The sequence below is a fragment of the Hibiscus syriacus genome, unplaced genomic scaffold, assembly GCF_006381635.1.
Source record: "Hibiscus syriacus cultivar Baekdansim isolate YM2019G1 unplaced genomic scaffold, ASM638163v2 tig00110637_pilon, whole genome shotgun sequence".
Classification (NCBI taxonomy): Eukaryota; Viridiplantae; Streptophyta; class Magnoliopsida; order Malvales; family Malvaceae; genus Hibiscus; species Hibiscus syriacus.
Window position 1 is genome coordinate 5,175,268 of NW_024062808.1, and position 72,089 is coordinate 5,247,356.

The 72,089-nt window shown below is 33.8% G+C and overlaps 2 protein-coding genes across 2 annotated transcripts; both read left to right on the forward strand.

Annotated features, from left to right (window-relative positions):
- Nucleotides 1-12,118: 12,118 nt before the first annotated feature.
- Nucleotides 12,119-41,382, forward strand: LOC120136788 (tRNA:m(4)X modification enzyme TRM13-like). The gene is given in 10 exon segments (XM_039152747.1): nt 12,119-12,218; nt 12,322-12,387; nt 12,474-12,709; nt 12,712-12,784; nt 12,856-13,108; nt 13,269-13,326; nt 40,351-40,437; nt 40,578-40,703; nt 40,800-40,938; nt 41,096-41,382. Coding segments are annotated over 10 exon segments (1,293 nt in total). The 5' UTR covers nt 12,119-12,144; the 3' UTR covers nt 41,277-41,382.
- Nucleotides 41,383-66,220: 24,838 nt separating this feature from the next.
- LOC120136699 (S-adenosylmethionine synthase 2-like) lies at nt 66,221-68,585 on the forward strand. Its single transcript, XM_039152662.1, has 2 exons — nt 66,221-66,291; nt 67,141-68,585. Exon 2 carries the CDS (start codon nt 67,150-67,152, stop codon nt 68,329-68,331), a length of 1,182 nt encoding a protein of 393 aa, XP_039008593.1. The 5' UTR covers nt 66,221-66,291; nt 67,141-67,149; the 3' UTR covers nt 68,332-68,585.
- The last annotated feature ends 3,504 nt before the right edge of the window (nt 68,586-72,089 follow it).

The window sequence follows — 72,089 nt, forward strand, 5'->3', positions numbered from 1 at the left end:
GTTTTCAATAATCAAAATAAAAAAATATATATTTTTTTAATTCCAAACCAGATCAAAAAATTACCTTTAAAAAACAAATGAGATTTTGTGTTGCCTCTGATTTAAAAGAAAAATGGTGAAAATCCTTGTATTATTTCTCTGTCGAAAATAAATGAAAGGGTTCTTTTACATGATTTTTGGGTTATTTTATAATCATCCCATGTAAACGACAGCTTACAGGATTTTACAATATGATTTCTTATTTACATCTCTCTTTGTTTTATTTACATGCGTGTGATACTGACGAGGAAGCGCTTGGAAGCTGTTGGAGGCCTCGTGATTTTGGCTCTATTCATCCTATTCCTAAGTTTTATCTCTTCACTAACAATAAATATCGAAATCATATTCATTGTTCATGATTATTAAAAAAGACCAAACCCAGATTAAGAAAAACCCATGAAATTGAACATTAAACTAAGCACAAAAACGCAAAGAAATTTGTCAGAGAAAAAGATGGAAACAAACAAGCAGAAAGAAAATCGGGAAAAATAAATCGGGGAAAAATGATTTGGTTTGGATTTAAGGGTTGACGAATTTCTAGGATCCAATCAAGATGAAACCAACGCCGACAACACCGTAGGATATTTGGGTTTATGGGTCTACAATGGATAGCTTGGGGTTTAGGAGTGATCAGTTGTGTTTGGAATTGGGATTAAAATTTAATAAAATATTAATAAAATAAATTTGAGTTATTAATAAAATAAATTTGAGTTATTAATAGATGACATGTCATAATATTATTGATAAAATAAATTTGAATTATTAAAATAAGAGTAATTCTGTTTAATAATTAAATTAAAAATATTTAAATTGCAGTGACTAAAATAAGAGTAAGAAGGTAGTTGAGTGATGAATGGTATTTACCTAAAAAAACATATTTTCAAAGTGTCACTTGTCGTTGTCGTAGGGTTCCATGTCACTCTCTGTGACGAAAGTGGTTGAATCCGTTAACGGCATAAAATAACATGTATGAAATCGATAATTTTTAAACATTATGTATGAAACTTAGAATTTAATATAGTTCATATATGAATGGGGTATTTAACCCTTATATAATTGACATGGAAAATGATCACAGTAATAACGTACCAAAAATTCTTCTCGAGGACCCTTTTTGAGCACAGTACACACAAAGATTGATGTTCGAAGTGGTATTTTAACTATGGAGTTTAACACTTAGGTCGTCAAATTTGACGTATACAAAGCTATGAAGTACCTGGACAAAGTGGCGATCCTTAATTTTTATTGATATAATTGATCCTTTGGCGAATGAATTTGAGAAAACTAATTTATCTAGTGATTTTTGCAGGGGATCAGAGGAATATGACAAAGAAATTAGGGAGCTTGATAAAAAACTTTTTATTCATTTTGATTCAAGTTTGGTTCCTTCTAAATCTAAAATTATTCATTCCATTTTTCAAGTACAAAAAAGGAGTTAAAAAATTGTCAAAACATTTGATGCATTCATCTTTAGGCAAAAATAATGTATTTTCAGTCATTATTTGGGACAAGCCTTCAAATCTGAAAAAGAATCAAAGAAATACTTATGAGATTGTTCGAAGCTACAAGGAAAAATTGAAGGAGTTTATCGATCCTAGAAGTTCTCGTAGGAAATTTCTTAGTTGGAGAAAGCGCATGAAATGGAGGAAGCGTCTCGAACAAATCCTGTAGTCTAAATCAGGTCATCGAGCTAAACGACGTTAAACGAAACGCTCTATGGGAGGCAACACATTTTTCTTTTCTATTTCTTTAATTTGCTTATATTGTAATTTTTTATTTTTATCCTTTTTTCTCTCTCTCTTTCTTTTTAGCATTTTATTTATGTTAATTTTTATTTTACATTTTTCAAGTATCTCGATGCTTTTTATTCGAACTTAAACGAAGTCGGAAGTAGTTTTTTTTGATCAAAAATGTAGTTTTCAGACCCCTATATACAACAGCACACGAGCAGCCCTTCCCTGGAGTAAAGTGTGTCGTTTCATTAAACAATCAAATTATTACCATGGGCCCCACCTTTGTTTTAGTATTATCTATTCACCCTTAGTTTTAAATTTTAAACACCCAAGCACTTATCCCCAATAAACCAACCGTTCCTCCAATGAAAACACTCTTCCCTTTTTATAACTCCCCTGCATGATCATAACAAGAAATTATCATAAAACCCTTTTTGTAACACCCCAAAAACCGGGTTAATAGTTTCAGGTTTTACCGTTGGCCTTAGAATGTTAAAATAAGTTCAACTTAAATATTTGGTTCAAGACTAGGATGACTGGGCTTGTAAGAAAGCCCAAAAGTTAGTAAAAATTGCATTTTTAAATTGGGTATGAAAGAGGAATGACCAAGGAAGTGATTAACACCTTGTTTGAAAATAAGATTGAAAAATATTTAAGGAATTTGATGTCAAAGGGGGTGAAAATCAGCAGCATATCTCCTCTCTTTTTCTCCACCTTTGTTATCTTCTTCCTCTCTTCCTCATCCTCAAATTTGTTAAAGGTGAGAGCTTTATTTGATAGCAAGGGTTATCAAAAATCTTAAGGGAAGAAAGGTAATCTTCACCCTTATAGCTTTATTTCAAGGCCAAAATCACAAGGTTTGGCTATGGTGGCAAAACTTGGGTTTTTTAGGGGTTTTAGTTCTAGAGATTAGATGTGATTCTGAGTTGTTCCTACATGATTAGAAATGTGTTTCTAAACATTTAGAGACTTAAAACAAGATATTTGAACATTTGTGTGCTTTGGTTAGTGAAAGAACGTGGTGAGTGCTCACAAGCTAAGAACATTGAGAAGTTATTGCTTGGATGAACCTTGGAACCTCTTTTCATTAGCCATTAGTGAGGTAAAACATAAGTAACTCTTGTCTACCTTATGTAAGACATTAGTTTATTTTCTTGTTGTGTTCTTTGGGGGCAAAGTGGGTGTTAATGGTAGCATGCTTAATTAATGTTTTTTTTATGTTAGAATGCCCATAAAACTTAACAAACCTTTGGTAGCCTTAAGGGGGCTTTGGAAAGCCATTTTCGTGCCTAAATAGAGCACCTAGGACTGTCGGTGTCGGTATTGTAAGAACAATATCGATAATTTATGAACAATACCGATACTGTAAGAACAGTACCAATATTGTTCTTCGTATAAAATGAAAAATAAGGTAACTTTTGAAGGTGAGTACCGATACCTCTTAAAGTAGTATCGATACTCGGGGTCTGGTATCGATATCGAAGTGACATTATCGATATTGGTAATGATTTAAGGATTTTAGAATGTCATTTTGGTACCAATACTCAGGGGGTATTGATACCATAGGGAGAGTATCGATACTCTCCATCAGAGTATCAATATTGAAACTAAAATTAAACATTGAAGCTAAAATTGGTATCTATACTAAGGCCATTATCGATACTGACAGACTCAGTATCGATACTAATGGACTGTTTTGGGTAGAAAACTTTGCTAACTTCATAAGCTCAGAAAGAGGTTTATAGGGTCTTCAATGACTCTTAAATAAGACTACAAGTGAGAATATAAATCGAAACCCTTATGAACAACAACATTAAAGTATGTGGCATAAAACTAGCCTTTGTTTGACGCTCAGGGAACAACGAGGACACCTGATTTACTTGAGCGTATGTATATACTATTTGAATATGTGAGAAGAGACATCTAGAATTTCTTCCCCAATGCTATGGTACGTTTGTAGTATTGCGAATGCACTTTTGAATTAGTGTGAATGCACTTTCGTATCAGTACTCCATCACTTTAGTATCAGTGCTAAGGCACTTTCGTTATTTAATAATAACATATTATATTCCTTATGATGCTATGTTACATATCCTCATGCTATGAATTATGCTTATTGCATTCCGTTGCATCACAACTTAACTTGCTAAGCATTTGTAGCTGATAAATGCATATAGTATAGTAAAGTCGTTTATGTGGCACTGAACTTGTAGCTCAGCGTTTAGAATTGTTTCCGTTCGTAGGTTAGTAGGTGCCGGACTCGGGAGCGTATCCCCAGATTGTCAGATTCCATATAGCAGCAGCAGAGTATGTCTTGTGTATAAGAGTCATAACTCTTGGATTATTGTATTTGATAATTATTTTGAGAGCTCCCTGGTTTGTAAAACTACTATTTGATTTGTTTTAAATGAGATGAAATATATTTTGGGAAAATGATTGTTTTAAGAAAAAAATAGGTTAGCCACTTTAGTGGTCCCAGGTAATGCCCAAACCCTTCGGAGTTTTTTATTCAAATTTGGATGTTACACTTTTACCATTCTTTCTTTATTTGATTAATTTTGAACCAAACTAACCCGACCTCACTACCCCATCACCGGCCAAAGATCACCACCCAGCTCCTCGCACGCTCTCGTCGTTCGTTGTTCACTGCTTCAATCATTGCTCGCACAACGCTGATTTTTTCTCTTAACCATGCCATCACATCTCGTTATATTTTCATCTTTTCTCTTTGGTACTTTTCACCGAGACTTGTGTAACAACCATGGTTCATACGAGAAACCAAGAGGTCGACATTTTCCTTTTGATGATTAATCGCAACCACCATTGTCATCGCCAAATAAGAAAAATCGAGGTAAATAAACGAGCCTATTTTTTGTTACCCATTACTAATGATATTTCCCATTGGCTTTGCATGAAACTTTGGTATCAATCCACACTCCAACAGTTTCTCTTTGAGAGGTTGAACTAAATCGAGCAACCCCTTTCGCCTACATCGCCAATGACCATGGGGAGTATCCTTTACCCTTTCTCTTGCACTTTCAAATTTGTTTTCGTATTGGGACAATACGACTTAATTGTGGGGGTAAAGATATCATTGAATTTTATCTTACTTGTCTTGTGAAATTTTTTGATTGTATGATTGGTTGAATTGGTTGAACTCCATGTAATTACTTTGAATATGAACACTCTTGATAGTTAAATTGCATGAGTAGGAATTTAATTTGAATTTATTGTGACATTACTTAATTTTGTTGATTAAAATTTGCCTAACTCAATGCATGAACACACTTTGGTGAGATTTTGAGCCTTGATGAGCATGCTTCTAAATTTTTATGCTCTTTTTCTTGTTTGAGTGTGTCGAACTAAATTTGAAAATCTAGAATTTGTGGTATGATGCATTTTAATACTACACAAAGAATTTTTATGTTTTGATGTGATTTGGTTATTAGGAATAACCCCATTTTTACACAAGAATAAAGCCTAGCCTTTTCTTCTCCATTAGTGAATCATTTTGAGCCTTTATCCACGGTCTTTACCTTAAACCTAGAGCCTTTTTATTTTCCACTCTTTCTCACCCTTGACGAGACAAAGAATTGAAGCTTGCATGTGTAACTTTGTTCCACAAAATAAACATTCAAAAAATAGAAAAAAAATTGGAAAAAATCGAAAAATAGAAGAAGAAAAATGGATGTTTGATGTCTTTGATGTAAATATTTGGTTTTTTCATTTACCTTGCTTTGTTCGTGTACTTGGTTAAATTATTTGAAGCATTTTTTATCTCAATTATGAACGTCATTTTAACCTTTTTCATACCTCCACCTAGCCCCATTGCACCCTTTATAAAGACCCAATGATCTTTGCATTTTGTTTATGTTAAGTAGTGGATATTTGATTGTGTTACAAACCTAAGCAAATTCTTGTTTAGCTCCGACTTTGAGCATAATTGCTCCCAAAACACATTTGAGTATATGGAGTGAATCCATGTGAGGAATTGAGTTAGAGTGAATTTTGATTGATGAATGATTGGAAGTTTCAATATTGTTTGACTTCATCTTACTTGTGTTTATTCAATTGATTGGTGTTTTGATTCGAATAGTTATTGTGGATTTAGCTTCCATAATTTGATTTGGAATGAAACGAAATGAAGGAAAGTAAATTAAGTTCTACTAATTTGATCAAAGCATGCTTGAATGAAAGCATGAGACTAGTGAGGGGAATTTGATGAGCATTTAAAATTTTTATTTTTTACTTGTTAATTATCTCGTTTTATGAATATATCACTGTTAATTTGGGATTTGTTCTGTTTATTTTCGTGCAGTGATATGTTTTCCAAAATTGGCAGCAAAATGATGCATTATGCAACTTTTTTATTTTTTGATCACGGCTAGAGACATGGGCACGATGATGGAAACAACGCGATTCTGATATGGCAGTTTCTAGAAAGTCCAATCAGCACAAGGAAAATTTTGGAAGCCGCCTAGTCAGTATGACCTAAGGAGATATTTTAGAAATTTAATTTCTAAGTTTGAAATTAAAACATTTGAATTATCTTTTGGATTTATTTTATTTTAGGGTTTAAAAGCCTATAAATACCATCCTTGGGTAAGTCTTAGAAGATGTCATATCTTGAATTCTATTTTGTTATTCTCTTTTTATTTTCATAGACAAGTTTCTTTTTCTTTACATTCTGTTTTCTTATTTTAAGTTTTTATCGCTTTTACAAAACATGCTAAGTATGGTTTCTACCATGCTTAGCTAAATTTCTTATTAGCCGAGAGCTAGTGATGAATCAATTCTACATGAGATAATTGAAAAGCATTTATGACCCTTCGGGTTACATTCTCGATTTTCTATTTTATTAGTTTGGAAATCAATCTAACTTTCAAAATTAAAACGTTTTTATATGAAAAGGATAGACATTAGTCTGGATGTTGTTTTAACTTATAGCTGGGAGGAATGATGAACCTGTGGCATATTCGACCTCTTTTGAACACACTTAGTGGTGACCCACTAAGGAAAATTGGGATTGGATTCGATTCTAACAAGACAACATAATCCGAGTCTGGCTTTTCCAAAACATAAATTGTTGTTCTAATGGCAGTAGTTGTAGTTAGTCCATTCAACAATCGACTTTCGAAGAGTGACTTGGGAAGATCGATTATTAAAGATAAAGGCAAGTTATAATAGGTTGGGCCTTATTGATTGTAACTGACAGGAATCTCATAGGAAAATCCATTTCGATGATCGAAATTAATTGAAACAAAGCTATCTCGAGGAAATTTTCTCGTTATTGTTTTCAATCTTAATTTATGTTTCCTTTTATATCTTAATTTTTGTTTCCTTTTATATCTTAATTTATGTTTCCTTTTATTTTACAATTTCAATTATTTATTTTTCTATTTATTACTTTTCTTTGTCTCTCATTCGCCAAACCCCGTTCTTATTTATTTTTCTTACAGTTGCTTGGATTTAAATCGAGACGCAAAATTATATAGGGAATTCCTAAGTCCTCGTGGATTGACTCTTTTCTCCACTTTATTATTATTATTTCTATTTTTATTTATTTGAGAAAAGGAATTTCATTTGATGAGTCAAACACCGCTTATCAGAAACAATTATAAGGTATTTTATGTGAACATTACATTAATCCAAAGATTAGTCTATTGTTCGACACAGCTTATTGTCAATGTTGATTACTACACCAAGAATATCGTTTACTGTTAATATTACTACCCAAAGATTTGATATTGATGTAGTGTTTGGTATCTTGAAATGTGAATTATTAGTCATAATTTTGAATTTATTTGTTTACTTATGATGTTAGCTTCAATTTTATTTATTTATTATTTTGTATTCAGCTAATTATTTATTGTTGTGAAAAATATCTGCTATTATCCATTTTCTACTCATGCTTTAGAAAACGAATCTCAAGGAATGAGAAAATGCACTCACATAAGGTTTTGGTTGCATGAACATAGACTTTTCACTAAGGAAAGAACAATTTCCACCTCTCATGGGGATAATATCCTTAATTGGTATAAAATATTTTGAGAGGTGAAATTTGTTCAAATTGTATGAGTTTAAGTGGTCATGAAGTACAACATTTTATAAGTCTTTAGGAACACATAATCTAAAAAGATTACTTAGGACAATGGTTTCCTTGACAAAATTGTGAAATGTTTTTCCAAAGACAATAAGGCTTAAATGACATCACTTTTGACTCTTTTGATGTCTATAAAGTACAATGGTCAAGGAAATGTGAGGGAGTACATTATAGATATGTTTATATTGCTTAAAGACTTAAGACACTTAAGGTTGATTTTTTCTAAAGAATTACTTGTTCTTGTGATTTTAATATTGTTTCCTAAAGAGTTTAATCAACTTAAAGGGAGAAATGAACTCTAAATGAGATCATTTCTCATTATGTACAAGAGGAAGAAATGTTGAAGCATAATAAGTTTTAAAGTACTCATTTAAAAAGTGCATATAAGATAAGGGCAAAAAAACGAGAATATAGTTATTAAAGGTCTAACTCAAAAGAGACAATAATATGTTATAAAGGGTTGTTCTCTTTTGTAATAAGTTAGGACATATGAGAAGAAATTAAATTCTAAAACAATAAGCAAATACTTTGGTTTTTCCACGTGACTTAGGGGTTATAAGTTTTATGATCTAATAATTAGGAATATTTTTAAGGTGAGATACATAACATTATTTTTTAGGATCTTGAGTTTGGAGGGAGAAATAAAGTTTAAGGAATTGCTCTTGAGTGGGAATTGAATTATAAATCAATTCCTATGATCACTTTTGATGATATCCACGTATCCATACATGTCGTTAATCAAGAAGTGAATCTAGAACCTCAACAAGATAATATTGAACAACTCTCCACTTAAGATGAGAAATTATTACATAAGAACAAACTCAACAACCTCAAAGAACAGGTGTCATTAAGAAGATCCACAAGATGAGAGAAATGCTATTTAGATTATCATGTTGTATTTATCCAAGAAACAATGATGACAATGGAATGATAATGGATGATCTAATCAACTTTCGTCACGGCGTAAAAGTTATGAATCTCAAAAGTGGGTTAATTCTATGTAAGAAGAGTATAAGTTCTATACAAGATAATAATGTTTGAGGACTTATCTCATTACTTGAAGGTGCAAAGGTGATTGGTTATAAATGAATATTTATAATCAAAATGGATGCAAATGGTGATGTTGACAAGTATAAGACATGTCTTGTATATAAAGGATATACTCACAAAGAAGGCATTAATTTTGTAGAGACTTTCTTTTTGATTTCATTGAAAGACTCTTTCAGGATAATCATGATATTTATTGCTAATATTTAGTTGGATTTCAAAATGGTAACATTGATGAGATGTTTTAAGGTGCAATTAGAAAATTGTGTCTAATGATACAAAATTAATGATATGTAAATTAAGGAAATAAATTTATGAGTTTAAATATGACCCTCATTAATTATATAACAAATTTCGCCAAATAATTATCTTATTTGGTTTTGAGATAAATTTGGTTGATAGTTGTATATACTATAAGTTCAGTGGTAGTAAGCCAAATAAAACCCATTTTTGATAAAGGAAATAAGTTTAGACTTGTTTGCCCTAAGGATGATTTTGAAATTAAGGAAATATTAAAAGTTCCTTATGCTTCAAAATAAATAAATGAGGAGTTTAATGTATACTAAGGTTTATACGCATTAAAACATAATGTATGATTTTAGGACATTAAGTATATATTTAAGCAATTTAGGTATGGATCATTGGATAGCAGTCAAATCGATTCATATAAAACAGTTAAGAACAAAGTGTTACATGCTCGCATATAGGAGGTCTAGTAAGTAAGAGATCATTAGGCTTATGGACTCCAATTTATTGGAATATGGTTGCAAAATTTTGTCAGATGAACTGCTAATTATGGATTGATAAGAAAGACCACTGGAGTTATTTTGAGACAACTAAGTGGCAGCCCTTTATTTCATATATAACAAAAACATCTTAAGTCTTAGCACATATACATTGTGTTTTTAGTTGTTAAAGAAAAATCAAAGTGATTATACGTTTATAGAGCATATTGGTATAAACTCATTATTGCGCGCTTACTAAGGAATGGTCACCCTAGGTCTTTCATGAGCACACTACTCAAGTGGGTGTGATATTATTTAAGGATATTTGATTTTAGTGGGAGTTTGTATTTAATGCTCGTTTATTATTAAACAATTTCAGTTACTTCAGCTGAATGACATTTATTTTAAGGTTATTTTCTACAGAAATAAAGTTTGTTTTGGTTTATCCACACTCTGGTTTCGGTAAAATTTGATCTCACTAATGTTTAAAGGAAACCAATTGGAAATAGACATGTGTGGTTCACATTGCATGTAATTTCCATATTACACTCCATGATTGATCTATGTCATTTGACTATGTTTGTATATGTGACCATTGATGGGTCTAGTCATGATTGATATGGTAAAGGTCGCTTTGATCCTATCCGGATATAATTGACGGACAAGATTGTTATAGAACACTTATTATATGATAGCAAATTTTGAGCTCTTAAGGTTGTACATTTGTCATGAAACATATGTTGCCCTACTAGGAAATTATTGGAGAAAAAATTGTATTTGTTGGCACATATGTATAATATACAATGTTATCATAAAGTATGACACAAAATTAAGTGAACAATTATGTTATATATATTCAATCTATATAAAGAGGTAGTGGTCCCCAAGAAATAAGTTAACTTGTATTACTCTTATCCCGTCAGAGAGTTTTTACGGCAATAGCAAACCTATATTCTTGGAAGATCACAACCACAACAACAAAAGAAAGATTCAAATATTTCAACCTATCAATTAACTCACGTATGCTATCACAAATCAAGTATTTTTATTCTTATCGATTTATCATGAATAGATCCTGGTTATTTTTCATATTTAATATGATTTTGTTCTAACAGTTTTACTATTTTAAATAAAAGAAAAGACGCATACATGCTTGTAAACAAGGGTACCTTTGGAATTTGGAGTCAGAATTGGCTAACTTGACGGAATGAACAACTTCGATAGATTCAGTAGAAAACATTCTGTTCGAGAGAATATTAATCTGAAAAATTGAAAAATTAAAAATAATAGTACGTGAATATAATTATTGAATCGAACGAAGTAAAAAAATACAAAATTAAAATAGATGAATGGAATTATTTACTCATATGTAACGATGAAATCGAATAAACATAGTCAGATAAATATAAGAAGTTTTGTTGAGACATGTGTGAATAGTTTTCATAAGATAAATTCATCATCTCCTCGGTGCTTTGAGTAACGGTGGACATAAGTCTTTCAAAATACAACAACAAACGATCACAATAATAAGCACAATAACAATTATCAGTCTAACACAAGCTTTTCTCTATCACCAGAAAGAATGAATTTAGAATAAAATTTTTAAGTGTTTTCCTATTCCAATGTTGTGAGTTGTGAATTGTGTTTAAAATTTGTCTCAATCAGTCTTTATAGTAGAGAGGAAATGGACTGAAAGATTAAGATCATTTGATGAAGAGATTTTTTGTAAAACTAATATAACTAAATAGATGTAATTTTAAACAAAAATATATATATTCACCAACTGATATAACTTATTATAAATAACATAAATATCATTCAACTAATCTATTATTTTCTCAACAATTTCATTATTTATAACGCATATTTACACTTATGAATAATATATATTGTTTATATTGCATGTTTATATTAACTGTAATAGAAGAATAAGAAGACGAATGAAGAAGAATGAAAATTTCTTAAAACACATGATTTTTTTAGTTGTCAATTTGAACTTTCGTTATTAGATTAGGGGATTTAACAGTTGAGAGACTAGAATATATTAAATTAATAAAATAAGAGATTAAAATCAATATTTTTTTAAATTGATGATCATAATCCAATGAACCAAAAACATAACGAACCACCCTTATAATTTACCCTTAAACTTTTAAATTTTAAAAAATTAATAATAACAAATCATTTTTATTATATATTAATGCCTAATTGTAAATTTTGCCTTATACTTAATAAAAGGCTTAGAGTAAAAATAGATAAACAAAAAATAAACATAGTTTAGAAACATATTTTGCCAAAAAAAAATTAGTTGGACACATAAAGTAGTTATATATAATAATTTAGATTTTTTTATTTTAGTTAAAAATTAATTTAGGTACTAAAAATAAATTATAATTTAATTAGTTATTTTTTATATAAACCTTAATAAAACAGAAGTGAGGTCGGCTTTAGTTTTGTAGGGCAATAAGTTGTCGCCGGTGAACCGAAGAGTAAGGTGATGGAGAATCGCTGCAAATTCTGGGTTACTAAAAAGAACAGATTCTGTTCAAACTCTCCTTTCAAAAATTCCTTGTGAGTTCTCTCTCTCTCTCCACCCTTTCTTTTCTTTCGTTGAATCCCAACTTTTATCAATTATTTTCGGTTTCTTTCTTTCTAATAATCTAATTATTTCAAGGTTTTGTGGCAATCACACTCCAAGGATCAATGACCAGTGGATCCCATGTCCGATTGACCCTTCTCAGTAATACCCTTTCTCTCAAACCTTCACTCTTACATAAAAAAAACACACAAAATTTTTAACATTTTTTTGGGGGGTTTATTTTGAAGTTGTGTGCTTCAGGAAAACCTGGGAGGACATCTAAAGAGATGCCCTATAGTCAAACAAGCTCAATCATTGAGCACCCAACCTTTTTACCAAAAGGGTGTCAATGTAGGCAAAGAAGATGAACAACAAGACCAGGAAACCGAAAATGTAACCTCTGAAATAAAGAGAAATGCTGTTTATAGCTTGAACATATCCGAATTCTTCGAGGTTATTAGGAAGATTGAGTCGGTTCATGCTCGAATTGTAATGATATTAAAGAATCTTATAAGATACCTGAAGCTTGTGGCTTATGGATTAAGGGAGAAGTAGACAGGTGTGTCAAGTTCAATTGCGCCGGTTGTTTTCTGTCGGAATTGTTTGGCGTTTAACTCAGAGTTTTGACAGGAATGTGTCATTTCAAGAGAAGCATGTAACACAACAGGCGTCGATTCTTGGGAACTTGGAAGAGTTTGGGGTTTTGGAGAGGTTTGTTGGCAAGGGAGAAAAGTGTGAATTAGTAGAGCTATCTGAAAATAGAAATGGTGTGCCTGCGGTGGTCAAGTTTGGAGCAGGGAGAGGATACTTGACACAAATGCTTGCAGATTGCTATGGTATTAGAAGGGTATTTCTAGTTGAGAGAAAGGCATACAAACTTAAGGTTAGTTGAATCGAGATTAAATTGTAGTATTTGCAATGGTTTTATATGCTTTAGGTTCATGCCATGTAATCTGGATGTGTTTCTATGTTTTTTGAGTGGTCCTTGATTTTTTTTTTTTCATTTGTTTCTGTTGGCTACATTATGCCAATGGAATTTCTAGGCTGATCGGTCTTTGCGACAGAAAGAGAGCTTGATATTAGAACGTTTGAAAATTGACAGTAAGGTTTTTCGAAACTTTATTATATGCTTTCTTTTGCTACAATTTTATCTAGATGAAGAACCATTAGCTTATGAACTTTTACGTTGTAATCATTATTCTGAACAATTTTTTTTTAAATTTTATGATTTGTTACCTTTGTAGAAATTAAAATTGTTCAAATTTTGTACTTTTCTCATTAAAAATGTTCCCTCTTAGACCCATAATTCTGATAATCACTAGTTAAAGTGGGGTAAAAAGAAAGCATGTGTTCATTGAGGGGGATGCAGTATATAGTGAACAGGTTAGCTAACCCGTCACCGGATCTTTCCATCATTGCAATTCACCTTGCCGAGGCTCGAAGACTGCTGTTTGAGCACCTGAGTTTCAGAGATGCTTTTTATCATAACCATTTTTAGGTAAAACAATTAAAAATTATTTTAAAAAAATGATTATGACTTTAATTTGAAAATTTTGGTAATTTGTAATTAAATCGAATGGGAGTCGCCATCGACTTTTGGGTTAGGTAGGTCGAATACCTAAAAATGTCTTTTAAAACAATTTTAAGAAAAATCATTTTTTAAGACAAAATTCGATCTGCGTTACCAATGATTCATTTAAATTGATTCGGGAGTCGATTACGTGCGGGGAAGGATGAGCACCCCCACAGCACCCAAAATTGGTACTGTGTCGCTTACACATTGTCGTAAATGGTAGAAATTACAAATCGAATATAAAGTTAAAATATGATCTATTTATCGAACATTGATTAATTTGCTCCGAACTAAATAATTAGAGAACATTCTTTAACTAGAAAAAAATATCGAGATTAGCAATCCTCCGTCGGGAAAGATAACTCGTCTATTTCTTATCTTTAAAGAATACTCTCTCATCATTTATTAAAACGTGAATCGAATATAAATGTAGAATCGACATTTGTGTAAAATAATATAGTTTGCCATTTGGTAAAATGCATCACATTGTTCAACATAAAATAAAAGAATTAATTAACAAAATTAAATCAATTTTATTTAAGTTCACATTTATTTGAATGTCGTATTTGATTGTACCACTTCAATCAAGTGATACTTTCCACGTCCGTTCTATAAATACGTATTCTTGAAATATTCAAAAAAAAACTTAATAGTGTATTTTTACATTTTTAGCATAAATATGCGTAATATAAAACCGAAACATATCATACTCACATTCATAATGTACAGAGATTGCTTGTAATATAAACATAATTAATCGTGTACTGTATTATATACATACATACATATATATATACTTACAAGTATACAAATGATCATTAAATCCTACCTTAACACATATATAACATGATATATTAATTTTAATGTTAATAAAACAATGGAAATATCTAATAAATATGCAAAGAACTCGTACACACAATATTCAATAATGTAAAATAAAGTATAAATATGCCACAATATTAGTTCATAAAAAACAAAGATGAAGTAAATAAAATAATAATAAATAAATACAAAAATAAAAAAAACTCAACACAAGGATTAAAATACTAAATACATATTTAACAAAAGGATCTAAACAACACTTAAATAAATAACAGGGGCCAAACAAGCAAATAACCCCAAAATAAAACCAAATAGTGATATAAATAAAACTAATAAAAATTAACAGAATAATTCGAAATAAATAAATAATATATAACAAGTGGCCAGAATAAAATGAAACAAAACATGCAGCTTAAATCGGTACAAATAAATAAAAGATAAAAAAATGGGGACTACACAAGAAATATGGAAGGACCCGCTAAATTTATACCAAAATGAATCCCTATGAAATGGTGACCAAAATAAATAAATCAAAAATTCCATGACCAGATTCGCATATCAAACATAATACATAAGGTTAGTGACTAAAACACAAGTATAGAAAAATCAGTTCCCAAAGTAAGGCATGACAAAGTTTCATTAATTACTAAAATAAAATGATACAAACAAGGGAGGACTAAACTGTGATTTACCCTTAAAAATGATAAATGTGGATCAGGTTACAAAATATAAGGACTTGAATAGAGATTTACCCACTAGCAAAAAATGCAAACTCTTTCTCTTGTGAAACGGCATCGCATGGCTAATGGAATATAATTCCTTTAGGGGTTATTTTATTTCATTTGCCCAGTCCAGTCGTGCTCTCACTCTCCCCTTCTGTAACTTCTCATTCTCTCGCTGTCAAAGTATAGCACGCAACCCCGGCCACCGTCGAACGGTGGCCACGGGGTTTCACACACTGCACAGTTTCCCCCCTAAAACCGACCTAAAAAACTAGACCCACACTCACAGCCAAAACTCAAAACCCCAAACCCAAAAGATAAAAATCTTTACCTCCAAAGATATACCTAAAATTACTGGGTTATCACATATTGGGCTTGGGTCGGATCAATTGTTGTTGGGCTTGTATACTATCTGGGTTCCGAGATTGGGCCTTTGTAATTTTGAGTTGGGTATTTGGGCTTGTGCATTTGGGCCTGCAAAATGATATGTAAAAAGGTAATATTAATAATAATAATAATAATAATTAAATTAAATGACAAGAAAGACCCGAATAAAAACGGGTGTCTACCGCTGCCCCTCTTTGCACATTCTTGTGTTAACAAGAATAGGGCAAAGACGACAAGACATCACGTTTTTGTCTGGTTATCCCCTTTTTGCATAAAAATTGGATAATGTTGGTTGTTGGGGACAACACTGTTCATGCGTGATGAAGAGTTCGGGTCGTCTTTAGGAAGGGTGATAACTCGGTTCCTACACGATGAGGATGACTGGTTATCTATGGGTGGCACGACTCCTACGTGATGACGAGGTCTGGTTGAGGGATGACACTGCTCATACGCGATGAAGAGTTCTAGCCATCTTTAGGAAGGGTGATAACTCGGTTCCTACGTGATGAGGACTACTGGTTATCTAAGGTTGACGCGGCTCCTACGTGATGAGGAGATCTTGTCAGGGGATGACACGGTTCCTACGTGATGAGGACGGCTGGCAAACTTTAGGGATAATGGTTTCAAGGAAACCGACTCAAAGATAAGTGTTTTGTTTCAATGGAAACAAACTTAAAGATATGATTTTGATAGAAACTGTCTCAAGGGAGACAAAATTCATTTCAAGGGAAACGATCTCAAAGATATTTGTTTTGTTTCAAGGAAACAAACTCAAAGATCGTAAATTTTGTTTCCAAAGAAACAGACTCAAAGATTTTTCTCAAAAGAAAATGTCTCAAGAGAAAAAAAATTCAAATAAACATACTCAAAGATGGGTTCCGTCCTAAGTGAGATGAATATTTTCAAAGGAAACAATCTCAAAGGTTGGTTTTTCATTAGAAACTGTCTCAAGAGAGATAATATTTGCTTTTAAAGAAATAAACTCAAAGTTGATTTTGTTAATAGAAACAAACTCAAAGATTTTTTCTCAAAAGAAATTGTCTCAAGAGAGACAAAATTTTGTTTCCAAAGAAACATACTTAAAGATTTTTGTTTCAAAAGAAACTACTCGAATATTTTTTTTCACGAAATTTTCTCAAGAGAGACAAAATTTTGTTTCAAAATAAATAGACTCAAAAAACTTTTTCCTCACAATAAACAACTCAAAGATTTTTATTCAAAAGGAACAGACTCAAAGATTGTTTCAAGAGAGACAAAACTTTGTTTCAAAAGAAATAGACTCAAAAAACTTTTTTCTCACAATAAACAACTCAAAGATTTTTATTCAAAAGGAACAGACTCAAAGATTGTTTCAAGAGAGAAAAAAATCGTTTTAAGAGAAAAAGATTCAAAGATTGTCGATTTTGTTTCTAGGGAAACAATCTCAAAGGTGGTTTTTTAAAAGGGTAAACTATCTCACGTGAGACGAATCGATTTTGAAAAGCTCAAGTGAGATTAATTTTGTTTCAAGTACAACAAATTTAAATTTGTATCTCAGAGAAGAAATGTCTCAAGCGAGACGAAATTTGTTTTGAAATAAACAACAATCTCAAGTGAGATTAATTTTGTTTCATGTGAAGCAAATTCGAAATTTGTATCTCAAAGGAAAAATGTCTCAAGTGAGACGAAATTTGTTTTAAGAGAAATTGTCTTAAGTGAGACAAAATTTGTTTTTATAAAACTGTCTCAAGCGAGACAAAATTTGTTTCAAGAAAAACACCCTCAAAGGCGATATAAAGTCTGCTTGTTCCTGCATGTTGAGGAAATGTCTTGATTGTTGACTTCAGGAATTCAAATAATTGTTTCTTCAAGGTAGATATATATGGTCATTTCCGAGCTTTGATTTCCTGAGAGATCAAAATAATACATTTTTTACTAACTATCTTCGATATTATTATGGATGTCAAGATGAAATTTATTTGATTTTTTATTGAATTTGTCCTCAAGTGAGGAGAAAAATGTATTTAATACACATGATGATAAATGTTTGATACAACGATGCAAACTCATGTAACATGTATGTATGTGTATGTATGTATGTATGTATATATTGATGTATGTCTTCTCGATCTAGAAGGAGAATAGTTGCGAGAGTAGTTTTCACTCTATCTTTGATTTAGTTTGTCTTCATTTCCACTAGGGTGTACTCTTGCAAACCTCAACCTGAGACAATTTGTTTTCCTTGCCCCATCAAAATTTGCCCCATAAATTTGTCTTTTCTTGCCCAAGCTTCAATCTTGAACTTCAGAGGGATCTTTGTTGAATTCCAAGATATGCCTCTAGAGAGATTATCTTGTTTGAAAAACATTTTTTCTTCTTCTTGTATTTTCAAAAGTATGAAAATATCAATTAAAAGAGTTTTGAAAAATGTTTAATCAAAATTTTTGAAAATATTGCTCCTTTCAAGGTTTCATAATTGACAAATCATAAAACAATAGTTCATTGGATATGAATGAATTAATTACTCTGTTAATCCTTCAATAAATTATAGCTATTTGACAAGTGTCAATATCAATAATATCTTTGAGGTATGGTTAAATAAGGAAATGATAAAAATATCTCAGGTTATTATTTTTGGTCAAAGGTATGGGGTTCTCATTTATTTACTGTTCACTGATCTGATGGAGTAGCTTCGGTACTTACTTATTGGAAGTGTTCTCCGACTCCCAGTTCTCATGATCTCATTTGGGTTGTGCGACACCTTATCAAGGGATTTGTACGATCACCTTCTATGCATAGCTACACCATCTTCATATTCGAGCCGCCTTTTCAGGTTTTCAACTCGAATCCTCCTTTGGTTTCAAGGCGTTATTCAGAATTTACGTCTTGAACCCCCCTTTGTTATTTTTTCTCTATCATGCATTAAAGGTTTTAGAAAAAACTTTTTTTGTAAATAAAAGATTAATCCTGATGGGCATGATGAAATCTGAAGATAGTCTCTTCTGCTTAAAACTCTATGTATGATTATAAGGGACTTTTTAGGCACGTAATGTAGGTCATGGCTCAGGGTTATGAAAGAAACGGATAAAAGGCCCAAACAAGTGTTTGCAGGTAATTGAACCAAGGATCAATTCATTCTGATGCCTTCGATTTTGTCTTGCTCAATTTGAATCTGCTCACATATGTTTTTCTCTTAATGTTCTATGATCTTCAAGTGAAGTGATTCTGGAGTGATTGTGCTTGATCAATCTCACGGTTTGAAGCTCGATGTGTCATTTGAGTCGAGTGACTACTTGTTTGTGCTCTTTGTTATCTTTTTGTTCTTTGCTCTTTTCTTTGTTTTTGCTTTTGTTTTCTTTGTTTTTTCTTTGTTTTTCTCTTTGTTTCTTTCTCTTTGCTTCTTTGATTGGATCTTCACGCTTGGTATTTGGTTTGCTTTTTGATATCTCATCTGGATCAATGGTCTTCACTCATGCGAGCAGATTTCCTTCATCTTGCCCCCTAGTGTGGAGGGTGATCCTTGGTTAGGGTTGAATCATAATAAAATAAAATTTAGGCTCAAAAGGGAATACAAGGGATATAGATTTTCTCCTATTGAGAAGGGATAAAGAAAGAAAGTCGTTCATCATCTCATACACAAAAGTCCTTGCAGAAAAGGTATCCCCATGGGGATAGATTTTCAGGATTAATTGTTATTCACATGAAAAATGTAATTAATGCATGATAGAATTATTTTGAAATAATTTCTTTTTTCTGCTTCTTGCTTTCAACATGCCTCAATTGTACAAACTCATCTTCAGGAAGCTAAGTCGAGATACTCCTCATTGTCTTCTCGAGATGCCCCACATTGTTTATTCTGGTAGGAAGGTTCATGTTCAAGTGAACATCTTGTACTCAGTGCTTGTAGGTTTTATTGGTAGAAAAATATGTCGAGTTTACGTCTAAGAAGACGATGGTGATTTTATTGGCTCAAAAAAAAGTATGTATGACTTTTGTGTATCGAAAGATATACACAATGTTTCAAAGTCGAAAAGAATATTTCAAGGTCTCAAAGAGAGGGAATGTCAAAATTGGTTCTTTGGTAGTGACAATGAATTATTTAGGGTAAAAATCGAGAGATTTTATTTTAGTTTAGATGGGATAAGATAGGTCTAATCTTTCTATATGTCAAAAATCTATAATTCTTAAAGAATTAAGAGAATACGTAATTCATTTGATATTCAAAGAACTCAAGATTAAAATTCGTTCAATTATTCAACCTTAGAAGGTAGCATAAATTCAAATATTAAGATTAAAAATATTTAAGCAAATATAAAAGATAGAACAAAAACGAGTTCAAACAAAACAATGTCTATGGATGTAAATGGTAGATGCAATGTCCCCATCTATCTTCGATTGTCCATGCCCTTGAATCCATCAGGTTCTGGATCTTGAGCTTCAATGCCTTACATTTTTCAGCTGAATATCTGGAGCTTCATATATTATATCAACATCATAGACCTCATGATATGGGGATTCTTTCTCAGATAATCTTGGAAGGCTCTACCCTACCACCAACTGAACAAGCTTCCACTGTATTGATTTCAACTTGAATCTTGCTTCTATTCTCAATATAGTGTCGCGTGGTTAGGACCACTTCATCTAATCCTCCATTGATTAATTCTATTTATGAATGATAAAATACAGATGCAAAAATGCAAAGATGCAGATGCAAAATTATTGATCCCAACGATGAATATCGTAGAATAATTTCCACTAGAAATAAAAGCTTTCACATTACAAGACAGTCCACTTTACAGACATGCCTTCGCTTAGATATTGAATTTGAAGTGGATCGCTGCTTCATCTCGGATCTTCGTCCTCGAAAACGATGCCCCTCAAGCGTTCTCTAATCTAACTCCGTTACTACCCCGACGGTGATGAAGTTAATGCGTCGCTCCTTTATGGTTACTGATGGAATGTTTGTAGATGATAATCTACTGTTAGATTACTCCTTGGATCAGTAGATCATCATTTCAGTCTCGAATGATGCACGATCTTCCCTGCTTCATCTCAGATCTCTATATTTGGAATTGATTCCCTTCAATACTTTGTAAACAAAATCCGTTAATGTCTAGCCGGTGCTGAAGTCATTGCGTCGCTCTTTGATGACATGATTGTAGATAAGAATCTACTACTGGATTACTCCTTGGATCAGTGGATCTTTATTTCAGTCTCGAATTATGTCACGTATACACTCAGTGCATCTTTTTGTGTTCTGAGCTTCTTTTAACCCTCAGTGCATGTCTGTATACACTGCTTGATTTAAAACTTTCACCTCTTATTGTGAAAATTTTCTCTTGACTATCTTCTTGCGGATCAACATTTTCGCATTATGTCACGTCAATGCAATGCAAAGAATGATGAAAAATAACACAAGCAAATGAGAAAAAATGAGTTAGTAACACAAACACCAGAGAAAAATGAGTTAGTACAAATGATAATCGATAAAGTTAAAAGATGATATATACAAATAAATATAACACCTACCCCGATATGATATCTACCCGAACATGCTTTTATTAAATAGCAGTCCTACCCGGACATGCTTTCTACCCAAAATGATATATTTTCAAGAAATTGACCTAATCGCATGGTATCTAGTTTGCATGCTTTTATTCAACAGAATTTAAAGCAACAAGGAAAGGTTCAGAAACGCTCCTCCTTTGTGTACACCTATTTTGGGTACCTACTGACGAACAGAGGTTCGGTATGACTATACCTAGGGTGATCGTTCTACAGTTCACTATATGCATGGTTTCAACTCTAACAGGAAAATGGTGCTCTAATTGTCCTTGTGTCATTGCCCCCTTGGGCTGCCAGACCCTCGATCCTCACCCATTACAGGTTTCGAGCAGAACGAGTTCAATTCGAGGGGATTCACCGCCTTATACCCATACGAGAAATAAATCCCTACTAAGGTATAAGGTATGTATCCCATTGGTTATTTGCTAAGACTCATACGAAGAATAAATTCTTACGAGAGTAAAGCATTCACCCGATTAATTTGGATCAAAACTCGTGTCTAGAGCTTATGTTATGTAAATGTCCGTGATGTGTGTGAGGAGGAACGGCCTTTGACTTAAAAATGAAAAAGAGATAAAACTCGACAAAAACTTGGATCGATCTGAAAGCAAAAATTCAAATGTTAGTATTACAGTTGAAAAATGAAGCAATTAAAACTTCAATAAACGGATCATAAATTAACTAAAGACTCGAACTCATAATTTCGACCACAACGACAATGTGTAAGCGACCTACAACTTGACTCTCTAAAAAAAAGTCTCCAGCGGAGTCGCCAAGCTGTCATAACCATTTTTAGGTAAAACAATTAAAAATATTTTAAAAAACGATTATGACTTTAATTTGAAAATTTTTGTAATTTGGAATTAATTTGGAATTAAATCGAATGAGAGTCGCCATCAACTTTTGGGTTAGGTAGGTGAATACCTAAAAACGTCTTTTAAAACAATTTTAAGAAAAATCATTTTTTAAGACAAAATTCGGCCTGTGTTACCAATGATTCATTTAAATGGATTCGGGAGTCGGTTACGTGCGGGGAAGGATGAGCACCCCCACAACGCCCAAAATTGGTACTGTGTCGCTTACACATTGTCGTAAATGGTAGAAATTACAAATTGAATATAAAGTTAAAATATGATCTATTTATCGAACATTGATTAATTTGCTTCGAACTAAATAATTGAGAACATTCTTTAACTAGAAAAAAAATATCGAGATTAGCAATCCTCCGTCGGGAAAGCTAACTCGTCTATTTCTTATCTTTAAAGAATACTCTCTCATCTTTTATTAAAACGTGAATCGAATATAAATGTAGAATAGACATTTGTGTAAAATAATATAGATTGCCATTTGGTAAAATGCATCACATTGTTCAACTTAAAATAAAAGAATTAATTAACAAAATTAAATCAATTTTATTTAAGTTCACATTTATTCGAATGTCGTATTGGATTGTACCACTTCAATCAAGTGATATTTTCCACGCCCGTTCTATAAATACGTATTCTCGAAATATTCAAAAAAACTTAAGAGCGTATTTTTACATTTTTAGCATAAATATGCATAATATAAAACTGAAACATATCATACTCACATTCATAATGTATAGAGATTGCTTGTAATATAAACATAATTAATCGTGTACTATATTATATACATACATATATATACTTACACGTATACAAATGATCATTAAATCCTACCTTAACACATATATAACAAGATATATTAATTTTAATGTTAATAAAACAATGGAAATATCTAATTAATATGCAAAAACTCATACACACAATATTCAATAATGTAAAATAAAGTATAAATATGCCATAATATTAGTTCATAAAAAACAAAGATGAAGTAAATAAAATAATAATAAATAAATACATAAATAAATAAAACTCAACACAAGGATTAAAATACTAAATACATATTTAACAAAAGGATCTAAACAACACTTAAATAAATAACATGGGCCAAACAAGCAAATAACCCCAAAATAAAACCAAATAGTGACCTAAATAAAACTAATAAAAATTAACAGAACAATTCGAAATAAATAAATAATATATAACAAGTGGCCAGAATAAAATGAAACAAAACATGCAGCTTAAATCGGTACAAATAAATAAAAGATAAAAAAAATAGGGACTACACAAGAAATATGGAAGGACCCGCTAAATTTATACCAAAATGCATCCCTATGAAATGGTGACCAAAATAAATAAATCATAAATTCCATGACCAGATTCACATATCAAACATAATACATAAGGTTAGTGACTAAAACACAAGTATAGAAATATCAGTTCCCAAAGTAAGGCATGACAAAGTTTCATTAATTACCAAAATAAAATGATACAAACAAGGGAGGACTAAAGTGTGATTTAACCTTAAAAATGATAAATGTGGATCCGGTTACAAAATATAAGGACTTGAATAGAGATTTACCCACTAGCAAAAAATTCAAACTCTCTCCCTTGTGAAACGGCATCGCATGGCTAATGTAATATAATTCCTTTAGGGGTTATTTTGTTTCATTTGCCCAGTCCATAAATTCCTCTCTCTCTCGCTGTCAAAGTAGAGCACGCAACCCCAGTCACCGTCGAACGGTGGCCACGGGGTTTCACACACTACATAGTTTCCCCCTAAAACCGACCTAAAAAACTAGACCCACACTCACAACCAAAACTCGAAACCCCAAACCCAAAAGATAAAAATATTTACCTCCAAAGATAGACCTAAAATTACTGGGTTATCACATATTGGGCTTGGGTTGGGTCAATTGTTGTTGGGCTTATATACTATATGGGCTCCGAGATTAGGCCTTTGTAATTTTGAGTTGGGTATTTGGGCTTGTGCATTTGGGCCTACAAAATGATATGTAAAAATGCAATATTAATAATAATAATAATAATAATAATTAAATTAAATGACAAGAAAGTCCCGGAAAAAATGGGTGTCTACAGCTGCCCCTCTTGCACATTCTTGTGTTAACAAGAATAGGGCAAAGACGACAAGACATCACGTTTTTGTCTGGTTCTCCTTTTTTGCGTAGAAATTGGATAATGTTGGTTGCTGGGGATGACACTAATCATATAGGATGAAGAGTTCGGGTCGTCTTTAGGAAGGGTGATAACTCGGTTCTTACACGATGAGGACGACTGGTTATCTATGGGTGACACGGCTCCTACATGATGAGGAGGTCTGGTCGAGGGATGAAACTGCTCATACGCGATGAATAGTTCTAGCTATCTTTAGGAAGGCTGATAACTCGGTTTCTACATGATGAGGACGACTGGTTATCTAAGGTTGACGCGGCTCCTACGTGATGAGGAGATCTGGTCAGGGGATGATACGGTTCCTACATGATGAGGATGACTGGCCAACTTTAGGGATAATGGTTTCAAGGGAAACCGACTCAAAGATAAGTGTTTTGTTTCAATGGAAATAGACTTAAAGATATGATTTTGATAGAAACTGTCTCAAGGGAGACAAAATTTGTTTCAAGGGAAACGATCTCAAAGATATTTGTTTTGTTTCAAGGGAAACAAACTCAAAGATCGTAAATTTTGTTTCCAAAGAAACAGACTCAAAGATTTTTCCCAAAAGAAAATGTCTCAAGAGACAAAAAAATTTCAAATAAACATACTCAAAGATGGGTTCCGTTTTAAGTGAGACAAATTTTTTCAAAGGAAACAATCTCAAAGGTTGTTTTTCATTAGAAATTGTCTTAAGAGACAATATTTACTTTTAAAGAAATAAACTCAAAGATGATTTTGTTAGTAGAAACAACTCAAAGATTTTTTCTCAAAAGAAATTGTCTCAAGAGAGACAAAATTTTGTTTCCAAATAAACATACTCAAAGATTTTTGTTTCAAAAGAAATTACTCGAATATTTTTTTTCAAGAAATTGTCTCAAGAGAGACAAAACTTTGTTTCAAAAGAAATAGACTCAAAAAAAATTTCTCACAAGAAACAACTCAAAGATTTTTTCAAGAGAAACTGTCTCAAGAGAGACAAAAATCGTTTTAAGAGAAAAAGATTCAAAGATTGTTGATTTTGTTTCTAGGGAAACAATCTAAAAGGTATTTTTTAAGGGGAAACCATCTCACGCGAGACGAATCGATTTTGAAAATATCAAGTGAGGTTAATTTTGTTTCAAGTACAACAAATTTAAATTTGTATCTCATAGAAAAAATGTCTCAATCGAGATGAAATTTGTTTTGAAATAAACAACAATCTCAAGTGATATTAATTTTGTTTCATGTGAAGCAAATTCAAAATTTGTATCTCAAAGGAAAAATGTCTCAAGCGAGACGAAATTTGTTTTAAGAGAAATTGTCTTAAGTGAGACAAAATTTGTTTTTATAAAACTGTCTCAAGCGAGACAAAATTTGTTTCAAGAAAAACACCCTCAAAGGCGATATAAAGTCTGCTTGTTCCTGCATGTTGAGGAAATGTCTTGATTGTTGAGTTTAGGAATTCAAATCATTGTTTCTTAAAGGTAGATATATATGTTCATTTCTGAGCTTTGATTTCCTAAGAGATCAAAATAATGCGTTTTTGACTGACTATCTTCGATATCATTATGGATGTGAAGATGAAATTTATTTATTTTTTTATTGAATTTGTCCTCAAATGAGGAGAAAATGTATTTAATACACATGATGATAAATGTTTGATGCAACGATGCAAACTCATGTAACATGTATGTATGTGTATGTATGTATGTATTGATGTATGTCTTCTCGATCTGGAAGGAGAATAGTTGCGAGAGTAGTTTTCACTCTATCTTTGATTTATTTTGTCTTCATTTCCACTAGGGTGTACTCTTGCAAACCTCAATCTGAGACAATTGTTTTCCTTGCCCCATCAAAATTTGCCCCATAAATGTCTTTTCTTGCCCAAGCTTCAATCTTGAACTTCAGAGGGATCTTTGTTGAATTCCAAGATATGCCTCCAGAGAGATTATCTTGTTTGAAAAACATTTTTTTCTTCTTGTATTTTCAAAAGTATGAAAATATCAATTAAAAGAGTTTTGAAAAATGTTTAATGACAAGTTTTAAAAATATTGCTCCTTTCAAGGTTTCATAATTGACAAATCATAAAACAAGAGTTCATTGGATATCAAAGAATGAATTACTCTGTTAATCCTTCAATAAATTATAGCTATTTGACAAGTGTCAAGATCAATACTATCTTTGAGGTATGGTTAAACAAGAAAATGATAAAAATATCTCAGGTTATTATTTTTGTCAAATGTATGGGGTTCTCATTTATTTACTGTTCACTGATCTGATGGAGTAGCTTCTGTACTTACTTATTGGAAGTGTTCTCCGACTCCCAGTTCTCATGATCTCATTTGGGTTGTGCGACACCTTATCAAGAGATTTGTACGATCACCTTCTATGCATAGCTGCACCATCTCAATATTCGAACCACCTTTTCAGGTTGTCAACTCGAATCCTCCTTTGGTTTCAAGGCATTATTCAGAATTTACGTCTTGAACCCCCTTTGTTATTTTTTCTCTATCATGCATTAAAGTTTTTAGAAAAAACTTTTTTTGTAAATAAAAGATTAATCTGATGGGTATGATGAAATCTGAAGATAGTCTCTTCTACTTAGAAATCTATGTATGATTAGAAGGGACTTTTTAGGCACGTAATGTAGGTCATTGATAACTCCGTAAAAAGACTACTTTTAAGGCCTTTTTGACTTAAGTTATTGTTTGTTTAAGGGTACATATAATTGCATTTGTGGTGGTTGTGTTATTTTATTTTATTAAGGTGCTATATGAGGAGGAAGGTGTGGTTTTTAGTGATGTGCAGAAAAAAACAAGCAAAATAGGCGAGCTGGGAAGTAATGCCGCGGCATCACACGTTGCTAAAGCAGATTGAAATGCCTCGGTATTTCTGGCGTAGAAAACGACAAAAATATATAGTTGTACGTGGATAGCTGCCTCTGCACGTGAAATGATGGCTGTAACAGCCTGTTAGGGGACCACTGACACCTGGAGGATAAGGTTCATGCACAAAATGTGATTCTAGGGGTATGAGGGGTATTTTGCACCCAACAACCTCATCATTACCCATAGATATTTTTATTATATATTACACCTCACAAGAGAGAGTGTGTGTGGAAGAAATGAGACGCATATTATAGCAGAAAAATTAGATTTTTATTTTCCATTTTCCTTCTTCTTCCTTGGGTTTTCCTCCATTGATAAAGCTTCAAGGAGTGGTAAGCTAGGCGCCTGAGGAGCTAGCGAGCTAAGGCAGTTCGTGGTGGCCGAGGAGACCTCCGGTGGCGTGCGTCGAAGGCTCTTTCTCACTTCCCTTTGCTGTTATTTTATTTATTTTATTTGTGGGTTATTAGAACGAATATTTTGTGGATTTTTCTATGGATATTTCAAACCCCACCATGAACTAACTTATTTGGTGGTGGTTGGTTTAATGGATGTTCTAACTTTATTTTAATGGTATATTTAAGTTTATTTTGGTTCTTTATTTGCTTTGCTTATGAATGCTTCACCATCTAGGCTTGTAAGAGGCATGGAAATATCCATTTCTTAGATGAAGGTTAGGTGTTCGGAAGAATCCTAAGCTAAAAATACTTGTAAGTATTCGGAAGAAACGCAAGGCAAGATCCTCATAAGAAATGGGTTATAGTATTTTCAAGGGGCTTTGAATCGGACTAGGAATATTATAACCTAATCCCTTAGATCTCGAAAGAGACTAGGATAGGATTGCAACGACAAAAAATGGTGTCTTTATCAATAGGGTAGGCTGTCCAACATCGTTGAGTGAGAGCAGATGCTTTGGCATCATATTCTGTTAGGTTCCTATGAGAACATTTTAGGAAAGCCCTGTCGAGTAAGTAAAGACCAGATAGCTTAAATCTGTCTGAGAGATCAGTTTAGCATTCTTAGATCAATCCCTACCATTCATTCCATTAAAAGCTTGTCACGTGAGGATTATCTTCTTTTTATTTTATTTATCTTTTATTTATTATTTTTACCATTTTTCATTGCCTTGACATTTCATCATTTCCAACATTGAATATTTGTTCTTGCCACTGCATTTCCATTTGCTAAACCATCACACCATCAATCCACATTCACCAGTATACACATATCCATTGCCGTGACATTTGTATATATCAAGACTAACTATACTTAGATAGAATAGTGCATAAACTTTACTCAATATCCTTCCAATCCCTGTGGAGACGATACTCACTCATCACTTTATTACTTGAGTGATTGTGTCTACTTGCACATTATTTGCGTATATTTTATAGTACTCACAACACGCAAACAAGTTTTTGGCGCCGTTGCCGGGGATTGGAAATTGATGATGTTGAGTTTAGTTATTACACCGTTTTATTTATTTTCTTTGTACATAGTTACTTGTTTTTGTGTTTACCTTTTTCAGGTGTTACGATTGTCGCATGACACGGAAAAGACCCAAAGAACCATTATTTCATCTAGAACTTGAGGCTCATGTTGTTCAAAATCAAGTGAAGGATCCTGCAGTTCTAAATGCCACGACAATTCCAAATGTTATGAATGCTGCTCGACCACAAACTATTAGAGATTACTTAGCTCCCACCTTCGATGACCTAAAACCTGCTATTATAGCTCCCAAGATTCAGGCAACCCAATTCGAGCTTAAACCGGTTATGTTCGACATGTTGGACTTGATTGGAAAGTTTGGTGGTGCTCCTCATGAGGAAGCAAGGCAACATGTTCAAGAATTTTTGGAGGTCTGTGACTCCTTTCGACAAGAAGGTGTGCATGAAGATGTGCTGAAATTGAAGTTATTTCCATATTCTTTGAAAGATGATGCCAGGGCATGGCTCAATGGATTACCTTTCGGTTCGATAAGGTCTTGGGCTGAATTGTGCGAAAAAATTTTACTACGGCATAATCCACCGAATATGAACAACCATCTTAGGAATGCCATTGCATCTTTTCACCAAGCTGATGACGAGTCAATGCATGAGTGTTGGGACCGCTACAAAGAATTGCTTCGCAAATGTACCAACCATGGATTCCACGACTGGACTCAAGTCGTGATGTTCTACAATGGAGCCAATGCACCCACGAGGATGATGCTAGATGCCTGGACAAATGGAACTTTACTTGACAAATCACCTGTAGAGGCTTTTGGCATTCTTGATCAAATCACTAACCATGATTACCAATTTCCCTCTTCAAGGTTTGAAACTCGAAGAAAGGCATCTGAGACATTCAAGTTGGAAGCTGAAGATTCAGTGTCGGCCCAACTCTTTACCATCACCAATATGTTGAAGAATTTGCAAAATTCTAAGGATGTGAAAGAAGTGAAGGTTGATAGCTTGGCATGTATGTTATGCCAAGGCAATCACCATGAATGTGAATGCCCGAATAATCAAAAGTCCATCAACTATGTGGGAAACTTCAATGGATGGAGTCAGCATCCCAATTTCTCATGGGAAATCAAGGAGCTCGTAATGTCAGTCATCTTGCTAAGCAGCAATATATAGACGAGCTCTATCCTCTCAAACAATATGCCATGGCATAATCAAGGGACAACATCTTCACTTAATACAATTTCTTTAGAAGCCACTATGCAAGACTTTATGGCAACTACAAAGGCTCTATTACAAGATCACGATGCATCTATTAAGAGTCAAGAAGAATTATTACAAAGTCAAGGGGAATGGTTGCAAAGTCATAGTTTGTCTTTGAGAGCTTTGGAAATGCAAGTGGATCAAATTGCCACGGCATTACAAAAATACCAACCAGATAGATTGTCTAGTGATACTGAAGTTACTAAGGCTAAAGGCAGTGAGCAATTTAGTACATTCACCTCAGGGAGTGGCATCTATATCTACAAAGATGCTAAGTTTGGGGGGGAAACACTCGAAGAACTCAACTATGAGATTATGCATAAAGAACCTCAATTGCAAGAGGACTCACATTCGCTGGAGAACAACGTTGAAGGTTCAATGAGTAAACCCAATGATGGCAGGCAAAATAATGCCACGGCAAAAGAAAAACCCCCACTAGCAGAAGTTGATGACCAAAGGGAAGCTGCAGAATCATGCCATGACATTTTTTTAGGCACTTGTGAGTACTTGAAGCTCGATGAAGAAGACAAAGGAGGCGGGTCAGTCTAGCTTACTCATAGCTAGACCAGGTACAAAAATTGAACCTTTGGATTTCATTGAATTTACTCATCCTAAACCCCAAGTAGTTGCCCATTTTTCTAGGCTAGAAATTGTGAAAGAAATATAGATTAAAATGGAGAAAAAATCCCTGATGAGAAATTATTATTTGCCACGACATTATCGTGGTATGCTGACATTTTTAATTTTCTCGTTAGTGGTGTTTTGCTTCCATACTTGAATAGCCAGGGCAAGAACAAGTTGATGCAGGATGATGACCCCTACTTCTTCAAAGACTTTACTGCCCAAGCAATTAAAAGATGCCATGACAACGGGGAGCGAAAAGAGAGGACTACTACAAAGGTCCTACAAATCGGGTTCTATCGACTTACACTAAAGGTGGCGCTGTTATATATGTGGAGCATTTTGGTCTATATTGGTGCTCCAATCGAACGCGACAAAAATGCCATAATAATTCATAATATTTTTAGAGTTTGCATCCCTTGAACCCTTTTTAATTTATGTTTTAGAAGTTTTATTTTGTCATGAGTGTTTGGTTGTTTATTTTTATTTGTTATATTTCTTTATTTTTAATTTTAATATTACTTTTTTTTTAGGACAAAGGGTATTTTGAAGGATGAATATGATGAAATCTCACGAGGGAACTTCACAGGCTGCTGCAAACCAATATGCCACTGCAAATCTAGATGTAATTGAGGCTTTAACAAGACGTAGTCGTGGCACCTGTTCAAAAGGAGATGCTTCCACATTGGGCTTATAATCTTCCTTGTCATTCTGGACAAGATCTTGCCATCATTTGAGGATGCCTCGACATTTGCAAATCTCACTCAGCAAGACAGTACACCCAAGTCAGAGGATGCTAACCCAGTCAGCATGGACTAGATGACATCTGAAGTCATCTGTTGGGCGTATGGAGACCTCAACATCTAAGAACACTGAAGGCCCTAGCACACCACCTGCTGAACCCAGTTCTGATCCTGACAAAAGCCCCACATCACTGAGGAGGTACACCAGACACAATACTACTAGCACTGCCAGCGTGACTCCACCACCATCTTAGGAAGACAAGGTACCTTGCATTGCATTGCATCGCATAGCATGTAGTCTAGTTTTAACTTAGTTTTTATTCAACATTGAGAACAATGCTTCTCTCAAGTTTGGGGGAGGTAGTGTTCTTTGTAGAACATGTGCATGATAATATTAGCATAATGTTATGCCATGGCATCAGTAAATGGTAGGACAGTTAGATGAAAGGTTTTGATGATACCTGATGAAGATGAACTTTTTAGGCTAGAAATTGAATGTAAATGACTATTGAGAATGATAGAACTGACTCTAGGGCTTGATGCTTTGTGAATTATTATTACAAGATTTGTATGTTCTCTATACTTAATGAACTTAGGAAATTTTTATGAAAGAACTCTGGTTAGCATTGGCATTAAAATATGGTATTATGCTTAAATGATAAATCAATTAAAAAAAACTCCCTTATCTCTGAATTTTGTTTAATCGTGAATAAATGCTTCAGCATAGCTGTAGAGGGACACTCCTCTTTGCCGTGGCATTGCCTGGAACTCTCTTTAATAAATGGAAGTCACGCGCATACGAGTGAATGAAAGTAGTCACGGGATGACTCTGCCTGACTAGCTTGGGGGTGGAAGGTATGCTCCCTTTCACCTAGAGTGTGGGATGGTAGGTGTGATGAGCTGACTCCCTTCGTAGCAGCATAAAAAAAGTGAAAAAAAAATAAGAAAAAAAATGTGTAGTAAGTGAAAAGGGAGTATAAATGTGCTTAATGAATAAGTTAATGCCATGGCAAAACTAGGGAACTCAATTAGAAATTGCCTAAATTCGTTAAGTATAGATTAGATACAATAAATCACATACACAACACCATAAAGAATCTTGACCTAGGGAAAAGTACTTGAATTCTTGATATGTCTAGCATGTTGAAGCCGATTTTTCTGAGGGTTAAAATTGAATTTTGTCTTGTTGTCCTACTGTTGAAATTTCCATGACATTTTGATTGTGTTAATTGTTATCCATTGCTTGATGACAAGCAATAGCTTAAGTTTGGGGGTGTGATAACTCCGTAAAAAGACTACTTTTAAGGCCTTTTTTACTTAAGTTATTGTTTGTTTAAGGGTATATATAAGTCATTTTAGATGTATGTAGCTGCATATAATTGCATTTGTGGTGGTTGTGTTATTTTATTTTATTAAGGTGCTATATGAGGAGGAAGGTGTGGTTTTTAGTGATGTGCAGAAAATAACAAGAAAAATAGGCGAGCTGGGAAGTAATGTCGCGGCATCACACGTTACTGAAGCAGATTGAAATGCCTCGGTATTTCTGGCGTAGAAAATGACAAAAATATACAGTGTACGTGGACAGCTGCCTCTACACATGAAATGATGTATGTAACACCTGCTAGGGGACCACTGACACCTGGAGGATAAGGTTCATGCACAACATGTGATTCTAGGAGTATGAGGGGTATTTTGCACCCAACAATATCCCAACAACCTCATCATTACCCCTAGATATTTTTATTATATATTACACCTCACAAGAGAGAGTGTGTGTGGAAGAAAGGAGAGCATATTGTAGCAGAAAAATCAGATTTTTATTTTCTCTTTTCCTTTCTTCTTCCTTGGGTTTTCCTCCATTGATAAAGCTTCAAGGAGTGGTGAGCTAGGCGCCGAGAGGAGCTAGCGAGCTAAGGCGGTTCGTGGTGGCCGAGGAGACCTCCGGTGGCGCGCGTCGAAGGCTCTTTCTCACTTCCCTTTGCTGTTATTTTATTTATTTTATTTATGGGTTGTTGGAATGAATATTTTTGGATTTTTCTATGGATATTTCGAACCCTACATGAACTAACTTATTTGGTGGTGGTTGGTTTAATGGATGTTTTATCTTTATTTTAATGGTATATTTAAGTTTATTTTGGTTCTTTATTTGCTTTGCTTATGAATGCTTCACCATCTAGGCTTGTAAGAGGCATGGAAATGTCCATTTCTTAGATGAAGGTTAGGTGTTCGGAAGAATCTAAAGCTAAAAATACTTGTAAGTATTCGGAAGAAACGCAAGGCAAGATCCTCATAAGCAATGGGTTATAGTATTTTCAAGGGGCTTTGAACCGGACTAGGAATATTATAACCTAATCCCTTAGATCTCGGAAGAGACTATGATAGGATTGCAACGACTAAAAATGGTGTCTTTATCAATAGGGTAGGCTGTCCAACATCGTTGAGTGAGAGCAGATGCTTTGGCATCCTATTCTGTTAGGTTCCTATGAGAACATTTTAGGAAAGCCCTGTCTAGTAAGTAAAGACCAGATAGCTTAAATCTGCCTGAGAGATCAGTTTAGCATTCTTAGATCAATCCCTACCATTCATTCAATTGAAAGCTTGTCACGTGAGGATTATCTTCTTTTTATTTTATTTATCTTTTATTTATTATTTTTACCATTTTTCATTGCCTTGACATTTCATCATTTCCAACATTGAATATATGTTCTTGCCACTGCATTTCCATTTGCTACACCATCACACCATCAATCCACATTCACCAGCATACACATATCCATTGCCGTGACATTTGTATATATCAAGACTAACTATACTTAGATAGAATAGTGCATAAACTTTACTCAATATCCTTCCAATCCCTGTGAAGACGATACTCACTCATCACTTTATTACTTGAGCGATTGTGTATACTTGCACATTATTTGCGTATATTTTATGGTACTCACAACACGCAAACAGTCATGGCTCAGGGTTATGAAAGAAACGAATAAAAGGCCCAAACAAGTGTTTGCAGGTAATTGAACCAATGATCAATTCATTCTTGATGCCTTTAATTTTGTCTTGCTCAATTTTAATATGCTCACATATGTTTTTCTCTTAATGTTCTATGATCTTCAAGTGAAGTGATTCTGGAGTGATTATGCTTGATCAATCTCACGGTTTAAAGCTCGATGCGTCATTTGAGTAGAGGGACTCATTGTCTGTGCTCTTTGTTATCTTTTTTTTCTTTGCTATTTTCTTTGTTTTTGCTTTTGTTTTCTTTGTTTTTTCTTTGTTTCTTTCTCTTTGCTTCTTTGATTAGATCTTCACACTTGGCATTTGGTTCGCTTTTCGATATCTCATCTGGATCAATGGTCTTCACTCATACGAGCATATTTCCTTCACCTTGCCCCCTAGTGTGGAGGGTGATCCTTGGTTAGGGTTGAATCAGAAGAAAATAAAATTTAGGCTCAAAAGGGAATACAAGGGATATAGATTTTCTCCTGTTGAGAAGGGATAAAGAAAGAAAGCCGTTCATCATCTCATACACAAAAGTCCTTGCAGAAAAGGTATCCCCAGGGGGATAGATTTTCAGGATTAATTGTTATTCACATGAAAACTGTAATTAATGAATGATAGAATTATTTTGTAATAATTTCTTTTTTATGCTTCTTGCTTTCAAATTGCCTCAATTGTACAAACTCATCCTCAGGAAGCTAAGTCGAGATACTCCTCATTGTCTTCTCGAGATGCCCACATTGTTTTTTCTGGTAGGAAGGTTCATGTTCAAGTGAACATCTTGTACTCGGTGCTTGTAGGTTTTATTGGTAGAAAAATATGTCGGGTTTACGTATAAGAAGACGATGGTGATTTTATTGGCTCAAAAAAAGTATGTATGACTTTTGTGTATCAAAACGATATATGTAATGTTTCAAAGTCAAAAAGAATGTTTCAAGGTCTCAAAGAGAGGGAATGTCAAAAATTGGTTCTTTGGTAGTGACAATGAATTATTTAGGGTAAAAATCGAGAGATTTTATTTTAGTTTAGATGGGATAAGATAGGTCTAATCTTTCCATATGTCAAAAATATATAATTTTTAAAGAATTAAGAGAATACATAATTCATTTGATATTCAAAGAACTCAAGATTAAAATTCGTTCAATTATTCAACCTTAGAAGGTAGCATAAATTCAAATATTAAGATTAAAAATATTTAAGTAAATATAAAAGACAGAACAAAAACGAGTTCAAACAAAACAATGTCTATGGATGTAAATGGTAGATGCAATGTCCTCATCCATCTTCGATTGTCCATGCCCCTGAATCCACCAGGTTCTGGATCTTGCGCTTCAAAGCCTTACATTTTTCAACTGAATATCTGGAGCTTCCTATATTATATCAACATCATAGACCTCAGGATATGGGGATTCTTTCTCAAATAATCTTGGAAGGCTCTACCCTACAACCAACTGAACAAGCTTCCACTGTACTGATTTCAACATGAATCTTGCTTCTATTCTCAATATAGTGTAGCGTGGTTTGGACCACTTCATCTAATCCTCTATTGATTAATTCTATTTATGAATGATAAAATACATATGCAAAAATGGAAAGATGCAGATGCAAAATTATTGATCCCAACGATGAATATCGTAGAATAATTTCCACCAGAAATAAAAGCTTTCACATTACAAGGCAATCCACTTTACAGACATGCCTTCGCTTAGATATTGAATATGAAGTGGATCGCTGCTTCATCTCGGATCTTCATCCTCGAAAACGATACCCCTCAAGCATTCTCTAATCTATCTCCGTTACTGCCCCAACGGTGGTGAAGTCAATGAGTCGCTCCTTTATGGTTACTGGTGGAATGTTCGTAGATGAGAATCTACAGTTAGATTACTCCTTGGATTAGTAGATCATCATTTCAGTCTCGAATGATGGATGATCTTCGAGTTCACTGCTTCGTCTCAGATCTCTGTATTTGGAACTGATGCCCTTCAATGCTTTGTAAACTAAATCCGTTAATGCCTAGTCGGTGCTGAAGCCATTGCGTCGCTCCTTGATGACAAGATAGTAGATAAGAATCTACTACTGGATTACTCCTTGGATCAGTGGATCTTCATTTCAGTCTCGAATTACAGACGATCTTCGAGCAAATCTCATTTTTGTGTTCTGAGCTTCTTTTAACCCTCAGTGCATGTATGTATATGAGACTGCTTGATTGAAAACTTTCACCTCTTATTGTGAAAATTTTCTCTTGACTATCTTCTTGCGGATCAACATTTTCGCATTATGTCACGTCAATGCAATGCAAAGAATGATGAAAAATAATACAAGCAAATAAGAAAAAATGAGTTAGTAACACAAACACCAGAGAAAAACGAGTTAGTACAAATAATAATCGATAAAGTTAAAAGATGATATATACAGGTAAATATAACACCTACCCCGATATGATATCTACCCGAACATGCTTTTATTAAATAGCAGTCCTACCCGGACATGCTTTCTACCCAAAATGATATATTTTCAAGAAATTGACCTAATCGTATGGTATCTAGTTCGCATGCTTTTATTCAACAGAATTTAAAGCAAGAAGGAAAGGTTCAGAAATGCTCCTCCTTTGTGTACACCTATTTTGGGTACCTACTGACGAACAGAGGTTCGGTACGACTATACCTAGGGTGATCGTTCTACAGTTCACTATATGCATGATTTCGGCTCTAACAGCAAATTGGTGCTCGAATTGTCCTTGATGTCAGTGCCTCCTTGGGCTGTCAGACCCTCGATCCTCACCCATTGCAGGTTTCGAGCAGAACGAGTTCAATTCGAGGGGATTCACCGCCTTATACCCATACGAGAAATAAATCCCTACGAAGGTATAAGGTATGTATCCCATGGGTTATTTGCTAAGACTCATACGAAGAATAAATTCTTACGAGAGTAAAGTATTCACCCGATTAATTTGGATCGAAACTCGTGTCTAGAGCTTATGTTATGTAAATGTTCGTGATGTGTGTGAGGAGGAACGTACCTACCTTTGACTTAAAAACAAAAAAGAGATAAAACTCGACAAAAACTTGGATCGATCTGAAAGCAAAAATTCAAATGTTAGTATGACAGTTGAAAAATGAAGCAATTAAAAACTTCAATAAACGGATCATAAATTAACTAAAGACTCGAACTCATAATTTCGACCACAACGACAATGTGTAAGCGACCTACAGCTTGACTCTCTAAAAAAAAGTCTCCAGCAGAGTCGCCAAGCTGTCATAACCATTTTTAGGTAAAACAATTAAAAATTATTTAAAAAACAATTATGATTTTAACTTGAAAATTTTTGTAATTTGGAATTAAATCGAATGGGAGTCGCCATCGACTTTTGGGTTAGGTAGGTGAATACCTAAAAACGTCTTTTAATACAATTTTAAGAAAAATCATTTTTTAAGACAAAATTCGGTTTGTGTTACCAAGGATTCATTTAAATGGATTCGGGAGTCGGTTACGTGCGGGGAAGGATAAGCACCCTCACAGCGCCCAAAATTGGTACTGTGTCGCTTACACATTGTCGTAAATGGTAGAAATTAAAAATTGAATATAAAATTAAAATATGATCTATTTATCGAACATTGATTAATTTGCTTCGAACTAAATAATTAGAGAACATTCTTTAACTCGAAAAAAAAAAAATATCGAGACTAGCAATCCTCCGTCGGGAAAGCTAACTCGTCTATTTCTTATCTTTAAAGAATACTCTCTCATCATTTATTAAAACGTGAATCGAATATAAATGTAGAATCGATATTTGTGTAAAATAATATAGATTGCCATTTGGTAAAATGCATCACATTGTTTAACTTAAAATAAAAGAATTAGTTAACAAACTAAATCAATTTTATTTAAGTTCACATTTATTCGAATGTCGTATTGGATTGTATCACTTCAATCAAGTGATACTTTCCACGCCCGTTTTATAAATATGTATTCTCGAAATATTCAAAAAAAAAACTTAATAGTGTATTTTTACATTTTTAGCATAAATATGCATAATATAAAACCGAAACATATCATACTCACATTCATAATGTACAGAGATTGCTTGTAATATAAACATAACTAATCGTGTACTGTATTATATACATACATATATATACTTACACGTATACAAATGATCATTAAATCCTACCTTAACACATATATAACATGATATATTAATTTTAATGTTAATAAAACAATGAAAATATCTAATTAATATGCAAAGAACTCATACACACAATATTCAATAATGTAAAATAAAGTATAAATATGCCACAATATTAGTTCATAAAAAACAAAGATGAAGTAAATAAAATAATAATAAATAAATACATAAATAAATAAAACTCAACACAAGGATTAAAATACTAAATACATATTTAACAAAAGGATCTAAACAACACTTAAATAAATAACAGGGGCCAAACAAGCAAATAACCCCAAAATAAAACCAAATAGTGACCTAAATAAAACTAATAAAAATTAACAGAACAATTCGAAATAAATAAATAATATATAACAAGTGGCCAGAATAAAATGAAACAAAACATGCAGCTTAAATCGGTACAAATAAATAAAAAATAAAAAAAAATAGGGACTACAAAAGAAATATGGAAGGACCCGCTAAATTTATACCAAAATGCATCCCTATGAAATGGTGACCAAAATAAATAAATCCTAAATTCCATGACCAGATTCGCATATCAAACATAATACATAAGGTTAGTGACTAAAACACAAGTATAGAAAAATCAGTTCCCAAAGTAAGGCACGGTAAAGTTTCATTAGTTACCAAAATAAAATGATACAAACAAGGGAGGACTAAATTGTGATTTACCCTTAAAAATGATAAATGCGGATCAGGTTACAAAATATAAGGACTTGAATAGAGATTTACCCACTAGCAAAAAATGCAAACTCTCTCCTTTGTGAAACGGCATCGTATGGCTAATGGAATATAATTCCTTTAGGGGTTATTTTGTTTCATTTACCCAGTCCAGCCGTGCTCTCACTCTCCCTTTCTGTAACCTCTCATTCTCTCGCTGCCGAAGCAGAGCACGTAACCCCGGCCACCGTCGAACGGTGGCCACGGGGTTTCACACACTACACAGTTTCCCCCTAAAACCGACCTAAAAAACTAGACCTCCACTCACATCCAAAACTCGAAACCCAAAACCCAAAAGATAAAAATCTTTACCTCCAAAGATAGAGCCCAATCACTCCGATGAAGCAATGGTGGTCGGTTATGGGTAAGTTTCGATTCCTCTCTTTTTCTCTTTTGTTTTTCTTTTTCTCTTTTTGTTTTTTTTTTGTTCTTCCCCAGTCCTCTGTCTCCCTCCTCTATTTTTATTTTGATGCATGAGATGACTTGGTGATTGATGGATTTGAGCCTCTGTCCTAGCCCGATTTCATCGGGATATCCTTGTGATTTGGTGAGATTTTTCTTCTCTGTTTTTTTTTTACTGATGGGAGTAGAATAGGTCACTGTTGCATGGATGTTATCACTGTTAGTGCAAGTTTGAGGGATGTTAACGGCGGCGAGGAAAGGCTCGGCTTGAATTGGTATTAACGGCGGCGTCTGCTGAAGAGGTGACGGCTGGGATCTGGAAGGCCAAATGGTTGAGATTTGGTTTAGGGTTTCAAAAACCTTAAAATTACTAGGTTATCACATATTGGGCTTGGGTCGGGTCAATTGTTGTTGGGCTTGTATACTATCTGGGCTCCGAGATTGGGCCTTTGTAATTTTGAGTTGGGTATTTGGGCTTGTGCATTTGGGCCTGCAAAATGATATGTAATAATACAATATTAATAATAATAATAATAATTAAATTAAATAACAAGAAAGATCCGGACAAAAATAGGTGTCTACACTTTTGTTAATAGAGATGCTGATATTGTAGCTCACACTTTATCCAATTGGGTGTCTGGTTGTTCCTCTCCTGTGTGGTTTGTGTTGGATGTTCCAAGATGTATCGAAAACGTTGTTATTTTAGATGCAATAAATTATTAATTTCGTTTTTCTTCACAAAAAAAAAATTCCCTACCCTTCACTTTGTCATCATATCATGAACTTTTACTTCTGCAGTTGAGGATCTGAACTTGAATGCTGTCAAGTCATTGCAAGAACTTCCTTATATAGCTATCGGTAAACATCTCTGTGGCCCTGCAACCGGTAAATTATTACATCTCTGCAATTTCTCATAAACTTGACTGTTGAACGTCTCAATGATTTTTTTATTCGATCCCAATTAAATGATAGACCAGCGCAAAACATTCTTTACCGTCTCACATTCTCAAAACTTTTCAATGCAGATTTGACACTCAGATGCTGCCTGGTGGATGAAAAGAATGTCGAACAATGTGGAAGTAATTGTCACCTGAAAGGTCTTGCCATAGCAACATGCTGCCACCATCTTTGCCAATGGAAACACTACATAAGTAATTTAACTTTTCTGCCTTACATCAAACTAACATCTTTGTATAAATTCATCATATCCTTTGTACACTGACCGTTTAACGGTCTTGTCCCTGCAGATAAGAAATACTTAACGAGTTTGGGTATTGGCAAGGAAGAATTCCATGCAATTACATGGTTTACAAGCTGGGCGGTGGATGCTGATCATGGTTCAGATCTTTCTGACGTTATGGATTTCAAGTTGCATCCAGAATCAATGTAATATAGCATATTTTCTTGGTGCCATTTCTTTGGAGTCTATCTGAGCATGGATATGTGTCTACCCTCGTAACATTTTGGATTCACAAACAAAACTGCATTTTGATCATTTTCCACATTTGTCTTCTAAAACCACATTTGGTTTCCACTGTGGCAGTGAAAAGGAAGAGTGTGCTGAGGATGCAATCGGGAGAGCAAAGTTAGGTTTTATGTGCAAGCAGATAATTGACACGGGAAGGTTAATGTGGCTCAAGGAACATGGACTCGAAACTCAGCTTGTTAAATATGTTCCATCAAGCGTATCACCGGAGAACCATTTACTAATTGCCAGTTTCTAAGTTGCCATAGCATTTTTGCTCCATCATCTGATGTTTGTATAACTGAACCGCAATTTTGTATTGAATTATTATGTTCAGTCATTCAAATGCCTTTCTTCTGGGAATATGTACGAATTTCTATTTCTCTTGAACATTATTATGCTTTCTTCTAGGTGAGATTGTTGACTACTTCTCTAAAGATCCGTGAAAACTGAAAACTAGTGCCGGCTCGGGTGGTTATTACTTTCGTGTTCTGAGTTCCAAATCATGACGTTAGTTAACGAACTTTCTTTTTCCATTATCTCAATACCGCACCAACGGGGATCAAGATTCGTGACAACTCAAAACTAGTGCCGGCTCGGGTGGTTATTGCTTTTGTGTTCTGAGTTCCGAATCTTGACGTTAGTTACCTAACTTTCTTTGTTCATTATCTCGATACCACAACAACGGGGATCAAGATTCGTGACAACTCAAAACTAGTGCTGGCTCGGGTGGTTATTACAGAGTTCAGAATCCTGGAGTTAGTTACCATACTCTCTCCATTATCTAGATACCACACCAACGGGGATCAAGATTCGTGTACTCGGAAAAATTCGACTTTTTGACTTCCAAGTTTTTGGATATTTCCCCTACCAAGTAGATTCACAGGTTTACCCTTTTGAGTGGTTTTTTAGGGTTATTTAAAATGAAATTTTAATATAATTTTCTCTTCTAATAGATACTTAAATCACTTCTCCTTTCCAAAAAAACATATATGGATGAATGTAGTCGTGGTTGAGTTTTCGGTCAACCTGATTCGACCTGAATATATATACCCTCCATCCGTAACCTAACCTGACCCGAGTTTAGGGGTGCCTTCACCTAACTCGAACCCGGCCACGACCCGACCTGACTTGAAATAAATATATTTATAATAGTATCATTTTTATTCAATAAAAATATGGATCTAATTGAACAAAAAATAATATATAGAGGGTTATTAATGTAATTATCCCTAAATATGTAAAGTAAATTTATATTATTTTCGGGTCGGGTCGGGTTAGGTATTTTTCACCCTAAACAATCGGAACATATTTTCTAAAAAAAACCCGACCCAAATACAAATTTCTTTTAAAAAATCGGCCCGATCGAGTCTGATCTGAGTCCCATGCCTATACCTTTTTTTGATAGTATTTATAAACTATATTATAAAGTTGTACTATATAATTTAAATTATACAAGTTAATTTAAATAAATAATATATAACTTAATTTTTGCTGCTCATAATATTATTATGTGATTCATAATATAATATAGCATAATCACATGCACGTTAAATTATACTATATACATAATGGTATGGTTAATTATGTAATTCATTTTATGAATTTTGTATTGTATTAATTCAAATTGATCAATAATGTAAATGTAGCTTTGCTAGGAGTGATCAATAGAGTGACAACAATTTCAAAATACTAAGAAACACTACCAAAGAAAAAGATAAATTTTATAACGTAAATAATATATGAAAATATTTATGCAGTTCAGATCAACTGATCCTACCTTTATGGAATCTTACTTAGAGAGAAATCTATTATATCAAAATCTGGCACAAAATATATTTTAATCCTAACTCAATTTCACGTTAGCTTCCTTGAGCTATTCCCCCTTCAAGCATTCCCCATTGAATGCTTGATTACAAATACTAAGAACAGTGAAAACTAAGCTCTATATGCACTCTTAAAGCGTTTCTTACTAAACTGATAAGTGCATCATGCAACGCCCAATATTTGGGGTTCAAAATTTGAGTTTTGATCCGGATAAAAATATCAAAAGTTCTCATCGAATATCATTATCGGGTGTAAATAGTCCCACCATTAGCTTCATGTATTCAAAAACTTGTTAGTTGGTGGACATGTTCATTAGAAGCCACATCAAATTTTGGTTCAAATCGAACTAAAATTGATGGGCAATTAAGGTATTCACTGATAAATAAGGGTTTTCCATTTAAATGATGAATATACCAATCTTTGTTCTAGAAATTTGTCATACAACTCCTTATAGGGGATTGAAACAATTGTGAATTGCAATTTCTCTTGGTCTGACCTTGAAGTTCTTGGTTCATTCCTTTGTTGATTTTGTGTACCCGTTAACCTAGTATTAGGTTTTGAGTACCCAATAGCATAATCGACTTGGGGGAGAATGATAAGTAGAATAAACGTGTCCATATCCATTAATCATGTTTACCTTGTTCTCCTTTTTTTTTTCTTGTTAGAAGGCATTGGTTTCTTAGATGCTCCAAAATTCTTAAATTTCCCACGTTTATTACCTCCCTTTGTCATCTCATTAAAAGGGATTATATCTACAAATTCTTTGGTGGAGCTTCCTACCAACTTTTCATAATATGGACCCTTAACGAATTAACAAAAAGGATGACAATTTCCTTCTCGGGCAAGGGTGGTTATACTTGTGCGACCATATCTCTCCATCTCTATGCATATTTCCTAACACTTCTGTTATGCTTCTTCTTTAAACTATTAAGTGAGAATCAAACGGTGCCCATGTTTGTGATATGCCTGTATTGTTCTTTAAAAGCTTTAGGCAAGTCTCTCAATGTGCTAACCTAGATCCTATTAAGTTGATTGTGCCACATCGTAGTGGATCCGGTCAAGCTATCTTAAAAGTAGTGGATTAAGAGTTTTTCTATAACAACTTGAATCTTGGGTCAGAAGTTTTGTGCTAAACCGAGAGGTTCTTAGATAAATTACTTTATGTGAAGGCTTTTTCCAAATTGGGCTTGGTTTGAACTTTGGTTGAGCCCAATATGACATAAAAAGGGAATTTTTAATCTTATGATTTAAGAGAGAAGACCAAAAGAGTAATTATACCATTGTTTAAAATAAAAGCTGAAAATCCATTAATTTGGGTAATCTCATGTCTGAAACATCCTTCCTCTTTCTCTCCACCAACTTTGTCTCCTACATTCCCCTTCATCATTTCTTTCCTCTTCAAGTTTTACTCAAAGATCAAAACTTTGTGGTGCTACAACCATGGTCCCGATTTTTAAAGGTAAGAGTGGTCATCCCCACCTTAAAAGCTTTAATTTAAGCCCCGAAACACAAGTTTTAAGCCACGGTAGCCATAGATGGGTTTTTGTGAGAGTTTAGAGACTCAAGATATTTTAACCTATTTTTGAGAGATTTGATCCTTAGGGAGCGTTATAAATCTCTCCATGAGCCTCAAAACGGGATAGTAACCCATTTCCTTGTTCTTGTTTAATTAAAGAGGTGGGAGAAAGCTCCAAGGCTAGAGAAAAGGAGAAATTGGTCATTAGTTGATTTGAGGGCTTTTCCAGTAACATAAAACTAAGCTAGCACATTCACAGCTCTTTCATACAATTCGTGAGTCAGTAGAATGCATCTAGCTAGTGAGTCTTGAATTTGTGAAGCATAAATGAACATTTAAGGTTGATTCAAGTAATTGATGTTTTTCAACATGTTTAAAGGCCTATTATGATCCTTTCCTTAATATATAAAATTTTAAGAACGTTTGGGAACCTCAATAGGGCACTTGGGGGTAGATTAGGGAGTCATTTTTTGTCTAAATAGGTCATTTCTGGGTTTGGGTATCGATACTGAACCAATACCGATATTATTCATTAGATGGACAAAATAAAATGATTTTGGGTAGAAGTATCGATACACATTCATTGAGTACCGATATTATGGGTTGGGTATCGATACTTGCATAAGGGGTATCGATACCAAGTACATTCAACAAATTTTAGTATCGGTAATCATGGGAGTATCGATTTGAGGGTAGAGTATCCATACTCCCAGTAGTAGTACCAACACTGAGGTATTTTTTAAAACATTGAACCAAAATTTGGTATCGATACTACCCTAGCTTGGTAGTATCGACACTCGGTCTAGGAGTATCGATACTACCCTTCTATCTCAACTTTAAAATAGTGGATAATATCGATACCCAAGGAAGGGTATCGATACTCATGGGTCAGTAATGATACCAAAGGGCTCAGTATCAGTACCCTCGTACATTTTGATGCAAGAAATTCAAGAGAATTAGAGATGCATTGAGAGACCTAATAACACCCGAATTACTTTCAAATAAAACTACAAGTGAGAACTATAATAATATTCAATTACAACTAGAAACAATATCAACTAGTGTGACATAAAACTAGCCCTGTTAGACACTCAAGAAAACATTCAGGACACCCGGGTTACTTTAGCATGGGATGTTAGTCTCGAGGTACAGAATATCGATATATATCTAAGAAAGTGCATAAGGCACTTTTTTAACTAACTAGGGCGTGAGGCTTAAACACTCGCGAGGGGTTGGTTAGTCAGAAGTTATATCTGATGTAGAAATTTTAGATCTTACCCTAGGTAGGCTAGAGGGGTATGCATCCCGAGATTTGTAACACTCTGATCTCACCATGAGGTCTACCCTAGCATAATATACAATATACGAGTATACTCAAATTCCTTATTGCACTCGATAGCATGAGCATTCATTGAACACTCATATTGTGACTTAGTTGTTAGTGTAGCACTGATCTAGTGAGCTCATCGTTCGAAATTTGTTTCCATGTGCAAGTTGTTAGGAGGAGAATTCGAGGGGTTTATCGCATAGTAGATGTTCCAGACAGCCCGAGTAGTAGAGTACGTCTTAAGTCTTATTCTTTAGAGGGTATATTTTATTCATAAACCTTCTTGTACTTGAGTTGTAACTTTATTTTCAAATAATGTATTGTATTTTTTTGATGTACTTATTTCGGGAGCTACCCGATATGAACTAAACTATTTATATTTGATTTCACATTTTTTTGAATGGTTTTTATATAGAGTTTCACAAACGATAAAGAAAACACTTCGGTGGTCCCGTGTGACCTTTTAACCGGCCTACCTCGAGTCATATCGGATTAGAGTGTTATATTTAGTAGTATCATAGGATCAGATTGAGTCACTTCTTGGACCCACGGGTTAGAGTCAGTAAATGTGTATAAGTATACATGTCTCTAAGGAGTCAATAGTATTTTTATGTCTAGAAAAACGATAATAACTCCTCACACTTGTCTAAATTTTAGAGTTAAGACATGGATGATAGCCCAACTCCTAGCTACGAGGTTAGGAATAAGAGTAGAGCTTCCCTAATGGATGATACCAGTAACGAGTTTATCTTGAATTTAAAGTTTGAGGTACATGGGGACGCGAGGGTCGATGAGGTGACCTTCTTTTGAGATCTGATTGCAACCCTTAGACATATAATTAGAGCTATCGCCAAACACATACTGCACCACCTACCGAGCTAGCTCCTTCATCCCTTCCCATTGTAGTACCACATGAGCCCTCAGTTACGAGGCTCTGAAGATACATAACTGCATACTTCTTTGGCTTTGAGGATGACGACCCGATAGGGTTCGACCAGTGGTTGATAGAGACCCTTCAGATGCTCTGTTAGTTGCATCTTACCCCAGAGGGTATGCTAGAGTGTGTCACCACCGTATTGAAGGGTAGCACTATAGACTGATAGGAAAGCGTTGAGTTGGCGATGGAGCCTGAGCAACCCACTTAGAAATATTTCTTAGATGAGTTCTACCAGAAATACATAGGGGAGACACACACCGATGACTTGAGAGATCAATTCCTGCACCTAAAATAAGAAGATCATTCCGTCCTCGAGTATGAGAGAGAGTTTCTCCGTTTAAGTTGATATGCACAGAGTTTGTGGTATCTGAGTACCATTATTGTAAGAGGTTTATGGAGGGCCTCCACTTTGATATTCACACCCACCTACGCTAAGCGAAAGCGATAGAGAAAGTTCTAGTATATGGGCCATGGCGTTGGGTGCTACATCCAGTCAAAGTAAGAGAGTCTTTGAGTCTTTGAGACCTTTCCAGTTATCATCTAAGAGTAACAAATATTCTCAAGGGTCATGGAGAACTCCACTAGGCCAACCTACTAGGTTCGTATGAAACCCTTAGCCACCATTTCCTTGGTGAGAGTTGGTGGTTCTGTGAGGGGATTGTCCCAGCCGATTGTTTAGTTTGTAGCAAGAGGCATCTCTGGGTTTGCCAGAGTGGGTCCAGTGGTTGTTATAGTTGTAGTTACTAGGACCACTTTGTCAAAGATTTCCTTGATTCGTAGAGTTTGACTTTAGCTTAGACCCAGAAGTCAGCTCTGATCGGTCAAAGGGGTAGAGGACTCCCAAGAGCAAAAGTTACCACATCAGGCAGTTCAGTAGGGGTTTGGCTAGATTTCTGGCCAAGGTCGAGCCTAGAGTGGCCTCCTATTAGAATGTGATCAGAGCTTAGGAGGAATGTGATACAATTGATGTGATCTTTAGTATTTGTATAGTGTTTTCTATTCCAGTTACTATCTTAGTAGACCCAGAATCCACTCATTACTATATCTATTATGACCTAGTACAAGAGAGAAACATTCCAGCGGATGATCTAAAGATAGAGGTTTGAGTGTCTATCCCTTTAGGATTAAATGTCCTTGTAGATAAGATTCACCATCGATGCCCAATTAAAATTCATGGTCAAACTTTCTCGGCCGATTTAATGGAGCTATCACTCAGAGAGTTTGACATAATCATAGACATAGAGTGGCTTTCAGAGCATGATGCAAGTTTGGGATACAAGGATAGGTAACTCAAACTTAGCAAGAATGATAGAACCAAAGTGGTGATGACAAAATGAAGTGTTCAAGAATCGTGTCGACAAAAAAAGATGATAGGGCAAGGTTTTGAAGCCTTCTTGGCTCATGTAGTTGACACCCGAATTGTATTTTAGACAGTCATAGATATTCACAATGTTCAAGACTTTTTAAACATGTTCTCGAAAGAGTGTAAAGATTACCACCTGATCGAGAGTTAGAATTTAGTATTGAAGTAAGGTCAATATCTATTCTGGTGTAAATTTTAGCTTACCGTATGAAACCAATAGAATTAAAGGAGTTAAAGGCTCATATTCAAGAATTGTTGGAAAAAGGTTTCATCTGGACAAGCATTTCTCATTGGGGAATGTCAATCTTTTTTGTTAAAGAAAAAGGATAGGTTTATGATGTTGTGCATCAACTGCCAACAACTAAATAAGTTAACCATCAAGAACGATTATCTCATTCCAATAATTGATGACCTCTTTGACCAAGTTAAGGGAGTTTGTGTATTCTCCAAGATAAATCTGAGATCAGGGTACTACCAGTTGAAGGTCAAGGATGCAGACATAACAAAGATGGAGTTTAGAATAAGATATGGTCACTATGAGTTTATTGTGAAGTCGTTTGGACTCACCGATACCCGGCGGTATTCATGGACTTAATAAATCGAGTGTTCCATCTATACTTGGACCAGCTTGTGATAGCTTTAATAGATGACAACTTGGTTTACTCAAGATCAGATGAAGAGCATGATCGAAACCTCCGCATAGTTCTACAGACCCTTCGAGACTGGAAGTTATTTGCTAAGTTTAGTATATATGAGTTTTGGTTGTCCGAGGTTTAATTTCATGTCATGTCGTAGCAGCACATGATATCTGGGTTGACCCTTATAAGATCCAGACAGTGCTGGAGTAGGAACTGTCAAAGAACATAACTGAAGTACATAACTTCTTAGGTCTTGTTGGGTACTATCTTTGATTTATAAAAGGTTTTTTATAATAGAGACCCCAATGGAAAATTTGCTTCAATAGGAAGTACCATTTGTTTGGGGTGAGAAGCAACAATAGAGTTTTGAATAGTTTAAAACCATTCTAACTCAAGCCCCAATTTTAACCCAACTTGAGTCAGGGAAGGACTTCATTGTGCTTAGTAATGCCTCACTAAATGGTCTTGGATACGCTTTGATACAAGAAGCAAAAGTGATAGCCTATCATCTCATCAGCTCAAATCGCACAAGCGTAAGTACCCCACCCATGATTTAGAGCTTACAGTAGTAGTTTTCGTGATTAAGATTTGGAGGCACTACCTTTTTGGTGAGAATTTCCACATCATCATTGACCATAAAAGTATTAAGTATCTACCTAAACCAGCCTATATGGGTTGAGTTGTTAAAGAACTACGACTGTGTGATCGCCAAGGAAGACAAGCGTAGTTGTTGATGCTTTGAGTAAGAAATCAATGTCTGATTTGCGAGCTTTGTTAGCATGCTTGAGTTTATCTAGTGATGGAGGGTTGCTAGCTGAACACTGAGTGGAACCCGATTTAATATGTGAAGTCAATATATTACAACGTTCAGAAAATCACCTAAGAGCTCGTGTGGAGCAAGTCCATCGAGACGAGGCCTTATGTTTCAAATTAAGAGATGAAAATGTATTATTCTTTAGGGATCGTTTGTGTGTACCAACAGACGAGAAGTTATGTAGTAAGATCCTACATGAAGCATAATATAATTCACTCTTGGTACATTCGGGTAGTAATAAGATGTATCAAGAGCTTTAACCATTGTATTGGTGGACATGAAGAGATAATTATTCAAATTTTTTGCTAGATGTGTAGTGTGCCAAAAAGTTAAAGTGGGACACCAAGTTTCTTTATGGTTGCCCTAGCCAATCCAGATACCATAGTGGAAGTGGAATAGAGTAACCATGGATTTTGTGATCAGGTTTCCGTTGACAAGACAGAAGTATAATACAATGTAGGTTATAGTAGATCGGTTGACCAAGCAAGCTCATTTTCTATCGGTTAAGATAGATTTCACCTTAGAAAGATTAGCATAGTTATACTTTTTTCAAGATAGTAAGATTGCATGGAGTCCTGACCTCGATCATTTCAGACAAAGATCCTCGGTTCACTTCCCGATTTTGGAAAGCCCCTCATGAATCCTTGTGTACAAAATCTGATGCAGCCAACTCTTTGATACTCCTACCGCCGTTCTTTCTTCAACTTCATAACAAAATAGAAATAAACATAAAACGAAAAAAAAAATAAAGCAATGAGAAAATAAAATAGCTCTCCGGCAAAGGCGACAATTTGCTAGGGCTATCGAATTTCTATAAAATAAAAAATGATTTTACTCAACTAATTTGTAATAATAGCAAGATCAGGTCGAATCTCAAGACAATTGAAATTAGAATCTCAATGTTAAAGCGGAGAAATAAATCTAAAAATAAAATAACAAAAATCAATTTTTACCAAACTTTCAATTCAAAGATGTGTTCTTCATCCAACTATAATTTTGATCGTAGGCTTAAAAGATCAATTTTTCAATATCCAAGTAATTAGTCACTTACTTGGAACCGTAACAAGTATGGTTCCCCTTTTATAATTGATTAGCCTACTCACTTGCAAAAAAGCATTCAAATCAAATCTTACCATTAATGATAGTATTATGAATCATGGGAACGATTAAAACAAAATCAATTAATTTCGTACCTTTATTTTTCTAAAGACTGTCATGCACGATGCAAAGTTTGGATAAAAATAGTAACAAACACAATCATGAGACTTACCCCTTACTACTTATGATTAGCGATAGAAAACTCAATATCGTGATAAGTCATCAATTTAATCAACATCAAGAATTCATAAAATAAGAACAGTAAATAAAGATTACTTGGATTAAAGGAGAAATACTAGTTGAGCAAAAAATTACAACAGAATCGTTTCATCCTTGAATTAGAAATAAAAGCTTAACCACTCATGGTGGGACAGAATACAAGAGAAAAAGAAGAAGTTCTTCTATAGAAAGATAGATAATCCCTAAAGGTGGCTAATGGGCTCTTTATATAGAAACACAAATTCCTAAAAGAAAGATAGGTTCCCTTTATTGAAGTCTAAATCAAATAAGGAAAAAGCTAAAATAAAGATAACCCAAATTAAATAAAGTCCTAATAGAAAAAAGATTAATTATTGGCCAGGTACTTTCAAAATAATGGAAATATTCGTAAAAGTGAGTTTCATCTCGAATTTGCTTCCAAAAAGTCAAACTCTTCATATCAGTCAGTAGTCGCATACAAGTCATAAGGTGTGGTCACACCTTATTGAAAATGATCTTTTGTCTAGTTGCATATCAGACATCAGTCGTGTGTAAGTCATAAGGTGTGGTCACACCTTATCAAAGATAGACTTCTGCTCAATTCCACATTCTTCCAAAAGACTTGATTCTAACATAAAAGGTTAAAAACATACATTTGACCTGATTTTCACCATTGCATCCATATTTCACCTCCTAAATAAAAACAAACATAATTTTCACGATTAGGCTCAAATCATAATAAAAGTGCAGAGGAATTAATCATAAAAAGGTGTATATAATTATAACTATTCAATGATAGTGTCAACATCAATGCTTTCCAACATATTTTTCTCAATACATAACATATCATTTGGATATAAAAGAATGATCTTACCTAGAATTCAGAAATATATAAAAATCATAAGAAATAAATTGAAAACATGCTCTTACTTAGAATCTTAAGAACAATCTTCAATATGATTCAAGCACCATAATTGATTATCAACAATTGTGACAGCGTTTGTGAGAAATATGAGAAATTAAAAATTGAGAGTAATAATTTTCAAAGAAATTGTGAAATACGAAAGAGAAAAGAAGCATGGTAATTATACTTAAATTTTTCCTCACATTAAGTTTTGAAGAGGAAAAAATAGTGTTTATACAATTTTTCATTGATATGAAAAATCGGGAAACAGATTTGGTGAATTGATGGTGCGAATCTGGAAAGACCAAAATTAAAAAGATTCAATTGATTATTTTTTAATTTTAGAAAAGAAATAATGAATTAGAGTTTTATGGGAGGTTGAACAATTTATTAACATTAATATGAAAATTAAATAATGACAACTGACACTTTAATAAACTCATAGGTCTTATTATTTTATTTTACAACTTTTAAAAATTTACTAAAAAAAATATTATTCTAAAAAAAATTAATCTATGGGCCCTGGGCAGGCACACCTACTGCCTGGCCCAGGGTCGACCTTGAACAAGATGTTACAAAAGTGGCAAACTTATATTGAAACGAGCCTTTCATTTATGCAGAAAACCTCTACATCTCCTATTCTCAAAGGGATGTAACTATTAGCCTATGTAAAGAACTGTTCACATTTTTTATTTGATGGTTCATCCCTTTTAATTTGTACCAAATGCCACTGATTGTTGGTTTGTTGGGTAAACGTATTTTTCAGGCGGGTTCAGATGGACATCATAGAGAGTGGGCTTGCCTTGAGTCTCCCTTTAGGAGAGAGAGATGAGTAGTAGTTATGGTCCTTCTATTGATATCGCTGGCGCTTTCTTGGACATACTTTTTAACCAGGTAAGTACAATAATTTTCATCATCATACAAATAACATAAACCAACTATATTAATTTTCTACTAACCAAAAAGAAAAAAAAAAAACTACAATAACTTTTCTTATTATAAAATGATTAATAAATGAATAATGAGGTATGGTGGTTGGAACCTTTCACCATCACACAAATAACATCATAATAATAAGTTGATATAGAGGCTTTTTGTTCTTGTTGTTTAGGTTATTGTGGGTGTTAGTTACACTCATTAAAAATATTAAATGTTATGAAAATGAGCTTTCATCTTAAAGAAACTGGCAAATTTGTTTGATACACGCGACCTAAGTAAGGTAGAAGTGGTAAACGTTTGACCTTATTAAGCATTTTTTATTGAATCACACGAATCTAAATAATAATAATAATAATAATAATAATAATAATAATAAAGCTTACCAAATCTGAACTCGCTTCAATCTGAACACTTGTTCAATTTTTTTAAATGCTTTATTAATATTTAATAATTAAATTTAAGATAAAATAGTTTATTACAATACTTCATATTGAAGTAAAATCATATATAATTTATTTGAATTTTGATTCAATTCAATATGGATATAATTAAGATCACATCAAAGGATATCCGTGATTAAAGAGAATGTTGTTCTCCATAGAGGTCTTAAGTTCAAGTAATTGCGTTTATGGGTGTGTGTGCGTTGTCAATAATTAAGAAATATTCTTTAACAGACGCTGCCTTGCAATCACTACGAGTGAGCAAAACTCGACTTAACTTGAAAAACATGAATTAATTTTGATTCGTAATTTCATAAAGTTGATTGGAATTTATTTTAAATTCAAGTCGATTTATAAAATACAACTCAGATAATTCAAAAAATTTAACAATTAATGAGTTAATTTTCAAGTTTAAGTTGAGTCCATTGACTCTATATGATATGTGTATATCATATATGAAAAAATACGAAGAAATATATATCTATTACATATGGTTATAGAAAACTGTTAAAATTGGAATCAAATGATACCATAATATTATAAATATTTACGATTAAATTTAAAAAGAAACTCGAACAACTCGACTCGACTCTTCTTGACTCGACACGAATTTTATAAACTCGACTTGAATTGAAAAAAATTCAAGTAAAGTTTGAATTGTTAAATATAACTGGTTAACTCGAATAACTCGAAATTTTTTACTCGACTTGATCAAATACTCATCAGTAATAATCACTTTAGACTATTTAAAAAAATAAAAAAGTATAATTAATATAAAATAAATAAAATAAATAAAATAGATATATTATTTCCTTTGGATATTTTGTATGTTCCGATCAAAGGATGAAAGAATTATGAAAGCAGACGATACATTGAAAAGATTATTCTCTCACATTTATGCTCTTGTAAGGATGTAATAACAATATATATGAACGTGACGGCTTTCCTTTTTCGATCATCTTCTTTTGCTTTTTGTGGTGATACGGCTTACAATGTCGGTGACATTTTTCTGACAGAAACACACATGAAAATGTTATTGGTTGGCCCATTCCAGATGGGTAGTCTAGTACTTTAACATCTCATTCCTTCAACCGTGTTTTAACGTAGATTCCTTTCTGACGCTTGTGATTTGTAAAACGGTACTGAAAAAAGCTTGAAGAATTTCACTTTAATCTAAAGATTCTCTGGATTTAATCGTACTTTAAAATTAATTAGTGTTTTTCTAAATAACTAGCATATTATAGTTAATAATGTTTTTAATAGAATTCATAAAGGTTTAGGTTCTGAACTAAGTTTATTTTTTTAATTTTGGGTGATTATAAGAGTAGTATATGTTATTTTAAATTTAATAAATCTAAAGATTCTCTGGATTTAATCGTACTTTAAAATTAATTAGTGTTTTTCTAACTAACTAGCATATTATAGTTAATAATGTGTATATACCCTATAAACGCAGTTGCTCGAATCCATGATTTATAGGGAGGATAAAACTCTTTTTAACTACTAAGATCACTTGATAGATTCGAATTAGGTTCATTTTACATTTAATAAATCATATGTGATGTTATTTTAAATTTATTTTAATTTAGTACCCATCAAATGACTTTTTAGTGGTTAAGGAGTGTTGATTTTCCTAAAGTTTCTATATTCGAGCAGTTGAGTCTATATGGTATGTGTTATTAATGGCTGAAAAGATTATGAACAAACAACTAATTTATAATCACATGCTATTTGATAAAAATATTTTAATTTAAAACATACAACACTTATCATTTTTAAATTGTATATATTAGTTTTAAACTCATTATAATTTGATTTTTATTATTAGTTCAAATATATTAGTTCTAATTCTAGTTCTTTATTTTTCAAATGAACAGTTTCATAATTACTATATGAAATTTAAAATTTTAAAAATAAATTTCATATAATTTTAAATTAATTGTTTGCAACTTGATAAACTATTAGTGATAGAGACGTCTAAGATACGACAATCTTAATATACATTTAAAGAAATGTGCTACCGGAAATATTAATATTTTTTAACATTTCCGGTAAAGTGCTACCTAAAATATTATTTTTCTACTGAAAATGTTAATATTAGGCGCTACCTAAAATGTTTAACATTTTCGGTAAAGTGCTAACTAAAACATTATTTTTTTTACCGGTAATATTAATATTAGGCGCTACTTAAAATATTATTTTTCTACTAAAAATTAAGTAGTTAAATTAATATTTCTGATAAAAATAATGTTTTAATTACTATTTTACCGAAAATATTAAAATATTTTATAAATTTTTTTTTACTATATATTAAAATTATCGTACAATATTTTGGACCACTGACACAAACCAATTGGGCGTGCCGGGATCTATTGCAATGCCAGAGGCCAAAGCTAAGCCTTCCGGCCAAACCACTGGCGATGGTTGGTGAGTGACTATTGGTGAGATGATTGCAAAGTGGACCATATCTATTTGGTGTTTGTTAAAATATTTTGTTGTTTAAATTAATTTGTTATTCGTTAAGTTCATCAAAATTTTGTTCAACTCATGTCCGTTAAAATTTTTTATTGTCCAACTTGACTCGTCACTTATTACTCGTTAAGCTCACTCAAAATTTTATCTTATTTTTAACTATAACTAAAATATACTAATATTGTATAAAGTTTAATATAAACATAAATGAATAAATTTAACAAAAAAATTAAAAGATTGTATGAAACATTTCAAAGTTTAAACTCCAAAGTAAAAATCAACAAATACACCGAACTAACATATTAAAACTATTGTAAAAAATCTACAAATACGTTAAACTAGCATATTGAAAATATTCTTAAAAAAGTAGTTCTACGAGGCATAATCATTCTTAAAAGAGAAAATAACTCAGTGACCAAAAATCCCATATAATATACGATTTTAACCAACTTTTTCCGGATTTACCAAAATGACCAACAAAATCGCAATGCGATCGCTAATTCGCAACGCGATCTCCATTATCGTAAATCAGTTTCCAAATTCACAATGCGATTATGACTATCGCAATGCGATTTTCCAATTTCGCGTTGCGATTTTCCCAATTCGCAATGCGAATAAGTAAATCGCAATGCGAATTTGGAAAATCGCAATGCGATACTGACTATCGCAACGCGATAATACAAAATCGCAACGCGATACTGACTTTCGCAACGCGATACTGACTTTCGCAACGAGATAATACATAATCGCAATGCGATTTTCAAAGCGCCATTAGTATCGCAAAGCGTATTTTATTTTCAAATTCCAAACACGAATATTAATATATTGGAACACTGAACCATCCACAGTATATCCCGTAATCGCAACTCATAACCTAAAACCTAAAATCACAACTCAGTCCCATCTCCATCTCTCACTCTCTCACCCATCTCCGACGAAATCCGTCCCCATCTCCGGCGAAATCCGTCTATCTCCATCTCTCAGAGCCACCCTCACAATCAGAAATGGAAAATCAACCAAATCAACCACCGAGGGTTAGTTTTTTTAATTATTTTCTTTTTGAAATTTTTGCATTATTATTAGGTTTTTCATATTGAAATTGATAATAAGTTTACTGGTAATTTCAATAATAGATTAACCATTTCACTTAGATTGCTTATTAAATCAACCGAGAATCGCAACGCGAAATGAAAATCGCGTAGACAAAATCGCAACGCGATTTTATTCTCTCGTTGCGATAGTCAAATTCGCGTTGCGATTGTCATTTTCGTGTTGCGATTTTCATTTTCAGAAACTATTCTTCTTCTGCAAATTGAAACTTGAATGAATTGCATTACTTCAACCAAAAAACAAAGACAAATAAGAAATTCACAGTGTTGCAAATTTAAGTTTGAAGAATAAACTACTACTCTTTATGTTTATTATTGTTTTTGGTATATCTTCACAGTGTAGTTTTGGGTATATCTAACTTAGTATGTTTATTGTTTTTGTAGAACTTTTATTCGGCTCAATTGACCTTAAGAAATAAAGTCAGCCTGGCCAAAACAATTGCGTCGAAGCTTTCACCTGCACAAAGAAAAATGTTTGAGGATACTTGCTTCGGGCCATGGCTGAAAGTACAACATCCCGGTGGAGATGCGATGTTGACACACCTGTTTCTTCAAACCATGACTAGCGATCTACCAGATACTATACAACGTCGTGATGAAGAGATATGGTTTGATTTTCCACCGGCGTATACGTGTTTTGGGAGGGAGGAGTTTTGCTTAATCACCGGTCTACGCTTCGGACACGATGATGTAGGTCGGTACACTAGACATATTACCCGCCCATCATGGTTATCCCCGGGTTTTTCCTGAGCTGGAGAGGCCGAATCTACACGTGGAAGACCTGACGAGATTATTGAATAAGAAAGATGGTTTTACTCAGATGGATGACGTCGATGTTGTCCGAGTATGCCTTCTAATACTTTTGCATGCCAGCTTTTTAGGCAGAGAGGCCAGACAACCTATTCCGAATGATCTAATCAAATTGGTAGAAGACCTAAATGCGTGGAACCTGTTTCTGTGGGGCTCGTATTTATGGAAAGCTACATGGAATAAGTTATCGTCTGCCTTGGATGATCGAAAAAGTTTGCATGGCGATGGTTCCAAGTACACTTTGACAGGCTTTATTTGGGCCTTTAAGGTAAGAATTTTTATATAATGTTTCCAAAATTATAAGTAATTATTTAACAATTACTAATGTTTGTTATTATATTGTTTGTAGATTTGGATATTTGAGGCCTTTCCCGCCATGAAGACATATGCAATAAAAACTTCAAATGATATTCCCAGGGCTATTTCCTGGAAGAGGAAATGGACCTTGCATTGGGGAAGATTTACTACAGTATACGACAATAAATAATGTAAGTTAACATAAATACTACCATATGTTTATAAACAAGTTATTACTAGTACACGTTTAACTTTGTTTGAGCTTTTATATTGTTAGGAGGCCAACACTCCATTACAGAGGCTGACACCCACGGAAGCTGAGCTTGCCACTGATTGGTGGCAAGCTAGTAAGCGTTTTTTTATGGCACGGATGATGAGCAGCCTCCACTTCGGGAGCCATCAGCTCACCCAGAGCTATCACCTCACCCAGAGCCATCACCTGATCGACCCGACTATACACCTCCACAACGACAGCCATCACATATTCTGTCACATCATCGAGCCTCTTCTCCACCATCACCGTAAGATAGGCGACCGGCAAAGATGCCACGACGTTTATCTCCCTGTTCTCCACCTCCACGGGATGAGTTAGGGGAGTTACGTGATGAGGTCAATACCTTGCGTGAGGAGGTCGGTACTTTACGCAAAGACGATGGTGCATGGCGTGTTGAGGTATCTACTTTACGCGGTGAGGTAGCCACTCTACGTGAGATGGTAGCATCGTTGCAGAATGAGGTTCATACTCTACGCAACGAGGTAAGTTTAAGATTTTTCATATTTAACTTGATGATAAATTTACTCGTAATTTCACTTAGATTAACCATTTCACTTAGATTGCTTAATAAATTCATTTGGTTGCTGCCAATACTGCTAAACTGTTTTTGTTAGTATTTGTTTTTGGTTTTGTTTTGTCTTTGGTTGAAGTAATGCAATCCATTCAAGTTTCAATTTGCAGAAGAAGAATAGTTTACTTTCGCAACACGAAAATGACTATCGCAACGCGGAAATGGCTATCGCAATGCGAAATGAAAATCGCAACGACAAAATCGCAATGCGAAATGAAAATCGCAACGACCAAATCGCAACGCGAAGTGAAAATCGCAATGCGATTTGTGTTTCGCGTTGCGATTTTGTCGTTGCGATTTTCATTTCGCATTGCGATTTTGTCGTTGTGATTTTCATTTCGCATTGCGATAGCCATTTCGCGTTGCGATAGCCATTTCCGCGTTGCGATAGTCATTTTCGCGTTGCGAAAGTAAGTTTCGTGTTGCGAAAGTAAACTATTCTTCTTCTGGAATGTTTATATATGTTGTCCTTTTAAATGTTTATATAAGTGCTTACTTCTGGAATGTTATTTGATGCATTTTGTGAACTATGATAGAATAATGACTTGGGTGAATTCAATGCAAGTTTGAAACATATTTGTCTTTGTTTTCACTGTTTAAATATCATGTCTATTTATTTACTGATTTTTGTATTTAATTATTTAGCGGCCCGATAAGGTGGATGCTTTACGTCGGGTTTTTCTTGCACGACAGAGTTCACGCATCAGACGGCGTACACGTGCTATTAAGTCTCCGTACACCCCAATAGTGCGAAGACAACGCAAGAGCCCGATTCACATGGCGTCATATGTAGGATTCTTGAGAAACCCTCTGACGTGCCGGACATGATGGATTCAAGTTGGCTCTCGTATGAGTTACCGGCCAATACCATACCAGTATCTGAAGTGGAGAAGAGACAACTACCGGACACAATTCTGGATAACACCCTTTGGGATAAGACCGCAGTTGATTTTTATCTACATGAACGGAGCCAGGGGTGTTTCAATGACATATGCAAGCTCAACGATGATATCTATTTGTTGCTTGATCGGTCTTGGTGGGGCGTATTATTAGGGGTCGAAGACAATGACTATTTCGATGGAGGGGTAAGTCTTATATTTTTCTTATATTTCAATTTGATTATTTTTTTTTTAAATTTATGTAAGTTACTAATATATGTCTTTTTTTGTAAAACAGCATATTGATGCGTGGGTGTCACGTCTTCTAATAATTAGGAAACTTAAGGAAAATAAAAGAAATAAACGATATACAATTATACTGACGTCTTTTAACGCCGTTCACTTGAAGAATCAACGAGATGAATCATTTGCGTTGGGCAATGGACAAGCTAAACTTTATCTTGCATGGTGGGAGGTCGATAAGGTTAGTATTTATTTTAGATTGAGTTTAAAGGTATTCATAAATAAGTGTGCAAATGAATGAATTATTACTTATGATTGCAGGTGTTTATCCCTGTTTTGGAACGTAAACATTGGCTTCTCGTCGAGCTTCAGCTCCCATCCCTTAAGGCAATAGTATATGACAACATGATAAATTACATATCATTGGCTAATTTAAGAGATATTAGTAAGGAATGGAGCTCTCATTTGGCTAAATTCTTGGATATGATAAATTATTGGACTCGTTCTGGAAACAAGAAGCCAAAGAAGCTCAATATTACAGTTAGCAGAGACGAGACCGCACCACAACAAACAAAAGGACCCAGAGGGGATTGTGGTCCTCTCGTATGCTTGGCGTTGGATCGTTTGATCACAGGAAGTATAAAGTATCTACGTCCCACCGATAGAGATAGAGCTGTAGTAGGCTTGTGGTTTCGGCATTATATGGCTAGATCGATATATACGAGACGCTGCCTACCTGCATCCGCGTTATAAAAATGTCCATAAACAATTGGTAAGTTTATAGGCTTGTGGTTTGAAAATGTTTGGTTAAGTACCTAGAATTCAATAATTTGCTGTTTGTAGGTTTTAGATGTGTAAAAGTGTTGTTTGAGAAAATGTTTGGTTTCTGCAGGTTAATCTCAGAAGTGAGCTGCGTGAAAATGATGTATGGCTGCAAAAGTTGATTCAATAGTAGATGAGGAAATAAGAATTATTGCTTATTTTTTTATTGTTTAATTGATTTGTAAAAGATGATTTGTAAAATTTGATTTGTTTAATTGATGTGAACATAATTCTTATTTGTGCTTGTTTAATTGATTGAAATGTAATGGTTGATTTTGTTGATTTCAATCTGCATTATGTTGAAGGCAAAAATGACTATCGCAATGCGAAATGAAAATCGCAACGAGAGAATCGCAACGCGAAATGAAAATCGCAACGCGAAACTAAATTCGCGTTGCGATTTTCATTTCGCTTTGCGATTCTCTCGTTGCGATTTTCATTTCGCATTGCGATTATCTCATTGCGATTTTCATTTCACGTTGCGATTCTCTCGTTGCGATTTTCATTTCGCATTGCGATAGTCATTTCCGCGTTGCGATAGACATTAAGATGATTGCGAACGTCATTTCCATGTTGCGATAGTCAAATGATTGCCTAATAAGTGATAACAACTGAACAGATCATAGCAATTTTCAAACTCAAGTTACTAATACATGTCTAACTGAAAATGTTAAAAGTTCACACATAAAATCTACATAATACAACGTTTGCATTTAAAAATCACCTAAGTTAACAGTCCCAAAAGGTGAAGTCAGTTGTGATTGGGATTTTAAAGATAATTGCGATTTTGATTGCCTTTTGCTTGACACCATATGAGCTTTGGATTTTGATGAGGATCCATATTTTGGTAGAGAAAAAGATGATTGTGATGGCACTGGTGATCCACATGTCAACCTTGTATGACCACTTTCCTTGCACCGACTACATGTCGATCTCTTCTTCTCTTCACCCTTAGACGGTATACGATCGTGACTTTTTGGTCGGCCAGGTAGCCTTCTGTCCATGGCTGGTGGCAAAACTGTTTGTAAGTCATCTGGTATGTCCCACTCAGAAGGATGTGGAATAGGGTAGACAATCTCGCCATAAGTCTGTCGATATACTTCTGTAGTGTAGCAATCCATAGCGTATGCGCTTGAATCATCTTGGTTTAGATGAAGAGAAACTTTTATAACATGGCCACACGGATAACCACATGTTTGCCATTTCATACAACTACACGTCTTTGCATTTAGATCGACAAGCCCATTTAAGTTATTATCCAGTACTTCAAACAAAGTGTTTGAACATGGTTCAACTCTCCATGACGTTGACTTCACAACACGTTTCGTTATCTTTTTTTCTGTCCATGGTGTAACACAATGTTCCAATGTTCCTGTAAATTTAAATAAATAATACTTAGTAAAATATATGATAAGTTATGAATTTAAAGAAATAATACCTGCATGGATTTTTTTCTTGTAGTACCACTGTTGAATAGAGGCTCGAAAAAACTCCATTAACATAGTAATGGGTAATTTCCGGGAATGACGACTTAGAGCGTTGATTGATTCTGCACTATTAGACGTCATGAAACCATATCTTGCTCCAAGTTGATGTACTCTTGACCATTTTTCAAACCCGACATCTTCTAGTGTTTGAGCACACTGAGGCAAAACACATCTTAAACAGTTTATATGCTTATTAAAATCCACTTCCCGATAAGCTTTTACAGCCTTCCAGTATGTCCATTTGTGATTTTTTATACCAGCAGACCTTGATTTTAGATTTCTATACAAATGAACACCACAAAGTCCATGAAAAGCATCTGGAAAACACCTTCTAACAGCGTTGTCAATTGAGTTTGCCCTATCGGATATGATTGTCAGATTGCTAATAGGACCTATGCAATCCCTAAGATGCCCCATAAACCATGTCCATGAATCAGAGGTTTCAGATTTGCCAACCCCGTAAGCTATTGGCAATATCTCATTGTTAGCATCCATGGCTACTGCTAATAAGTTTACTCCAAGGTATCAACCTTTCAAATGTGCTCCGTCAACTATAATAACTGGGCGCATGCAAGTAATAAACGAATGAATCTACAAAATAATATACACAAGAAATATAATCATTTAAATGTGAAATGCATGTAACTAACAAAAATGAGTCAACAGAATTATATTGATTTACTAACCGTAGCACCAATGGCGATAAATAGCAACTCAAAGCGTCCATCTCTATCTGTTTTGATATGAGTTACCGACCCAGGATTTTTCAGCTTTAAATTGTGACAATAAGCCGGTAGTTGGGCAAACGATGCTTCTGGCGACCCCCTCAACAATTCCAAGGCATAACATTTGGCTCTCCAAGCTTGAGAATAGGATATACTAATCTTCAACCGAGCATTCATGTCAGTCATAATTTCATGTCCCCGATATACCCTACCATTCAAAAACATTAACTCAGCCAGAAAACCACCCAACACCTTTTTGTTTGCCTGTCTATGGTGAGGAAAAACTTGGGTTCTTGAACATGTATGTTTATCAATAAAAGTCCTAACTTGAAACATTTCGCAATTTTTTATCCTCTTTGCAATCATACGCCACGTACAGTTTTTGTCAATCATACACCTTGTTTCGAAACGATCTTTGCTTGATTTGTTAACTTTTAGTTGATAGCCATCTTCCACACATTTCGTATACAAAGCTATCTTCAAGTCTTCCTTTGTATCAAAACAATCATCTTTCTTGATACGAATAACTTTTGTGTAACAATCAACTGCTTTCTTTACCAACTCTTCTTCTGGTATCTGAAGTAATTCTGGCATATTCCAGTTATACTCCCGTGGCATTTTCTTTTCTTCGGGGACTTTTTCTTCTTCATGATTATATGAATTACAGAATGGATGTTCAATATGTTCATTCACAGTCGTAACTTCCTCCTCATTATCATCAACAACATCTTCCTCGGCAACGGCTGTTTCATCATCAAAATTCGGGTATTGACCAATATCAAAATCATTACACGCAGGGTCTGTTTCTTCTTCTAAAACATCATCAAAATCCGAGTATTGACCAATATCAAAGTCTGGGTATTGACCAAGATCAAATTTCGAATACTGACTAGTACTCACAATTTTTTCTGTTGGCTCATCATCGTCTAATTGGTCAATACGAAAACCGGAATTTGGTACTGAAAGTTGATTGGGATTTGGATTAGAGAAAGGTTGTGGGTTTTGAGAAAAACTTAGTTGATTACTACCCGCTACTGACCCAACAATACTACTTCTAGGTTCAACAACAAACAATGTAACATCATCACTTGAAACACTAATGTAAGCAATGAATGGTTCAACATCTTCATTGTCGGTTAACAAATAAACTTTACCATTTCTCTGATAAGATAGCCTAAATCCACTTAGGGGCTCTAAATTCAATTTCTTTGAAACACGTTACATTAGAGTTTCATAAGTTAACTTTTTTAATGACAGTTTTAGTTGAAGATTCATGGGTAAAGGCATATATTGTAAAACACCATGAACATTCTCCCATGACCCTCCAAAACACAAATCTATCCAAACATGATCAACATTAGATGATTTCATGGTTGTAAATTAATTTACTAAACAAACGAGCTGCGAAACTAAGACCTGTTGCCGGATGGGGAAGGATGTAGGAATGGATATAGGAACGAATGTCGCCGGAGAGAGTGATAGATGGAGATGGAATGAGTTGCGATTTAGGGATTTAGGTTATGAGTTGTTGCTGCTGCGTAGATATATACCCAAAAAATTTGTGTTGCGAAACTAAAACCTGTTGCGAACTTTGAAAATCGCATTGCGATTCTGTATTATCTCGTTGCGATAGTCAGAATCTCGTTGCAAAAGTCAGAATCGCGTTGCGAAAGTCAGTATCGCGTTGCGATTTTGTATTATCGCGTTGCGATAGTCAGTATCGCATTGCGATTTTCCAAGTTCGCATTGCGATTTACTTATTCACATTGCGAATTGGGAAAATCGCAACGCGAAATTGGAAAATCGCATTGCGATAGTCATAATCGCGTTGCGAATCTGGAAACTGATTTGCGATAATAGAGATCACGTTGCGAATTAGCGATCGCATTGCGATTTTGTTGGTCATTTTGGCAAATCCGGAAAAAATTGGTTAAAATCGTATATTATATGGGATTTTTGGTCACTGAGGTTATTTTCTCTTCTTAAAAATAAGGAAATCAACATCTCTTCACTCTATTAATGGTTGATTGCAATTAAAAAACTACTTAAAAATTATAAAAAGAAATTAATGAGTTACTTTTGAATTTATCAAGTCGAGTTAGATTTTACTCGACTCAAATCGTTAAGATCTCGACTCAAGCTTAAATTCGAGTTGAGTTAACTCAAATTTAACATTAACTAAATTTTGATTAAATCAAAATTTAAGTAGCTCATGAGCTGCTCAACTCATTAAACATTCGTACGAGTGACCCAAGTTTTCCTGTTAAATCCATAAACATGATTAAAAGATTCATAGTCAATGATTTTTTATATAATATTACACTTAATATTTTTAATTTTTAAACTGATAATAACTCATAATTTTTAAATCTATGTTTAGAAAAATAATAATTTATTTCTGGATAAAAACTATATATAAATTAAACCTTTTCTTCTTTAAATTTATAAGTTACTTTCTGATTAAATATTTCAACTATTATATTATATGTAATCATTTAAGTTTTATTATTTTTCACTTAAAATTTATTTTTTATGCAATAAATTATTAAAATATCACATAAAATTAAATATTTATTTTAACTAAAAATAATTAAAATATTAAACAATATATAATTTAAATATTTATTTTAACTAAAAATAATTAAAGTATTTGAAGTGGTTATTAGGTGTGTTAATTGAGTTGAACATCAATTTGAATTTGATTGGGCCAAAATTTGTTTAATGCTCTTCTCAAATTGATTTAATTGACTCAACTCGAGACTATAACCAGTAAAATCGAGCAAGAGTGAATTCGACTCAACAAGTTCATGAACAACTTGTTAACATTTTTTTTTAATTTTTAAGATATTGATTTTCTTACTTTTAGGATTGCTTATGTATTGTAAAATTTATGTTTTTCTTCGATAATTGTTGTAATTTTTAGTTTGATATATTTGTGGATTATTACTTTAGTTGTAATATGTTAAGTTTAGTTTATATGTAGATTTTTTTTTGTGTTCAGCCTTGAAATTGCTTCACATTTTATTTTGATCATTTTTTTAATTTTTTAATTTATGTTTATATTAAGTTCTATATAATATAAAATCTGGCGAGTTTCACTAGCAACGAGTTGAGCAAAATATTTTTTAATCAACATGTGTCAAGTGAAAATTTATAGAGTATCGAGTCAAACATATAAGTCAAATAGTTTTCAAGTCGAGTCGAGCACTACACAACTTGTGACCAACTCACTCAATAAGCACCCTAGTGATTATATATAATACTTTAAAAAATTTATTTCAATGAAAAAATAATTTGATAATTTTAAAAAAAAAGACGATTTTTTTTTAATTTAATTTAAGAAAAGTCAAATGTCTCGTTCTCACAAACCCCTCACCCGTTCACAAATCAAAGAAGTAGAAGAAAAAAAAGTCCAAACCGAATAAACCAGTAACCGGGCACTTCCATTTTCTCTATAAATACGCTCGTTCGTGGCCTTATTTCGCCGTGCCGTTGAGTTCAGCCAATCTAGAGGTCTGGTCTGCTCAATATCCTCTCTCTCTCTCTCAACCAAACACTCAGATCCGCTAGCAATTCTTTCTCCAGGTTCTCTTTTCTACCTGCTTTATTTCTTTTTATTAATTTTGCTCTGGTTTTCGTTCGTAGTTTTTGCGCTGTTGTTTATCGTAGCAGAGGAAAAACAAGTTTTCCTTTAGAGAAAGCTTAACTGAATTGCTTTAAAATCTGTTGATTTTGGACTTTTTCCGTATTTTGATTTCTGAAAATTTTAAGATTCCGAGGTTTGACTGGATTGTTCATGGGAATTTTACTCCGCAATGTTCAATATGTTTTGGAGTAAGGCTTTGAGTTGAAGATGTCTTAAATTTTGACAGAATATTATGTTTACTTGAAAAGGAGTTTTGCTTTGAGTAGGATCTACTGGATCTATATTTTCTCCTTGCCCTAGTATCTTATATCATTATCGGTATTTCAAATTGAGTATAAAGATTATTTTTGTGATGTTATCACTTTGATTTGGATTTATGTCTGTCACTGGAATCCATAGTATTAAATTGTGATTGATTTATTTCCCAAAAATTACTACGTAGTTTTTATGTTATGGATGCAGTTTACGGTGTCCCAGTGATTTTGAAAAACCTTACCATGCGGCCGTTATACTGTGTTGTGACCAGAGTTTAATACTATTGCCGAATCACTGGTACAACAGTTGCGGTTAATACGTCCTGCAAGTGACTGAATTGCGGAAGCAGTTTTCATTTAGTCCCGTCTTTTGGATTTTGGATAAAAAACAAAAGTAGAAATTAGTGTCCGTAGATGAACATTCAGAGATTTAGAATACTTTTTCACTTGTTTCAGAGGTTTAGAAATTGTTTTAAATAGTTGAACGTAGTAATTGTACTGAGTTAATTTCCTCTGGTATTCTTCCGTGTGTAGCTCATCAGAATGGAGACTTTTCTATTCACATCTGAGTCTGTCAACGAGGGTCACCCTGACAAGCTCTGTGACCAGATCTCCGATGCCGTGCTCGATGCCTGCCTTGCTCAGGACCCTGACAGCAAGGTAGCCTGTGAAACATGCTCCAAGACTAACATGGTCCTGGTCTTCGGAGAGATTACCACGAAAGCCAATGTAGACTACGAGAAGATTGTCCGTGACACATGCAGATCCATTGGATTTGTTTCCGACGATGTGGGTCTAGATGCTGATAACTGCAAGGTCCTGGTCAACATTGAGCAGCAGAGCCCTGATATTGCCCAGGGTGTACATGGCCATTTTACAAAGCGCCCAGAAGATATCGGAGCTGGCGACCAGGGCCATATGTTTGGTTATGCCACCGACGAAACCCCGGAATTGATGCCTCTTAGCCATGTCCTTGCAACTAAGCTCGGAGCACATCTTACCGAGGTTAGGAAGAATGGCACCTGTGCCTGGCTAAGACCTGATGGTAAAACCCAGGTTACCGTTGAATACTACAATGACAATGGTGCCATGGTTCCAGTTCGTGTTCACACCGTCCTCATCTCCACCCAGCATGATGAAACTGTTACAAACGACAAAATCGCCACTGACCTCAAAGAGCATGTTATCAAGCCCGTCATTCCTGAGAAGTATCTTGATGAGAAGACAATCTTCCACCTCAACCCTTCTGGCCGCTTCGTCATTGGTGGTCCTCACGGTGATGCAGGTCTTACTGGTCGTAAGATCATTATCGACACTTACGGTGGCTGGGGAGCTCATGGTGGTGGTGCATTCTCCGGGAAGGACCCAACCAAGGTGGACAGGAGTGGAGCTTACATTGTAAGGCAGGCTGCCAAGAGCATTGTAGCGAACGGGCTTGCCCGTAGGTGCCTCGTGCAGGTCTCTTACGCTATCGGTGTGCCGGAGCCCTTGTCTGTCTTTGTGGACAGCTACGGAACTGGAAAGATTCCGGACAAGGAAATCCTCCAAATCGTAAAGGAGAACTTTGATTTCAGGCCTGGTATGATCACCATCAACCTGGACCTCAAGAGGGGTGGCAATGACCGGTTCTTGAAGACAGCTGCCTATGGACATTTTGGAAGGGACGACCCAGATTTCACATGGGAAATTGTGAAGCCCCTTAAATGGGAAAAGCCTCTATCTTGAACTCGAGCTTTGCCCTGCCTCTGCTGCTCATCGGTGCTTGCTCGTTGACGGAGCCGAATAATTCGTATTTTCGTGACTATTAGCATTCCCCAAAATATCTAATCTCATTCATATGATGGCCTATTCATTTTCATTTTCATTGTTGTTTTACAATGGTTTTGATTTATGCATCTTTTATCAATGTCGGTGTTGCAAAAAATGTACGAGGAATTTGCTTATATTTATGGCACTGGGATTCACAATCTTCCCTCCTATTAACTATGATTGCTCATGGAATTCGCTGCACTTACAGCAACAGTGATTGATAATCTTTGCTTTGGGATAAATTAAATGATCTTAAGCTACCACCATTTTTAAAAATTGCAGCAGAAAAGCAACAACGTTAGTTAAATGCTTAAATTTGGTTTCATCCTCGGACCATCCTATGTATCCTTTTTAGGTGATAACAAAGTAATATCTATTCAAAATTTTCTTAAATTATTGGCAATATATATACCCTACAAATATCACATTCAAACCCAAAACTTAAAAAAAAAAAAACTTTCCTTTTATCTTGAAGCTTGCCGTAACTGCTTACATTCCTATGAATTAGAGTGAGAGGTACCCAAGACAATAAACTTTTTTTTTATAAATCTTAAATGTAATCTTAATCCTATTTAGAGGCGATTCTAAAAAAAAAGAGAATGTTTTTAGCGAATCGAAAGGAATATAAATGAATAAAGATAAATAATTTGTTCAACCGATTAATATATTTGCTCACGAAGGAACAAATTATAGATAGAATTAAAGAAATTATTAGATATAAATCGACGGGAAGGAACATTAGAGTGAAAAATGTAAATAATAGTATGTAGTAATTGAGGGTTAGTTGATTTTGTTAGCAATGTATAAAATATAAGAATAACATATGATTTTACGTCAATGGTATAAACATTTATCGATGAGTATTGGCATAAATGGTTGGGATTTAGAAATTTAAGTTTATAAGGTCAAGTTCGAATCTTATCAACGTCACTATTGGTGGATACTTTGTAAATTTCAATTGAGTTTTGGTTATGATTTGGTCCTTAACAGGAGAGCCACATTGACCTAAACTTTTATGTAACAAAAAAGTAGTACAAACATTTAAAAATATGGGTAAAATATAGTAATGGTCACTGAACATTTCAGAAGCTTGTATTTAGGTCTCCCAACTTTTAAAACTTGCAATACAGTCCCCCAACATTTATTCCATTTGCAATATGGTCCCCCAACTTAAATCACTGTTAGAAAATTAGGGTAAATTATATAAACGGTCATTGAACTTTCAAGGCACTTGAATTTAGGTCCCCAACTTTTAAAACTTGCAAAACAGTCCCCCAATAATTTTATTTTCTTATTAAATATAGATGTATAGAAAATATAAATGATTCAATTTATATTTAAATGTATGAATCATTTATATTTTTGATATATTTTATTTTTCTTGTATAAACTAGTATTTAAAATATGTTTATATTTTAATCAAAATATTTCAATATACGAATAAAAATATATTTATATAAATGTATATTTATATTTAGATGTATAAATAAAAAAATATATTCATATATTAATGTATGAATCATTTATATTTTTTGAATATTTTATTTTTAATAAGAAATTAAAATTATTAATTATATTAGAAATACTCAACTTAAGATTATATATAATCATGAATTATAAATATGAAAAATATAATTATTAAATTTAGTTTAAAAATATATAAATCTTAAATTTATTCTTTTAAAATATTGTATCAACTAATATTTAAAAATATATTAAATCTACCAAACAATTTATCAAATATAATATTTTTTATTGTAAAAAAATACAATATTTTCCCATCATTTATTGCTTTCAAATTTTTTGCCGAAGTTCAAATCTCATTATTTCCATTTTCCATTATATTCTTTTTTTTTCTGGCATTGGTCATACTATTAGTATATGTATTATTGTATATCTCTTAACACAAACGATGGTGTTAGCTTAGTGGCTCCACCCTGTATCTTTCATTTGCGTGACTCAGGTTTGAGTTTGCCCAAGACCCAAATTTTACTTCTTTGTAACTTAATTTTCTTCTAATTAGGTGGTGACACGTGTCACCAATAACATATATCATGATCATGTGTTAACACATGTCAGATCCTGGTTAAATGATTAATTTATTAAATTTTATTTAATTTAGGACCAAATTGATAGCATATATAAATAATTAGGTGGTGACATGTGTCACCAATGACACGTGTCATGATCATGTGCTAACACATGTCAGATCCTAATTAAATGATTAATTTATTAAATTCTATTTAATTTAGGACCAAATTGATTATATAAATAATAAAGACTGAATGTATAATAATGTCAATTCCTTTTAACTGCCACTTCATCATTTGTATCAATTGGTAACGACTAGTGGCTTAGTTGAAACAGTTAAATAATTATGTTGTATGATTGATAAATTTAAAAGATCGATGACAAAAGTAAAAAGGGCTAGATAGTTAAGTTGTCAACCTAGTAGTTTACACTTTTATTTATACGTCAAAATAACATTTTATAAATTTAAAATTCGAATTATTTTCAACCTCTTCTATATCCTAACTACTTTTTTTAATTAAAAAATTTCTTCAACGGATAAAAATTATACTATTATATTTATATAAAAATACGTATCGCATGAAATAAGATGAAATTAAATAATAATAAATCTGACATAATTGAATTTAATTGAATTATTTTGGAATTTAGGGTTTAGAATGAAATTGAATTACTTTGGAAATTGGGGTTTAGAATGAAATTGATGATTGTTTTGCAAGTTTTAAAAGTTGGGGGACCTAAATTCAAGTGTCTGAAAAGTTCAATAACCTTTTATATAATTTACCCTAATTTCTAAAGTTGGTTTAAGTTGGGGGACCATATTGCAAACGGAATAAATGTTGGGAGACTGTATTGCAAGTTTTAAAAGTTGGGGACCTAAATGCAAGCTTCAGAAATGTTCAGTGACCATTACTATACTTTACCCTAAAAATATTAAAACTTTATAAAATATAAAATTGTAAAAAAATTACAGAATATAAAATTAAATCCGTAATAAACAAGATTTAAATTATAATAAAAATTGGGTCCTCTCAATTTATTCATGCTTACGGACGATGTTTCTAGAATATTAGTATATATTTTATTCTTTTTATCTTTACTGTGATTTGTTATAATTGAATAAAATTTTTAAAATTTCTATTTGAAAAAAATATCACAATAAGTTACTACTATTCAAACGGGTAAACTACACATTTAGTATTTCAACGGGGTTAGTTCAAGTGGTAAGCAACTTGATATCGCTTAAGCAATGTCTCAGGTTTGAGTCCTTGTGTTTGCAGAAAATTCCCCCTGAGAGACTCACACACTGAAGCCAGATGTGTGACCCGGTCAGTCCAGATTAGTTAGGGCGAAGCCTTGGAACTGGAGGGCAACAAAAAAAACTTTAATTTGTTTCAAAACCACACCTAGCATTTACTTTTTATTTTCGTACCTCACCATTAAAAACTTAACAGAACTATTGAGTAGTTAAATTAGAGTGATTAAAATAGGAGTAATTTGAAAGTTGAGTAGTCAAATTTAAAATTTTTAAACTTTAGTGACTAAAATAGGAGTGAGGAGATAGTTGAGTGATGAATGATGTAATTTACTCATAAAAATGTAATGCCGTTAAGTTTTTTTTACGTTTGGGTACTAAAATGAAA

Coding starts and splice junctions, on each gene's coding strand:
- LOC120136699 (XM_039152662.1), top strand. CDS start 67,150: ATGGAGACTTTTCTATTCACATCTGAGTCTGTCAACGAGGGTCACCCT.